This window comes from Mus caroli, unplaced genomic scaffold (assembly GCF_978045245.1).
Source record: "Mus caroli unplaced genomic scaffold, Mus_caroli_1 scaffold_17, whole genome shotgun sequence".
NCBI lineage: Eukaryota > Metazoa > Chordata > Mammalia > Rodentia > Muridae > Mus > Mus caroli.
The window spans coordinates 93,154,724-93,226,812 of record NW_028227272.1 but is presented as its reverse complement, the minus strand read 5'-3'; the positions used below and the strand labels follow the sequence as shown (position 1 = coordinate 93,226,812).

General features: G+C 46.4%; 2 protein-coding genes across 2 annotated transcripts; one reads left to right on the top strand and one right to left on the bottom strand.

The window, feature by feature from the left end:
• Positions 1-12,326: 12,326 nt before the first annotated feature.
• On the top strand, positions 12,327-45,595 carry Lca5l (lebercilin LCA5 like). Its single transcript, XM_021184702.3, has 12 exons — positions 12,327-12,426; positions 14,407-14,474; positions 19,186-19,344; positions 25,158-25,233; positions 26,331-26,659; positions 28,221-28,735; positions 30,612-30,749; positions 39,968-40,052; positions 41,166-41,269; positions 41,755-41,872; positions 42,416-42,526; positions 43,995-45,595. Exons 4-12 carry the CDS (start codon positions 25,229-25,231, stop codon positions 44,780-44,782), a joined length of 2,193 nt encoding a protein of 730 aa, XP_021040361.1. The 5' UTR covers positions 12,327-12,426; positions 14,407-14,474; positions 19,186-19,344; positions 25,158-25,228; the 3' UTR covers positions 44,783-45,595.
• Positions 45,596-46,003: 408 nt separating this feature from the next.
• Positions 46,004-60,634, bottom strand: Get1 (guided entry of tail-anchored proteins factor 1). Its single transcript, XM_021184703.3, has 5 exons — positions 60,436-60,634; positions 52,266-52,431; positions 50,797-50,864; positions 49,630-49,744; positions 46,004-47,962 (listed from the first exon to the last, which is right to left on the bottom strand). The coding sequence occupies exons 1-5, from the start codon at positions 60,535-60,537 to the stop codon at positions 47,889-47,891; spliced, it is 525 nt and encodes a 174-aa protein (XP_021040362.1). The 5' UTR covers positions 60,538-60,634; the 3' UTR covers positions 46,004-47,888.
• Between the last annotated feature and the right edge of the window lie 11,455 nt (positions 60,635-72,089).

Here is a 72,089-nt window from a genome sequence, read left to right as displayed (position 1 = left end):
TTTAAAGTACAGTTAACAAAAGCCATCCCAATCCAGCCAAAGGTGGCAGTAGGGCCTAATCCCGCTCTCCATCCAAAATCCCCAGGGAAGTCCCCTCCTCGCTTGCCTGTTACACCCAAAGCCCCCTCTGCTACTATATTTTAACCCACCCTTCCTGCTGGGTCCCCCTCCTCCTCAGAATTAATTTTATAAATGGTAAATGTTTCAATTGCTGCTATGCATGCAGCTAATGCTACCCAATATGATGAATGTTGGGTGTTTTTCTCCTCAACCCCCCTTTTTATGAAGGAGTGATGATATTTGGATCACTTGTTGCAACCAACAATACCAATAAACTTGGCTGGCACCCTGAGAACAACGAAGAGCTCACACTGAGTCAAGTGTTGGGCCTGGGCCTGTGCCTTTTGGGGCCTTCCATGCTCCCCTCTCAGGCCTTGCTAGAAGTTTGCAATCAGACTACTATTGTGAACGCCACTTTTCAATACCTTGAGGCGCCTAATGGTACTTATTTAGCATATCCTACTGGGCTTACCACCTATGTGGTTACCCAGACCTTTTTAACCAACAAAGATTACTGTGTCTTGGTTCAACTTCTACCAAAGTTAACAGTGCACCATAGAAAAGATCTTCTCCGGTTTTGGGAAAGAGGCACTATCCTGCTCCGTGATAAGAGAGAGCCCATTACTGTGTTAACCCTAGCAGTAGTCCTTGGTTTGGGTGCTGCAGGTGCGGGGACTGGTATTGCCTTCTTGGTCTCCTCCCAACAACAGTCCGCCCAGCTCACCCAACTTAGCCTCATGTGGACAAAGACATTCAGGAATTACAGAAGGGCTTAAAAATTTTAAAAGATTCCTTGGTCTCCCTGTCTGAGGTACTGTTACAAAATAGACGAGGCCTCGATTTAGTGTTCCTGCAGGAGGGTGGGCTCTGCGCAGCCCTCAAAGAAGAACGTTGCTTTTATTCTGACAAGACAGGCTTAGTACAAGATAGTATAGAAAAGGTCAGAATTAGTTTAGAGGAAAGAAAGCGCAACAGAGAAAAAGAAGAATCCTGTATCAAAATTGGTTTTCGCTCTTCCGGTCAGAACAGCACCGGGGCAGCTAGGGCGCAGGGTCGGCTGACACTCGCCAGCTACCCACAACACCCGCCACAGGATCTTAAGACTTCTGGTGAGTGGAACACAGCTTCTGCTCCAATCCAATTGCACGAGGGACCTGAGACTGCATTAGTTAGGGAAGCAGAAAACCGGCCTGAGTAGGGCCACAAGCCTCATCCGGTCTGACCAGCACTCGGGTAGCTAGAGCGCAGGGTCGGCTGACACCCGCCAGCTACCCACGACACCTGCCACAGGATTTTGAGACTTCTGGTGAGTGGAACACAGAGTCTGCTCCAATCTTTAAACAGTGACAACGTTAACAACTAACCCCAGAGATTACCAGATGGCGAAAGGTAAACGTAATAATCTTACTAACAGAAACCAAGACCACTCACCATCATCAGAACCCAGCACTCCCACTTCGCCAAGTCCAGGGCACCCCAACACACCAGAAAAGCTAGACACGGATCTAAAAGCATATCTCATGATGATGGTAGAGGACATCAAGAAGAACTTTAATAACTTTGTAACTAAAGAATTACAGGAGAACATGGCTAAAGAGTTACAAGTCCTTAAAGTAAAACAGGATAACACAATCAAACAGGTAGAAGTCCTTAAAGAAAAACAGGATAACACAATCAAACAGGTAGAAGTCCTTAAAGAAAAACAGGAAAACACATCCAAACAGATGATGGAAATGAACAAAACCATACTAGACCTAAAAAGGGAAGTAGACACAATAAAGAAAACCCAAAATGAGGCAACACTGGAGATAGAAACCCTAGGAAAGAAATCTGGAACCATAGATACGAGCATCAGCAACAGAATACAAGAGATGGAAGAGAGAATCTCAGGTGCAGAAGATTCCATAGAGAACATCGGCACAACAATCAAGGAAAATGTAAAATGCAAAAAGATCCTAACTCAAAACATCCAAGAAATACAGGACACAATGAGAAGACCAAACCTACGAGTGGATGAGAATGAAGATTTTCAACTCAAAGGACCAGCAAACATCTTCAACAAAATTATAGAAGAAAACTTCCCAAAACTAAAGAAAGAGATGCCCATGAACATACAAGAAGCCTACAGAACTCCAAATAGACTGGACCAGAAAAGAAATACCTCCCAACACATAATAATCAGAACAACAAATGCACTAAATAAAGATAGAATACTAAAAGCAGTAAGAGAAAAAGGCCAAGTAACATATAAAGCAAGCCTATCAGAATTACACCAGTTTTTCACCAGAGACTATGAAAGCCAGAAGATCCTGGACAGATGTTATACAGACACTAAAAGAACACAAATTCCAGCCCAGGCTACTATACCCAGCCAAACTCTCAATTAACATAGATGGAGAAACCAAAATATTCCACGACAAAACGAAATTCATACATTATCTCTCCACGAATCCAGCCCTTCAAAGGATAATAACAGGAAAAAACCAATACAAGGACAGGAACCACGCCCTAGAAACAACAAGAAGGTAATCCCTCAACAAACCTAAAAGAAGACAGCCACAAGAACAGAATGCCAACTTTAACAACAAAAATAACAGGAAACAACAATTACTTTTCCTTAATATCTCTTAATATCAATGGACTCAACTCCCCGATAAAAAGACATAGACTAACAAACTGGCTACACAAACAAGACCCAACATTTTGCTGCTTACAGGAAACTCATCTCAGAGAAAAAGATAGACACTACCTCAGAATGAAAGGCTGGAAAACAATTTTCCAAGCAAATGGTATGAAGAAACAAGCTGGAGTAGCCATTCTAATATCTGATAAGATTGACTTCCAACCCAAAGTCATCAAAAAAGACAGGGAGGGGCACTTCATACTCATCAAAGGTAAAATCCTCCAAGAGGAACTATCAATCCTGAATATCTATGCTCCAAATACAAAGGCAGCCACATTCATTAAAGAAACTTTAGTAAATCTCAAAGCACACATTGCACCTCATACAATAATAGTGGGAGACTTCAACACACCACTTTCACCAATGGACAGATCATGGAAACAGAAACTAAACAGGGACACAATGAAACTAACAGAAGTTATGAATCAAATGGATATGGCAGATATCTACAGAACATTCTATCCTAAAACAAAAGGATATACCTTCTTCTCAGCACCTCATGGTACCTTCTCCAAAATTGACCACATAATTGGTCACAAAACAGGCCTCAACAGATACAAAAATATTGAAATTGTCCCATGCATCCTATCAGATCACCATGGACTAAGGCTGATCTTCAATAACAAAATAAATAATAGAAAGCCAACCTTCACGTGGAAACTGAACAACACTCTTCTCAATGATACCTTGGTCAAGGAAGGAATAAAGAAAGAAATTAAGGACTTTTTAGAGTTCAATGAAAATGAAGCCACAACATACCCAAACTTATGGGACACAATGAAAGCATTTCTAAGAGGAAAACTCATAGCTCTGAGTGCCTCCACAAAGAAACTAGAGAGAGCACACATTAGCAGCTTGACAACACAACTAAAAGCACTAGAACAAAAGGAAGCAAATTCACCCAAGAGGAGTAGCAGGAAATAATCAAACTCAGGGGTGAAATCAACCAAGTGGAAACAAGAAGAACTATTCAAAGAATCAACCAGTCAAGGAGCTGGTTCTTTGAGAAAATCAACAAGATAGATAAACCCTTAGCCAGACTCACTAGAGGGCACAGGGAAAGCATCCTAATTAACAAAATCAGAAATGAAAAAGGAGACATAACAACAGATCCTGAAGACATCCAGAACACCATCAGATCCTTCTACCAAAGGCTATACTCAACAAAACTGGAGAACCTGGATGAAATGGACAAGTTCCTAGACAGATACCAGGTACCAAAGTTGAATCAAGATCAGGTTAATGATCTAAACAGCCCTATATCCCCCAAAGAAATAGAAGCAGTCATTAATAGTCTCCCAACTAAAAAAAGCCCAGGACCAGATGGGTTTAGTGCAGAGTTCTATCAGACCTTCAAAGAAGATCTAATCCCAGTTCTTCACAAACTATTCCACAAAATAGAAACAGAAGGTACTCTACCCAACTCATTCTATGAAGCCACAATTACTCTGATACCTAAACCACATAAAGACCCAACAAAGATAGAAAACTTCAGACCAATATCCCTTATGAATATTGATGCAAAAATCCTCAATAAAGTTCTTGCTAACCGAATCCAAGAACACATCAAAACAATCATCCATCCTGACCAAGTAGGTTTCATCCCAGGGATGCAGGGATGGTTCAATATACGGAAATCCATCAACGTAATCCAGTATATAAACAAACTCAAAGACAAAAACCACATGGTCATCTCCTTAGATGCGGAAAAAGCATTTGACAAGATCCAACACCCATTCATGATAAAAGTCTTGGAAAGATCAGGAATTCAAGGCCCATACCTAAACATGATAAAAGCAATCTACAGCAAACCAGTAGCCAACATCAAAGTAAATGGTGAGAAGCTTGAAGCAATCCCTCTAAAATCAGGGACTAGACAAGGCTGTCCACTTTCTCCATACCTATTCAACATTGTACTTGAAGTCCTAGCCAGAGCAATTCGACAACAAAAGGAGATCAAAGGGATACAAATTGGAAAAGATGAAGTCAAAATATCACTCTTTGCAGATGATATGATAGTATATATAAGTGACCCTAAAAATTCCACCAGAGAACTCCTAAGCCTGATAAACAGCTTCGGTGAAGTAGCTGGATATAAAATTAACTCAAACAAATCAATGGCCTTTCTCTACACAAAGAATAAACAGGCTGAGAAAGAAATTAGAGAAACAACACCCTTCTCAATAGTCACAAATAATATTAAATATCTTGGCGTGACTCTAACTAAGGAAGTGAAAGATCTGTATAATAAAAACTTCAAGTCTCTGAAGAAAGAAATTATAGAAGATCTCAGAAGATGGAAAGATCTCCCATGCTCATGGATTGGCAGGATCAACATTGTAAAAATGGCTATCTTGCCAAAAGCAATCTACAGATTCAATGCAATCCCCATCAAAATTCCAACTCAATTCTTCAACGAATTAGAAAGTGCAATCTGCAAATTCATCTGGAATAACAAAAAACCTAGGATAGCAAAAACTCTTCTCAAGGATAAAAGAACCTCTGGTGGAATCACCATGCTGGACCTAAAGCTTTACTACAGAGCAATTGTGATAAAAACTGCGTGGTACTGGTATAGTGACGGACAAGTAGACCAATGGAATAGAATTGAAGACCCAGAAATGAACCCACACACCTATGGTCACTTGATCTTCGACAAGGGAGCTAAAAACATCCAGTGGAAGAAAGACAGCATTTTCAACAAATGGTGCTGGCACAACTGGTTGTTAACATGTAGAAGAATGTGAATCGATCCATTCCTATCTCCTTGTACTAAGGTCAAGTCTAAGTGGATCAAGGAACTTCACATAAAACCAGAGACACTGAAACTTATAGAGGAGAAAGTGGGGAAAAGTCTTGAAGATATGGGCACAGGGGGAAAATTCTTGAATAGAACAGCAATGGCTTGTGCTGTAAGATCGAGAATTGACAAGTGGGACCTCATGAAACTGCAAAGCTTCTGCAAGGCTAAAGACACCATCAATAAGACAAAAAAAACCACCAACAGATTGGGAAAGGATCTTTACCTATCCTAAATCAGATAAGGGATTAATATCCAATATATATAAAGAACTCAAGACGGTGGACTCCAGAAAGTCAAATAACCCCATTAAAAAATGGGGCTCAGAACTGAACAAAGAATTCTCACCTGAGGAATACCGAATGGCAGAGAAGCACCTGAAAAAATGTTCAACATCCTTAATCATCAGGGAAATGCAAATCAAAACAACCCTGAGATTCCACCTCACACCAGTCAGAATGGCTAAGATCAAAAATTCAGGTGACAGCAGATGCTGGCGAGGATGTGGAGAAAGAGGAACACTCCTCCATTGATGGTGGGATTGCAAGCTTGTACAACCACTCTGGAAATCAGTCTGGCGGTTCCTCAGAAAATTGGACATAGTACTACCGGAGGATCCAGCAATACCTCTCCTGGGCATATATCCAGAAGATGTCCCAACCGGTAAGAAGGACACATGCTCCACTATGTTCATAGCAGCCCTATTTATAATAGCCAGAAGCTGGAAAGAACCCAGATGTCCCTCAACAGAGGAATGGATACAGAAATTATGGTACATTTACACAATGGAGTACTACTCAGCTATTAAAAAGAATGAATTTATGAAATTCCTAGCCAAATGGATGGACCTGGAGGGCATCATCTTGAGTGAGGTAACACAATCACAAAGGAACTCGCACAATATGTATTCACTGATAAGTGGATATTAGCCCAAAACTTAGGATACCCAAGATATAAGATACAATTTGCTAAACGCATGAAACTCAAGAAGAATGAAGACCAAAGTGTGGACACTGTGCCCCTTCTTAGAATTGGGAACAAAACACCCATGGAAGGAGTTACAGAGACAAAGTTTGGAGCTGTGATGAAAGGATGGACCATCTAGAGACTGCCGTATCCAGGGATCCATCCCATAATCAGCTTCTAAACACTGACACCATTGCATACACTAGCAAGATTTTGCTGAAAGGACCCAAATATAGCTGTCTCTTGTGAGACGATGCCGGGGCCTAGCAAACACAGGAGTGGATGCTCACAGTCAGCTATTGGATGTATCACAGGGCTCCCAATGGAGAAGCTAGAGAAAGTACCCAAGGAGCTAAAGGGATCTGCAACCCTATAGTTGGAACAACATGATGAACTAACCAGTACCCCGGAGCTCTTGTCTCTAGCTGCATATGTATCAGAAGATGGCCTAGTTGGCCATCACTGGAAAGAGAGTCTCATTGGACTTGCAAACTTTATAAGCCCCAATATAGGGGAATGCCAGGGCCAAAAGAATGGGAATGGGTGGGTAGGGAAGTGGGGGGCGCTATGGGGGACTTTTGGGATAGCATTGGAAATGTAATTGAGGAAAATATGTAATAAAAAATATTAAAAATTAAAAAAAAAAAACAAAATTGGTTTTCTACTTCTCCCTGGCTCTCTACCTTGCTCCCCAGCTTTTTGGGGCCCCTCGTGGGTATTTTGTTGCTTTTGTCATTTAGCCCCCGGGTGTTTGACAGGTTAAACAGTTTTGTTAAATCACAGATGGATTCTGCCTTAAACAAATCAGTTGCAGTCCACTACCATTGGCTAGATATCCGAGGCTCAGCAGAAGACCTCTCTTCTGCCGATGCGGAGAGAGCAGCCGTTGACCTTCTGTTCTCCACCCTTGCTGCAGGCACGGAGCCTTCTTGGTTCTGTAAGCTGTGAGAGACCAAATCGTAGGAAAATAGGTCCCGCAGTAACTCTCACCCTAAAGATCCGGCTGACCCTTTGAAGGGAATTATGTCACCCCCTCCTTCATTGCCTCCACCTGGCGCCTGAGACTGCCAGCTTCACTCCCTCCTTCACTTGGCGCCTAGAACTGCTTAGATTAAGGCAGCTTCACCTACTCCTCCATGTCTCCGTTTGGTGCCCGGGACTGTTTCAGGGCCGACATTCTAAGATAAGCTACGAGAAGCCTGTAATCGGCATTCGCCCCAGATGTCCATCCCTTTTTCTGTATTTTATTATGCCCCCTCGACCCCTCCCTATTTTCTCTCATTGTGTGCTTATAATCAGGCTCCTAGCCTTCATTAAACAGACCTTGACAACTCTTTGCTTGGTCTCGCTTCCCTTTCTCCGCTCATTTCTCTTTCAGACCCTGGTCCTCCTCGACCCACGGAATAATTAAGTCCTGCTGGATGGGACAGTAAGCTGTGGAGATATCTATGATGGGGAGGGTGACCTCCGGCTCCTAATAGTGGCTGAGGGCCATAAGCTGTGGAGTTGCCAATGACAGGAATATTGTGGTGCCACGAGCCAGATGCACACCGCCTATTGGCTGCAGGGTGACTCCATGACGGGATTATTGTGGGTCCACTGCCTGGGCGCCCATCACAACTACCAAAGGCCTGATTAAGCCATTGGAGTAAGACATGATGCTGGGAGTTAGTGCCAGCCGCATAGCCTAAGACAGAGGCCCTGCCCCACTAGGACCTGAAAAGGCCTAGTTACTGTGGTGCTGGACGTGGGTGCAAGCCACATAGCCTAAGACAGGCTCTCCACCGACCCTCTTTTTATGGCCACCCCCCCAACTTTAATAAAGAAAAGAGGGGGAGATGTGGGAGACCAGAATGTGGGAAACCAGACCTTCAACAGCTCCCACCCTGAGAATCAATTGACCCTTTGTTGGGAGCCGAGCCACCCCCTCCTTCACACAAGGCTGATCGTGAAAACCAACTGACCCTTGTCTTGGCCAGACACCTGGGGCTGTTTGGGCAGAACCAGCATCCAAAGATAAACCACAAGATGTTTCAAGCCTGCACTCAGCATCCGCCCCAGATGTCCGTCCCTCTCTCTATGCTTTGATCATTCCCCCTCAGCCCCTCCCTATTTCCTCTCACTGTGTGCTTATAATCAGGCTTCCAGCCTCCATTAAAGTAGACCTTGACAACCCTTTGCTTGGTCTCACTCCCTTTTCTTGCCTGTTTCTCTTTCAGGCTTGGTCCCCCTCGATTCCCCAAATAACTAGGTCCTGCGAGTTGGGATAAAAGGCCGTCTCCAGACATGACATGATTGTTACAACTATAGTTCCCCACATAAAACCTGTACAAGACTGAGTCCATTACAATTCCCTGCATGCAGGGCGGCTGGGCTCCTGAGGCCCATCCTCAGCGAGGGCCACTGGCAGAGGTGGGCGATGGTAAGGAGAAAGACACTTTATGAGTGTGAGCACTAGATTCCCCACATCCCAGTGGGTGACCCACACCCAGTACTAACTCGATTCAGAGAGTTAAAAAAACAGTCATAAAGTAGGAGAGATGTGTGATGGGAAGTCTGGGGGCCGGATATATTCAAGATACTTTATATCCATGAAGATTATAAAATGATTTTACATTTATTCTTTTCTCTGTTTTCAAAATATCTGTACATGTACTGTCTTTTTCCTACACACAAAAGTACTTTTCACATTGTTAAGCCTGTCATACGAACCTTCTCTTTTTCCTTTCTCTGAGGACTATGTAAGACAGCAATAAGTTTATTTTCTACCTGCCATGGGCATTAGAAATCTAAACAGTGGCTGTGCCCTTGTGTTCTGTGGAGAATACACATCTGCTCAGAGGTCCAAGTACTTGTTCCATAATGGTGGCCCCTCCAGCTGTGACCCATTAGGCCTACAGGAAAACAAAACAAAACTGCTGGCTAGAGTAACGGCCGCCAGGTTTTTGGAGTTCATCAGCCAGCTTCACTCTGGGTACTTGGCACAAAACATCCTTTGATCTGGATGTCCCCAACTCAGAGTGGGGACGTTGGCCTGGTTCTCTTCACATGACACAAATAGAGGTCTACGGTGCTGCCTTCACTTTTCCAGACAGGGTTTCTCTGTGTAGCCCTGGCTGTCCTGGAACTCACTCTGTAGACCAGGCTGGCCTCAAACTCAGAAATCCGGCTGTTCTGCTCTGCCAAGACTAGGTAGTCAAGGCAACCTCAAATAGTCCTTGAACGTCCACATAAGCAGGTTACAGAAGCCAAAAAGCAGTTACTTGTAATATAGCAAGTATATCGTCACAGCTGGACATTTCTGGGTTGGGAGGTCACTGAGTCAGTATTACTGAGAACTTATCTTCCAGGAAAGAGACAAAAAGCTAGTGAATACCAACATGGACGGATGCCTAGCATAAAATGGAGTTTCTTCAGCCATCACAATGGCAAAAGAAAAGTAACTAACACAGCGGTACACAGGCCTGTGGTTACAACATTTTGAGAGGTAGGAAAAGGAGATCAAGAATTCAAGTTCCTGGAGGGGGGTGATAAAATATCAAGATACATCACATACAAATACAGAATTGTCAGCTTACATAAAAATATTCTGGTTTTGTTGTTAGGTGTTCTAGTTTGTTTGTTTTGAGACAGGATTTCCTTGTGTAGCCGTGGCTATCCTAGAACTTTTTTAGTCCAGGCTGGCCTTGAACTCAGAGATCTGCCTGCCTCTGCCTCCAGTGCTAGGGTTAAAGGCACATATCACAAAGCCCAGCAAAAGATAAAAATATTAAAAAATAATAATAAAGTAGTAACTGTGCATCGAGGAGCAGTTCAAGGCTAGCCCAGTCTGTGAGGCCAAGGCTAGCCTGGTCTGTGAGGCCAGGCGAGCTAGAGCTACATAGTAAGAGCCTGTCTCAAAATAAATAGGTGCTGGAGAGATGATGGCTTGGTGGCTGAGAGTACTTGCTGCTCTTGCAGAAGACCTAGATGCAAATCCCAGGACCTTCTTGACAGCTAAGAACTGCCTTTAACTCCAGTTCCAGTGCCTTCTTCTGGCCTTCTCAGTCACTGCATACATAGTATACATACACACACACACACACGCAAATAAGACACCTATACACATAAAATAAAAAGAAATCTTCAAAAAATAAAAAAACACATTTTAATTAAAAATTTAAAGGTCATATAGATCATACAATGCTTCCTTCATTTTTCCAGACAGGGTTTCTCTGTGTAGCCCTGGCTGTCCTGGAACTCACTCTGTAGACCAGGCTGGCCTCAAACTCAGAAATCCACCTGCCTCTGCCTCCAGTGCTAGAGTTAAAGGCACATATCACATATTACATAACAATTGTGAGGCCACACTGTATAAGAGACCCTGTCTCAAAAAACATAGTACTTAAGAGAATTAATAGAAATCTGTCTGTGTATACACTAAAAATGAAAGATAACTTATGGTAGGGCTTACCTTTAATCCCAGCACTCAGGAGACAGAGACAGGCTGATTTCTATGAGTTCAAGGCTAGCCTGGTCTATGTATGGAGTGAGACACTGACTGTAAAAAATATAGAAAAGTATTCAGCAACCTGAAGGAACTATTTATAACATATATCACAGGGTTTTGATACATCAAAAGTTCTCCCAAATCAAGTTTTACAAAGATTTATACCAAGTTTTAAAGTGAGCTAAAAGGCCAGGCTCACCCTGGTAGACCAAGTCACATGAGAGGCTGGGGTAAGCGGATCACTTAACCCCTTAAGTTAGAAGCCAGTCTGGACCATGTGGTGAAAATTAAAAATCAAAATCCTAAGGTACTGGGTTCCACCTCTAGTGCTGCCAAAACAAAAGGTAAGCGGGGCAGAGAAATTACAAAATAAGAGAAATGGACCCAGGGAATTGAAATCCCACAGAAGAAAGCCACACCAGTTTTAGAGATCCTAAAATCTGATTAGCTTAGTAGATTACATAATTGTGGCTAGATGGAAAGTGACAGGTTTGAAGCCAAATTACCTTGGCCTATCTTTAGTCTCCTTAATGGACTGGCCACTGTATGGGCCCGTGATTGATATAACATTTACATGACCATCAGGTAAATTCTTTTGCAAGCACCGACAGACCCTCACTTCCACCCACTTGAAGCACCTGAGGCCTGTAGATTTTTCTGTTTTGCTTGGTATCTGACGGCACAGCTTACATACTTTACAAGTAGCTTGATTTGTGACTTATTTTGTTCTGCGACTATTAAAACTTTACAAAACGTTTACCACGTTGGAGCATGATATTTGAGGTAAGATAAATCTGTGTTCCAGGCCACGGTCATTCATATTTAGTTCCAGGATAAACTCTTCCTGTGAGAGCCCTGGTTTTGGGAGGATTGTTTGTTTGTTTTGCATGACACCAATAAAGCTATTATAGCTTCTTACCCTTCTTAGCAACAAAGAATTTACAATTTAAAATGTCAGTTTTAACAATCAAATTCAAAAATAACAGCTATAATTCTACCACTTGAGTGTCTTAGCCTGTTGTTGGCTTGGAAATACTGTACACCAAACATAACTTTTGTGCTCGCATTTAGTTTTAGCAAGAAGCACCACCATGTATAAAACCAAGTTAACAGGGACACTCTGTCCCCAGTCCTCTCCCTTCCTGGCACTGCGGCAAAAAGCAGGGCCAGCTATAAATTCTTTATGCAGCCTGGGTTCCAGCTTCTCTGCGATCTAGACCTCCCAGGCGCCCTTGGCCCAAGTACGCATGCGCGCAACTGGTGCCCCGCCCCCGAACCCGCCAGTCCGCCGGCTTTTCCACAGTGCCAAGTAGTACGCGTGCGCACACCCGAACTAGCCGTCCCAGGAGGCCCCGCGTGGTTTCCACGGCGACGACCGCGCTTCCTTAAGTCCCGGGTGGAGGCAGCTGCCGGAGCAGCGCGGAGCAGGTAACGGCCTTGGCGCCGCCGCCGCCCCCAGCAGTGGTGGTCTCATCAGCCCGCGTCCGCCTCCCCGGAGCCGCCGGACAGGCCCCTTCCGAGGCCCAGCGCCGCGGGTCTCTCCGCCTGCTCTGTCCTCCGACTTGGCCTTGCCTCGGCGGAGCTGGTAACGTAGCCCCCAGGCGCCTCCCTGCGGGGGAGCAGCGCACACCCACCCCGGAGCATGCGCCGCCGGTGGGATCGCTGGTCAGTGTCCCCCTCCACCTCCAAAGTGCAAAGAGCGAGAACCGGTCCCAAGCCTCGGTGCTTCGGAACCCCAATGCATTCGCTACCCGGCTGGTGCTTTTCCTTCCAACCCTGGCACGCCCCGCGGGGCGTCTGCATCCTTCTGAAACGCTTCACTTGTTTTCCACCCACAGCTCAGCCGTGGGGCTCTTTGTCAACCCAGCTCACCATGAGTGCTTTAAGATTTTGTTGTTTTCTTGACAACAGTTAACTCGTTTCGGGCCAGCCTTTTTTGGCGGAGCATGACACCGAACTTGTTTTCTGTCTGCACAAATCACATAGATGGAGTCATCCCGTTCCAAAGGCTCAACGCCCACGTAAATGCCGCTGAGCCCATAATGTGTATATCCAGCCCCTCCGAACACCATACGGTGAACTCAGTAGCCCGCCCCTATCTACCAGGTGTCTAAGGCGTTTCCATGCCAGCTTGTCCAAGGTGTCTGATAACCCCGCAGCCAGGCTCCTCTAAGATGCATACATAACCCATCCCGTTGCTGAAAACTTCATTCTTCTTCCACTCATCCGGACTTTTGTATCTAGTTTGACTTTACCAGCACATCCTTACAAAATACACCCAGAATCGATTCAGTGGTACTATTTCTCCCAAACGGCAGTCACCATGTCAGTGCCCGGATTATTCCAGAAATGCCTTGCGTTTCCCTGATAATATCCTTTCTCTACTTGAGCATGGTCGGTTTTTACTAATAAGATTTTATGGCCGGGCAGTGATGGCGCACGCCTTTAATCCCAGCACTTGGGAGGCAGAGGCAGGTGGATTTCTGAGTTCGAGGCCAGCCTGGACTACAGGGTGAATTCCAGGACAGCCAGGGCTACACTTGGAAATCCGTGTTTTGCACAAGTGAAAACAGTACCTTAGTATATATTTATACGTACAAATTCCAATTTTTAAGGCAAGACCACATACGCATGTAGAGTTGACAAATTAAACCTTGAGTCCCTGGATTCAAACTGTAGAGAGAATGGTGAAACAGGCCGTAGAGAAGAACAAGGCAGAGTTGCCTTCCAACCCTACCCTCTGATTCCATCCTCATCCCTTCTCTCCCAGGATCCTTAGTAGCGGAGGCCCTCAAAGTTCAGCGTGTTTCCCACTGCCTCCCTAGACCCTGACGCCAAGCGCGCATCCGTCCCCACAGCTTTACGCACTGTAAGCACTCAGTGGAGTGACATCACTTTTACTGTTACTGAGATTCGTTCACCCAGTTCACCGAGCGTTCGAGCGTGTGTGTGTGAGCAGGCGCCTCGAAGCGGACTGAACAGGAACCTCTTCCACTGTAAACCAGGGCTCCCCTTGCCGTCCCACAGCACCCAGTAAACCATTCAGCCCCAGTGATGAGTCCTGAGCGAGTTTTTCTTCACCCCCACCCCTGCCACCACCTTGGTTCAGGCTGCCACTTCCTGTCAGTCGGCTTTCAGTAGCAATAACAAATACTAAAGAGAGTCAGCTTGCAAAAATCAAAGGTTTATTTAAAAAGGTCTCAGTTATTGGTCAGTTGACCCTGTTGCTTGAACCGGTGGTAAGCACCACAATCCCTACTAAAGGCAAGTTCCAGGGATCAAAATTCTTCATTGTATAACAATTTGTATCTTGTCCCTTTAAGACAGAACTGTGATTGGTTTCTTGCCAGCATGGGATTTTCCCCCAAAACATGCTAATTTATCTACTTTTGTGTTTTTCCGTCACAGAGTTAGGTCCGATCACATGACAGGTTGGAATCGTGAGTAGGACGACCTTCCAGTGCAGAAAAATCAAGGTGAACTGCCAGGTGGCCTAGGACAACTTCACTGAGGCAGGATGAAAATTTTAGTAAGAAATAAACACTGGGAAAAATAGGGGAGCTAGAGATGATGACCTGTCAACTTCCTCTGAATTACAGTCTAATGCATTTACAGTCACTTAGTAGAGACAGAGAGAAAGCAGACAGGCACAACTTGCCCCCACCCCTAAGGCAAGACTTTGCAATATCCAGGGACTGGAAACTAAGTAATGTATGAAATTGATAAATGATCAAAACCCACAAAAGTAACTAACCATCCAAAGGTTGGGCTTGACTGTTTCATGTTGCAACTCTTAAAGGCGCACTCGCCTGCCTGCATGTGTGTGTGTGTGTGTGTGTGTGTGTGTGTGTGTGTGTGTGTGTGTGTGTGTCTGCCTGTCTGACCAACTGACTCAGAAAAGAAAATGTGTGTTTCACTGATGCTTTTTTTTTTATCATTTTTAAGACAGGATCTCAATATATAATTCTGACTGGCCTGAAATTTTCTGTGTAGACAAGGCTGGCCCCAAACCTGGAGACACCCACACACACACACACATGCACATCCACTTCCAGAGTGCTGGGATTAAAGGTGTTCTTCACTATGCCTAGCTCACTTGTAAATTTTAGAGTTGGGCTTTAGAACTCATTGAGAAATCATCTAATTTCTTGTTTTAGGCAGCTGAGGCCAAATAGCTGTGATTATGTTGACAAAGCTGGAGTATAAATCCAGATATCTTGCCAAAGTCTCACTTTTATTTTTCTTCTGTCTCTCAATCCATGTTAATTCTTTTCCTCTCTAAACAGTGTTTCACTGTGTAGCCCTGGCTGTCCTAGAAATCACTCTGTAGAGCAGACTAGCCTCAAATTCAGAGATCTGCCTGCCTCTGCCTCCAGAGTGCTGAGATTGCAGGCGTGGAATGTCCAGCCATCAGTGTTAATACTTAATTTCCCTTTGTCAGGATTCAGAGGGATCAAACTTCTGAATCAAAACTTTGGTAAGTATTAGACTGCTTTCTTTGAAATCTCGACCCCTCACCTGTACAGTGCAGCGTGCATGAGCCAAGGGAAGAACTTTTCTGGCTGTGTGCTTGTTCCAGCAGATGCTCTGCCCTCTGCCTTACTTACTAAAGGGCTCTAAGAGCTCTTTATAAATCTCCCTGTCTGTAGCATGCCACTTACACTCTTGTTTGTTATACAGAAGTTTTTGTTTAAATACCATCAGTTTTATCCACTGTCTCCTTCACCAGCCTGGGCTCTGTGCCTCTCCAAATCTTGTGTTTTCATCTAAGATACTTTTCTTAACATGTGCATCTCAAAGCCATCTGATAGCATTTTAGAGTAAGGAATGCAGTAAGGATCCGCTTTGGACTTGCAGATGACCACTCTGCTCCATGGGGGTCTTCTTGTCCCTGCATCCACCCTTATTCTGCCCTGGGCTTCTGTGTGGACCTGTGCCTCTATTCCATCGTGCTGCTACCAGGGCAGTGAGCCCCCCACAGCTTTGCCTCAATGTGTCTGGTGGGCGTGGCCCTTGACCTGGTGTTTTTCAGTCTCCATCTTCTTCTATACTTGTTGTCTGTACTTTTGTATCATTTTGTCCAATTCCCAAAAGGTAGCCTTGGTGCTTTGCTTTGATTATGTTAATCGCATTAGGGACCGCTACGTCTTTAGAATCTTTGTCATTATGATTTAAGAACAAAACGTTTATATAAATCTTTTAGTAATTTAAAATTTTCTTCATAGGAAATAGATATCTATTTTCTAGGTCATCTTAGTTTACATGTAGAAAGGATTTTATGTCCATTTCATACCCTATACTTACATGTAATACTCTTTTGGGGGAGTGTGCATGCGTGCATATTTCATACCCTATACTTACATGTAATACTCTTTTGGGGGAGTGTGCATGCGTGCACATTCAGACACATGTGCATGTGCATGTGTGGGGGCCAGATTATTTTTAAGGAATTACTATTTTTGAGTTGTATGTGCATTGGTATTTGCATTTGAATGCAGGTACTCATGGAAACCAAAACAGGATATCAGATCCCTGGAGTACAAGAAGTTATGAGCCTAGACTCCAGTCCTTGGCAAGAATAGCAACTGCTCTTAACCAGTGAACACCTCTCCAGCCCCATCTTCACCTTAATTTTTATGAGAGGATGTTCCACTGAACAGCTAGACTCACCAACTCAGCTAGACTGTCTAGCCACCAAGCCCCACGAATCCCCCTGCCTCTTGTGAGCCATAGGGCCAGCCTTTTACACGAGTATTGGGAATCAGAGCCCGGGTTCTCGTGCTCCTGTGACAGTCATTGTACGACTAAGCCATTGCCACAGTCCCATCTTTCTTAGTGTCTTATGAAGTTTTCTAAGGATACATTTGTATTTTCTGCAGTTAATAAATAAGTTACCTCTCATTTTCCAACATTAGTATCTTTGGTTTTCTTCTTGTGTGCGATGATTTGGTTGTGAGCCTTGCCTTTAATGGCAGAACTTTCTCTCCAGCCTGTTTCTCATGTCTGGTTCCACTGGCTAATGCCTGAAGAACAGTATTAGTTACTGGCAGACGGTATCTTTATCTCTATCCTTGTAGCAGCTTGATACTTCAGCATTACATGATGTTTGTTCATTTTCCATGCTGGGGAAGAGTTCTCTGAGAACATTTTCAGCTGGGTTTAGCAGTAGTAAAAAGTTTTGTCAGAACACGACAGTAATGGACATGCATACAGAAATTAAGGTAGCACAGAAACTTATTTGGATCATATTTAGTGAGCACTCGGTATCCCTAGGAATTTTTCAGGACTCTGAAGGTACAATATTAGACAGAGTCATCATCATGTCAGCCATAGTGAAACATACAGTAACATACAAGCTAAATGAGAAATGTCTGAGCGCTCAACATGGCGGTCAGTGCTCAGGAGGAAAGCAGTAAGAAGGGAATCTCCTCGGGAGTGAAATGCGCTGAGATGGTATTTCCCACCATAGCTGTGGGATCTGAGCACAGCAGGCTGAGCCAGGCATGCTGAGCACTAACCCACTTCCCTGGATAGAATCCAGAACAGAGCTCCCCCTGAGCTCACCTGCTAAGGTGTATGGTACAGGAGTCTGCAGAAAAAGCATTCAAGTCCTGCAGGCAGGACAGGCAATACACTCACCTCACCGTACACAGTCATAACCATTTAAAGTATACATGTGGATTAGTTATAACTTCAGTGTGCAGTACTAGAATATTTCTCACTGGGTCGTGGGTGAATCACAAGCACTGGGGAACAGGGGAGGGGCTGTGATTGTAAAACCAATAATGAGAAATATTTTACATCGTGAGACCAACTGAGAACCATGTGTAAAATAGTCAATACCACTGCTTAGATCTAAGTAAGACCAAGAGTCGACCCGTCATGCCTAGAGACCCTTCCTTTTGACACTCATTTATAGTAACACATAATGCAATGCCACTTTATTTTCGTGGAACACCAGGAAACAAGAACAGGCAACTAAAACACAACTCCTTCGCATCTCACTTCAACACAGCTGTCTTGATGATCATAGCCAAGCTCTTCCCAGGCAATGCCGTGTTCCTAACAAAAGCAGCTTAAGAGAAGAGAGGTTTGTTCTGGCTCCCAGTTTGATGGTCCTTACTGGGGAAGGCGTGGCAGCAGTGAGGGACATGAGGCTTCTGGTCATGTCCCATACAACCAGGCAGCAGAGAGAAATGAGCTGAGGTGCTCTCCTTATCCACCCCAAACTCTAGCCTGTAAGACGGTGCCGCCGCCGACAGCTAGGCTGGCTCTTGCCACCTCAGTGAACCTAACCTAGAAGCTCCTTCCCCAGTCACGCCCCACCCCATACCTGTAATCAACAGCACTCAGGAGGCAAAGGCAGGGCAGATGGATCTCTGAGTCTGAGGCCAGCCTAGTCTACAGAGGCAGTTTTAGAATAGCCAGGGCTACACAGAGAAACCCTGTCTCAAAACAAAACAAACAAACAAAAACAGTCAAGTTGTAAATTAAGAATAATTGCAGTGGGGACTAGAATGGTTAGGCACACTGGCTGCTCTAGAAGAGGCCCCAGGTTCAATTCCCAGCACTTACATGGTAGTTCACAGCCACCTGTAACACCAGTTTCAGAGGCTCTCACACCCTCCGAAGGCATCATGCTCACACGTGATGCATGCAAAACACCCATACACATCATAAATTTTAAAAATATGAATAACTACAACTGCCAGTAGCCAACTACTGTTTGGAAGAAAAAAAAGGACCTCAGTAGTATATGATGTATACAGTAATCTATAATGCACACAAGCACAGTGTTTTAATTATTTTTCTATTGCTATGTAAAGACACCGTGACCTTGGGGGCTTAGAGTTGCAGCGAGTTAGAACCCATGACCACCAGGGTGAGGAGCACTACGGCAGGCAGGCAGGCAGGCAGGCAGGCAGGCACGGCACTGGAGCAGTAGCTGAGAGCTTATATCCGACCCACAAGCATGAGGAAGAGAGAGCTAATGTCAAAGCCCACCCTCAGTGACACCCCCCTCCTGTGAGGCCACACCTCCTAATCCTTCCCAAACAGTTCCACCAACTAAAGGCCAAGCATCTGAGTATATGAACCTGAATATAAGCATTCTCATTCAAACCACAACAGATGGATGATTATACAAGTGTCTCTGAGAGATTAACATTTGTCTTTTAAATATTTTAGGGTTTTATGAAATATAGTCTCTGTTTAAAAAAGAGACTAGAACATGTCAGAAAGTCTTACCTTGGAAACTCCGTGAGTCCCACAGTGACGGGTGCTCTGCATGCAATGTACAGTTCATCTCCAGACACCTTAGGGAATGAATCTGAGAAAGAGCAACAGGTATGCAGTGACTCGTTTTCAAATATGTCAATATATGCTTTTTTTTAAAAAAAAAAATCTGCCTTATTGCAAAATCAGGATTGAAAACTTGATAATTCGAGTGTCCAACTTGATCTAGAAGATTCTTTGTCTTCCTCTGTAACAGATTAAACAACAAAAAGATTTGCTTTTATTATGAGCAGCCCTCCCTTTGGTCTGGTGCGATCCATGAACGACATCAGCCAGATCAGATTCTCCACTCTAACAGCTGGTTCCATTTCAGATTGTGTTCCTGAGTCAGGGCAGCAAAGAAACAGCTGTACACCTGGCACTTCAGAGACAAAACTGTGCTTCAGGGGAATAAAACAGACACTATCGTGCTGTAAATACCAGTGCTTCCAAGTATAAATACTGCCAAAATGACCCTGAACTAGACACCACCTCAGACGTGACAGACCAAAGGCTGGTGCAGGCTGGCACCTACTGACTCTATCTCAACATCGAAGATAATTTGCTTTTATAACCTGGAACCTAACAAGCACTAAAGGAGCATCCTCTGAATGTGCTAAGTATGAAGAACACTTTGAGCTGGGCCATTACGTGCCAAACAATGAGAAATTCACGTGTGGCCGGGCAGTGGTGGCGCACGCCTTTAATCCCAGCACTCGGGAGGCAGAGGCAGGCGGATTTCTGAGTTTGAGGCCAGCCTGGTCTACAGAGTGAGTTCCAGGACAGCCAGGGCTACACAGAGAAATCCTGTCTCAAAAATCCAAAAAGAAAGAAAGAAAGAAAGAAAGAAAGAAAGAAAGAAAGAAAGAAAGAGAGAGAGAGAGAGAGAGAGAGAGAGGGAGGGAGGGAGGGAGGGAGGGAGGGAGGGAGAGAGAGAGAGAGAGAGAGAGAGAGAGAGAAAGAAAGAAAGAAAGAAAGAAAGAAAGAAAGAAAGAAAGAAAGAAAGAAAGAAAGAAAGAAAGAAAGGAAAGAGAAATTCACATGTGAAAACAGCATAAGTATTTTTGGGGAACCATGAAATGCAGCCTACTCATGTTAGCTCACAGATACTCTAGAACAGATTAATCAGAACACACTCCTAATATTAGCCATCAATTAATTCGTAACAGATCAAGGATGAAACTTGAACTGCAAAACTGAAAACTGCAGAGAGCACTTGATTCTGTGCAGCAGGCCTTGGAGACATCATCTCTGCCTACACTTGACATGCCAGCGTCAAAGCCTGCTCTTGCCGAGTTACCCTGCCCATGGAGGGTTTCAGCCCTGTCTTGCAGCACAGGTGAACCCAAACAGCCATATTCAGCAACAAAGGGAGAACTTCAGAATACTAATGTTCCATTGCTTTGATGGGTATAATTTATGCTAAGTACAGGTACTGCTCTTCCAACCAACAACAGGGTTATGGTCACATAAACTTACCATCAAAAATATGTTTAGCAGCCATGTATGGTGGTGCATGCCTTTAATCCCATTACTCGGTAGGCAGAGGCAGGGAGTTCTTGAACTCTGTGTGTTCAAGGTCAGCCTAGTCTATAAACCAAGTCCAGGACAGCCAGGGCAGTGTTACACAGAGAAACCCTGTCTCAATAAATGGAAGAGGAAGAAAATATCTCATGACACTGTTGGCATGTGGGTGGATTAATCTGCAACACTCCTGGTGTTCTGGGCAGACCTTATCATCCTGTCCTACCTCAGGCCCAGCTCAGACTGAGCTCAAAAGACAGAACTAAGTCTGTGGAGAGAGGGAGACGGTGCTGCTCTCCTCTCCTTAGAGTGGGACGCCACTGCCACAGCCTAAGGAAGAAGAGCTTTTTCAGGTGGAATCTCCAGGCCTACAGCATGGCCCACGCATGACCCTCACTCCTGACACCATCCCTGTCTGCTGAGTGGGGACTGAGCCTGAGCCTCATGCCAACCAGGTAAGTTGGTACCACTCCACTGTGCCATCCACGCCTTCGCTCTCCCTGCTCTCCCTGCTCTCCCTCTGCCGAGTTTCCACTTTTCACTAGCAGTCTCCTCAGTTCCACATCCATCCGCAACCTGACAAAGGACATCTGTTGAGAGAGAGAGAGAGAGAGAGAGAGAGAGAGAGAGAGAGAGAGAGCTGATATAAAATGTGAGAGACTGAAGATTTCCTCCTAAAATGCAAAACAAGACAAGGACATCCAGCCTCTCCATCCTCAGAGGTTCTGCCCAGTGCAACCAAGCAAGAAAAAGGCATAACCATCCACACAATGAAATAATTCAACTTTCTTGATGCACCGACTACACAGTCATCCACGGAGATGGTTTAAGAGGCTAGGGTGGCAGAGGACTAAAGAGAGAGCTCAGTGGTTCAGAGCAGGTGCTCTTGCAGAGAACCTGGGTTCAGGTCCCAGCACCCACATGTCAGCTCACAACCGTGTGTAACTCCACTCCTTTGAGATGCGATGCCCTATGCTGACCTGTGTGAGCTCCGTACTCAGGTGGCACTCATACATGCAGGGGAAACCCACACACCAATAAATGCAGTTTTGTTTGTTTGTTTAAGTATGACAAGAACCAGAAGACACTAAAACAGTGAGTGAACTTAGGCTGCGCAAGGCAAGGTCAGTGCATGCTCAGCAGCAGCCTGCTCACTGACAGAGCTGCAGGAACTAAAGCTGAAGGATGGTACTAGCCACGGCAGCCATGCTTGTTCTGTGAAAAAGTGAGAAACTTGGCGTGAACCTGCTAACAGAACTCTAAAGACTCTTTCAGACTGGAAACTGTGGAACGGTGGCAAAAGAAACCCAAGACAACCTAAATAGAGATGCACAGTGCACATGGATTGAGTTCTCAGTGGTGGAAGGCTCGGGGATTTACCCAGAGATTGTGCACAATCTACCAGACATTGACTAATTAGAAACGCATATGGAAACTCAAAGGACAATATAGGCAGGATAGCCTTGAAAATGAAGATGAGAGTTGGAGGGTTAACATGGCTTACTACAAGATAAAGCTTACAGTGTGGATGTGCACTGGTCAGTAGAGCAGTAGTCAGTGTGAAGAGCTGAGTTTTGACACAAGTGAAAATTCTGTGCAAAACGTGCTTTCACAAAACAGTGCCAGGCATGGCAGCACGTGGTTTCAAGTCCAGCTCTCGAGAGACAGAGGCAGGTGGATCATTGTAAATTCCAGGCCAGCCTGGTATACACAGAGAGTTCCAGGACAGCTTTGGCTACATAGAGAAACCCTGTCTCAAAAAAACACAAACAAACAAAAACCAGTGCTGGAACCATGGGCTGAAGAGAGAAAGCTCTCTCTTCAGCCTTGTGGAAGGCTGAAGGGGCAGTGAGTAGTCAAGCAGACGACCCACACGTGCACTTCCATCCCACACATACTACACTCATACACACTACATACACCACACATAAAGGCACCACATACACATATACTACCTCATAAATTTTTGAGATGGAGCCTAGAATTGGCTGTGTGGACCAGGCTGGCCTCAGGTCAGAGATCCGCCTGCCTCTGCCTCCCAAGTGTTAAAGGCCTGCCACCACATTAGCCAACTTTTTAACTGCATTCCAAACAGTTGCCTTTTTTCATAAAAACATGTAGTTTTAGTAGGCCAAAGTTGGCCTATTGAATATATACTTCAAAATTAGGTATGTTTTAGACCAAGCATTGTGTTAGACTGAAAAGAACTCTTGAGCAAACAGACCTGGGTCTAAAACTCAGGTGTCCATTCCGAGCCCTCACTTCCTAAACTATAGAGCAGCGTGGATAATAATCGCCTCACAGAACCACCTCCTGATTAGGTAAGCTAATGTATACAAAGCGAAAGGGGCAGGGACAGTAGCCATGGTTCAAGGCTGTAAAGTGTTGGTTATGACAGCAGCCCGCTAGGCCTGAGATATGCAGGGACAAGACAGAGTTTCTGTCTTCAAGACTTTTTCAGTGCAGAGGGAATTTTCCAGCCACCTCTCCTGGTACCAGCAGTGCCCTTGACAGTCCCTGTTTGTCCTAGAATCCCTCGAATCCCTCTTCCAGGAGAGAAGCTAGTCTCTGTTGATGTTTGGAACACTGTGTTTTTATAGACATCTTCACTCACACACACACATACACAGACACACACACACACAATGGAACTATGGAACTGCTGGTGTTTGTCTCCTTGTACAGACAGCCACATGCAGCTCCAGGTCTGTCTTCTTGAATACAATCTGTTCTACGTTGCTCTAGCACTGCCTGCAGTTACCTGGCTTGCCAGGCCCTCTGTGAGAGAAGCATGAAAAGGACTTTCAACCAAGCATACTGTTGCTCACCAGAATCCCAGCACTAGGAGAGAGACACGAGGCGATCATCACAGTGAAGGGTCATCATCAGCTACATACCTGAAGGCCAGCCTGTGCAACACCGGACTTAGTCTTAAAACTCACTGTTCAAGCCTGAATTTGGTTCCCAGAACCCACTGTGGAAGGACAGAACTGACTCCTAAACATAGTCTTCTGAGCCCCCACCCTAAATACACACAAAAAGATTGTGCACATGAAACTTTCTTTAAAAGTAAAAAATGTTAGAAGATAAACTCTGTTGAATGAGTCCTTTGTGTAACAGTATTAGTTGCAAAGACTTGTTTCCCTTCACAGAACTGCGGGGCTCTCGAATGCTAGCTAAGCATGTGCTCATGGGCTCAAGGCCACTGAGCTGTGTCCCAAGCGCAGAGCCTCTTTAAAGAGGGGTGTAAATTAGGGGAACTTTTTCTTCTCTAAGAAGAAGGAGGGCAGGCAGGCAGACAGACAGACACTCTGTACACCAGGCCAGTCTAGATATCACTATGAAACCCCTATTAGCCTTAAGCTCAGAGCAGTCTTTCTGCCTCGGCTTCCTGCGGGGAGGAGGCAGCTGCAAGCACAGGACACCATGCCCGGTCAGAGAGGAGCTTCATCTGAAGGGACCAGCAGGGACAACTGGCAAAATGCAAGGCCGGGGTGAGCAGCCACCATTGAGGCAAGAAGTTAGGGGCTGGGCTGTGCAGCTATTGGCAACAAGGCCAAGCGGGGACTGGGGTCGGGCTGGGGGTGGGGCCACAGAGTGTTTTTCGCCCTCCAGGGTGTCCTGCACCAATGCCTGAGACTCCCTTTTTTTTTTTTTCATGTGCATGGGTGTCTTGCCCGCATGTTTGCCTATGCACCACATGTATGCCTGGGTGTTCATGGAGGCAAGGGAAGGATGTCAGGTCCCCTGGAACTTGAGTTACAGACCGTTGAGAGTTTCAGCGTGGGTACTGGCCCTCTGGAAGAACAACCAACCCTTGTAACCTCTTAGTCATCTCTTCAGCCCTGATATCTGGGGTTCTTAATCCAGAGGCAACGGTTCTCAAAGCAGGACCTTTGCCTGGAATCCTGTCCACTGCTACCCAGAAGACTGTGCCCGAAGAGAGAGCTCTTTGTGCTGGGACTGTGTTAAGTTCTACTAGCTATCCACATTGTGAAGCCAGAAAAGGACCCAGGCACGAACTGGAAAGCCAGGGTAGTCACCTCGCTTCTGACCTGTCGGAGCCTCCTCTGTGCAGGAGGGATCATTGCTGCAGGCGCGGTTTGTACGTCATAAAGGTAGCAGTTAAGCGAAACGCTAGTCTTGCTAGTCAGGTCATATGGCCAAGATTCTTAGTGGGACGTATGAATTGCACAGTATGTCCCATCAGCCAAGGAGAAGGCTTAGAGCCTTAAGCACACACAGCAAAAGACAGAGAGCAACTCGGGGCACTCAACTTCCCCAGGAGAAAGTGTTGTGTTGCTGCTGCTTCAAAGGACCTTACACCAGCTAATGCCTCTTTTGCTTTCTTGATAAAACAGAACCGAGAGCTGAATGAAAAAGCCATGCTTTCAAAGGCATCTGAGATGGACTGGTTTGTCTCCTTCTACTGATGAGGTAGGCAGGCTACTCTGCAAGAGCTTCCCAGAACATGGTCCTTCCTAATGCAAAAGCCTCATGAGGAAGTGTTGAGCCTCTCCCTCCCAGCTCAGTTGTGCTGAGAATATTCACCAGGGGTTCCTCTTACCTGTCACTTCCTATGCCGTCCTTTTCAGATAGCTCACACACACCAACAGAACCCAAACATTTCTTCCTTGAATGACATCGAGTCCACCTCTGAGGTTACTCAACAGACCCTAATAAACCAAAGACCTACCTGAGCATGGCAGCATGCCTGTGATCCTAGTGCTGGGAAAGCTGAGGCAGGAGAATTAGAGATTGAGGTCAGCCCAGACAGAGATAGCAGCTTTGGTAGATAAAGAAACTTGCAGCCAAACCTGACAACCTGACGATGCCCAGATGAACTCGCTCTGGTGAGTTGACCACTGACCTCTGCATATGTGCACCTCCACCCCATTAATAAATAAATATAAAATAAATTATTTTTTAAAATAAGGCTGGGCTGAGTTCCAGATCCCTTCAGAACAAAGGAATAAATTGTGTTTAAGTTGTGGCCAGCCAGGGCTGTGCCTTTAAAAGGGACAATGGCTCAGCAGGTGAAAGCGCTTGCTGCTCTTGCAGAGGGCCTGGGTTGGGTTCCCAGCATCCACATGGCAGATCATAAGTCTGTAACTCCAGTTTCAGATGATCTGGCGCCCTCTCCTGGCCTCCACAAGCACTGCACACATGTGGTGCACATACAAGGGCAATCACTCATATACATAAAATAAGAATATATCAAAAAAGTTGCCTGTATTTTTATCTGATATACTTTTTATATTTCCTGTAAATATTATCAAAATTTGACCCCAAAGGTCCTATATTTTATGTAGAAATAATATAAAACCAAACTGAGACTGTTCGAGAAAATGCTTTTTAAGAATGTATTGTTTAGAGGTGGGCATGATAGCCCAGCCTTTAATCCCAGCCCTTGGGAGGCAGACGTAGGTGGGTCTCTGTTTCACAGTCTTAATTACCCATTATAGTAAAGAAAGTAGGGTAAACTCATGTTAATGCCAACAACCATAAGCCAAAGCATGCATTTGTTTTATTAGGTTGTGGACTATGTCTTTGGCTGATACAACAGAAGCACACACAAACGAGCATTTCCCCCGTCTGGCACTAGGAAGCAACAAGAAGTCTGCAGAAGGCAAGCATAGCCCTGGTGCTGGTGGCCAGTCCCAGAATAGCCAGGCTTCCAATGGGAGCGTGGATTACAGCAGGTCTCAGTGCTCCTGCACAAGCCTGACTTCTCACTATGACTACTCAGAAGATTTTCTCTCCGAGTGCTCGGAGACGGCCGTCAGCAGACACCAGTCTTTGCCTCTGGCAAAGGCGAAGGAGAAAAGGAAGTACAACGCTGGTAAACTCCCCCAGCCTAGAGGTAAGAAGCCAGGCTTCCCAGCCAGGCCGCAGCACTGGCCACAGTCAGTTACCAGTGTGTGCTCCTGAATATGCATGGGGGAGATCTTGAAAGGCATTGGAAACAGAAGAATTAAGGAAACCATAACAAGAAACTGTAGCTTCATCCCCACAGAGCTGACACCCCCTCCCCAAGCCTGCTGGTAGGGAGAGTTCTGTTTTAGTTAACAGGTGCTCATCACAGGTACTCAGTACAAGTACTCAATACTTGGTTCCACCAGCTTTTTGCCATTGGTCTCAGCTAAAGAATCAAAGTTTGAACTGCCAATGAAATGCCTTGTCTTGACCCCAAGAAGACAGTCTCGCAAGTCTGGAAAGAATGTTGACAATCGTTCAAAACCAAAATCACCCAGAGGCTGTTAGCCTTTTCCTTGTGGCCTTCTGTGTTGTTTTCTTATTTTTTTGAGACAAGATTGCACTGTGTAACAACCCTGGCTAACCTAAAACTCCATTTGTAGACCAGGCTGGCCTTGAACTCATAGAAATACACCTGTCTCTGCCTCCAGAGTGCTAGGATTAAAGGCTTCTGCCTTCAGCGCCCAACTGAAGGCATTTCCTTATTTGAGGTTCACTCCTCTCAAAACTGACTTTAGCTTCTGTCAAGATGACATAAAACTATCCAGAACAATGGTTTTAATATAACTGATGTGTGTGTTAGCATTTCATTGCTGCAAAGAGACACCATGACCAAGGCAAGTCTAAGAAAGAAAAAGAAAGAAAGAAAGAAAGAAAGAAAGAAAGAAAGAAAGGAAGGAAGGAAGGAAGGAAGGAAGGAAGGAAGGAAGGAAGGAAGGAAGGAAGGAAGGAAAGAAAACAGGGGCTGTTTTACACTTTCAGAGGTTCAGTCCACTATCATCATGGCGGGAAGCATGGCATCATAGAGGCAGACACGGTGCTGGAAAGGCTGAGAGTTCTGCATCTTAATCAGAAGGCAGCCAGAGGGAAACTGATTCCACACTGGGCAGAATTCAAGCCTAAGAGACCTCAAAGCCCACCTACACAATGACACACTTTCCCCGGCAAGGCCACACCTCCAATAGTGCCACTTCCTATGGGCCAAGCATATTCAAGCCACACTAGTGTTCTGTTATGTTTGAAACAGGGTCTCATTTAGTCCAGGCTATCCTTGAACTCCTAGTCCTCTGCTTCTCCTTCCCCGATGTTAGGATACAGGAATGTGCCTCCACACCTGGCATGATTTTCCGAGTAACTTTTATAGCAGATATCTAAACGCAGGCTTTAGACTTCAAAAAGAAGTCGTTTTTTAATCCATTCTGTGTTACTTCATGGCTCTGTAACCTTGGAAGACTTAACTCTCCAGACATGAAATAGATGCAACTAGACTGAAGAGCAGTCAGTGTCTGTGAGACAGCTGTGTGTAGAGTGCCTACCAGCAGCAGGCATGGCCTCTCCGTTTCATGGCATTTGTGTGTGTGTGTGTGTTGGGGGTCACTAACATGTGCATATTTACATGCCTCTCTCTGTGCACTGCTGGTAACAACCTGCGCTGTCTGCTCACTCAGGCCAGAAGGACATCCCAGCTGAGAAAAAGCAATTCTGGAATGCTTCGTTGATCAGTTCTCAAATTCAAACAGTTGCCAAGAGAAGAGACACCATGACACATCGGATACTGTCAGCCAGGCTTCATAAGATCAAAGAGCTGAAGAACGAGCTGGCGGACGTACATCGGAAGCTGGAAGCCTCTGCCATAGAAAACCAATTTCTGAAGCAGCTTCAGCTTAGACACCTGAAAGCCATAGGGAAATACGTGAACTCCCAGAACAACCTACCTCAAATCACAGCCAAGCACCAGAATGAGGTGAAGAGCCTTCGACAGCTCCTCCGGAAATCCCAGGAGAAGGAGCGCACTGTGTCCAGGAAACTCCGAGAAACTGACGGCGAGTTACTGAGGACCAAAGACGTCTTGCAAGCCCTGCAGAGACTCTCAGAAGACAAAAACCTTGCAGAGAGAGAAGAACTGACTGACAGGTTGAGCGAACTTACAGCCAAAATGGAAGTAAATGATAAAAAAATACAGGTTTGTGTCTCAGAAGTTCCAGTATTGGTAAGAGAGCAATCAGCCATGGGCTGTGACCCAGCTCGCCACAGCAAGTAACTGTGTCTAGTAGAGAGTCCGGGGAGGGGGCTGGAAGGAGGAGCACACATGTCAGAGCTGGGAGCCTGCACTGGAGTGGGCAGGAGAGCTCTCCAGCCTGTCTGGAAGCAGCTGGTTGGATGGCCACATGGGCATGTCCTAGGAGCCAGAGGTCTACAGTGTGTTGTGAGAATCTCCCTTTGAAATGAACACCTGCTTTCAGCTCCTACAAAAAGGCCATCTCCTCTTGCCAGAGTATTGTGTCTGTCTGCCTGTCCAGCCCCTTTGCTTGTATTGTCTCTCCTCAGTCTGACAGATTAGACTTGTTTCCACACTTTTAGTTATTTAAAAATAATGTTTCCCTGGGAAGAAAAAAAAAAAGGAAAGGAAAGGGAGGAGAACAGAGGTGGGGGAGGAGGGGAGAGGGAAGAGGGGAGAGAAGGAGGGGGAAGGGAGAAGTGGGAGAAGAAAGGAAGAGGGGCAGACAGGGAGAGGAGGAGGGGAAAGTAGAGAAGAAAAGGGGGAGGGACACGTGGGGAGGGAGCAGAGAAGAGAAGGAAGGGGAAGGGAAAGAATGGAACTAAAGTATCTGAAGAGAGATGGATAGATTTTCCCAACAGACTCTGGTTGTCCAAAGCTGGGAGATTTCACTAAAAGAGACTATGAGGGAGCAGGCACTAATCACACAGGGTCCTGCCTGTTTTACATGATCCTCATGGACATAAATACAAATGGACTGTTTAATTCTCTGATACTTGATGATAACAAATATTTTCTGATAAGTATTTGATGGTTTTGCCTGCATTTTCATACTATTTGTTATGAAATATAGTGCGCTGAGGGGGTACCTGGGGGCCACACCAAGGGGTCCCAAGGGGTCCCCTGAGAAATTACACTATGGAACAGATCTGGTACAAGGTAGTTCATTTGGGGGAAAAGAGGGGGTGGGGACCTGGAGAAGGGGTAGAGGCAGACATGCAGACAAGGGTAGTGGACATGTAGACAGGCAGACAGACAGACAGACAGACAAGAGCAGAGCCATGAGGGCAGAGAAGAGGGACAGAGAAGGACAGAAAGAAGGAGAGAGACTGGCAGGAACACTTGAGAACAGAGAGAGAGCTGGAGTGGTGGGGCAGGCCTTTTACACGCAGCCACACCTGAAGCACCTGATGGCAGAAGATGACATAAGCCCCTGCTAGGTCCCTGGGAGCAGCCTAGTGGAATGGCCAGTAAACTAACACAATTCTGCAGGGAAAATCCTCTACTATCCAGAAAATTGTCTTCCATAGAATAAGTGGTAGGCACCAACAGTACCAGTAGCCCCTGTCACTCTGCTACACCTAAGTCAGCACTGGGTACTGATGTGTCTGGTAGGCCCACCCAGCATGTCTGTTCTCCCATCTTATGGTCCACCACTGTGGAGGGTGGCATGAAACCCATTACAGCCTTCCTGTCTGCTCTCTAGGGACCCCTGTCCTCATGGTCTGTCCCAAGGCTAGGCCCTTCCTCTAGGGAAAGGAGCCAGAAGATTTACCATCTGCAAAGACAGCAGAGCAACGTATTTTGGCCCCACTGTTATATATACCCTGGTTGTACTTGCTGGGTTTTCAGGATGCATTTGAATATCTGTTATCAGTGTCCAGGGTTTGTAAAGAACATTGCGGCACTGGGCTGGAAAGATATATTTATTCTCTAGACTTGAAATCTGGGACTTTTTGGCCAATGTTTCATTTTATCATAAATGTAGCTTGTTTCATCACAGTCAATTTTCTTGACAACACACTGGCTATGGAATAGTTGAAATATATACTGTTTTCAGAACTTGGAAAAACAGCTGCGGCTGAACAATCGGTCCTACAGTCGACAGCTGGCCAAAGAAAATCGGAAGACGTTAGCAGCTCAAACAGCAACAAAGACTCTGCAGGCAGAAGTGAGACAGCTGCAGCAGAAGCTTAAGGTATCTCCCCCAAGACAATCTGTCTCAAAGACCAAGTCACTTACACATACGATGTCTCCAGGTTGTTTCTTCAGATCGTTATGAGCAGATGCAGGATCTATATAGTTAGCAGAGACTGAACAGCCTGGCCACTGTGCATTGACTAGAAAAACTCAGTCTTCATAAGACTGCGTGTTTTCATTGTTATTTCACGGCAGTAAACAGCAGCATGTCCTGACAGCATTGTACTGCAACTCAGAGTACGTTCTAAACTGAGAGGTCAAAGCGCTGTAACAGTCAGAATACACTTCAATAGCCCATAACTTATTCAAGGTCTCACTTGTGACTTGAGATGTCATCCAGACCTGTTGCGTCTGCACGGTGTGCATGGGCTGAAGAGTCAAACCTAACAGATACACACAAACAGTCTGACTTGCACATCATCTGGGTGTGCTGGAGACGGGGAGCAGTAGTTGGCAGTCATCCGTGGACAGTTTTGAGGCCTGTAGAGCAATTTTGAGACTAGCCTAGGCTATGAGGGACTGTCTCAGAAAATAATAGGGCTGCCAAGCCTCATACCCCAAGTTATAACCCTGGGACCCACATGGCCAAAGGAGAAAACCAACTCCCCCAAGTGGTCCTCTGACCTTCACATGCATATGTACAAACATACATCACATACACACATACAACACATACACACACACAAACGAACACAAAAATAGGCCATGTGGTGATGGCATATGCCTTTTATGCCAGCACTCAGGAGGCAGAGGTAGACAGATTTAGATTTCTGTGTTAGAAGCCAACCTGGTCTACAGAGACTCTGTCTTGTAAAACTGGGAGAAAGAAAGAAAAAAAGAAAGAGGAGAGAGAGAGAGAAAAGAGAGAGAGAGAGAGAGAGAGAGAGAAAGGTAAAAGAGGTGAAAGAGTTATATCCAAACTACCACAGGGTTCCACTCACCCCAGTTAGAACGGCTGTTTCCACAGGAAATTCTGCTAAAGATGTGGAAGGAAAAGGCCCCCGGTGGGAGTGGGAGTTAGTGAGCCACCATGCGAAGCCATAAGACAGCTTCTCCAAAGGCTAAAATTACACAACTATGTGACCCAGGTTCAGCACTCCTGATACATGTCAAAGAACATGAAGTCAACATACAAAGGACATGCATATGCACATGAGGGTCATCCATCTGTGTCATGTGTACTCACACAGAGGGCCACTCAGCTGTAAAAATGAGTGGAATCCTATCATTTGCATCCCAGAGAGAACTGGAGGGCAGCATGGAAGGCCAAGTGACCCAGACAAGGATGGCAAGTGCTGCGTGTGTTTACTCTTGTACGTAAGGGGAGAGATGAGGAGGGGGGACTGTGAGGGACGAGAAGAGAAGAGGGAGGGAGGAAGGGAGGGACTGGAAGAACAGGTATGAGTGGCCAGTGTGTGGAAATGTCATAAAATAGTGAATCGTACTAATCTCTACATTACTCTGTGCCAGTATTATAACAAAGGATTTTAAAGATTTGGTTTTGTTCATTTCAATTGTGTGTGTGCATACGCACGTGTATATGTGCCCGTGAATGCAGTGCCCATGGAGGCTGCAGGTGTCAGGTACCCCGGATCTGGAGTTATAAGTGGTTGTAAGCTGCCTGACGTAGGTGTTGGGCACTGAACTCGGTCCTCTGAATAGAGCCAGAGAAGTGGTGAGTGAAAAGGAGGCGGAGTCTCTGTACACACTGTGACCACCTTAGAGAAGGATGTAGAACCAACGCTATGGTGGTTAATATTTACAGAAGAAAACGGCCGGTTATGGCAGCTAACAGTCTCTCGGCACACGGAAGGCAGAAGCAGGAGGGTAGTGGGTTCAAGGCCACAGCTGAGCTAGATAGGAAGATGTAAGCCATCTGGGCTATTTAGTGAGACTGTGCCAACACACACACACACACACACACACACACACGATAGCAATGTGCAGAAGACAGAGCAGAAGGGATGGCTGCAAGACCACATCTGGGGCCACAGAACTGTAGTGCATCGTCATACAGCAGGACTGAGTATAAAAAAAAATCCCGAAAAGTCACTGAAATTTTAAAAAGAACCAACTATGCATTCTACTGATGGTATAAGGTCATGGGGAAAAGCCACTCCAGGTGACTTAGCACAGAAATTTCAGTTAACTCTAACCAGTCACCTGCTAAGGATGGAATGACTTCACACACAAATATGAATGGTTTCAGAAGTGACATTGTGTGTGGGGTGGGGGAGATAGGGGATGCGGGGGCAGAGAGGAGGGGCACGGTGCTTCACAGTGACTTTGAATACACTGTGAAAAATGCTGGTGCCCTTCAGAACAGGGCTCTAGGGGTGTGGTAAAAATAAAAAGCACAAGTAAGAGAAGGTGAAATAAAAGGCCACAGTCCTGATTTTGATCTGAAATGGAAGTATGACTTCACGACATATTTTATTTTAAAATCTAAATATTTCCAATGGGACTGAGAACAGTGGACACCTCTAATGTCCACTGGTTCAAAGAGTAACAGGACATCTTAAAGAAGTCATACCAGAGAAACTGTCACCTTGCAGAACCAGTTCTTACTGGCCAAAAATGATCAAAAAACATAGTCAGGCATGATAGATGCTCTTGTAATCCCAGCACTCAAGAAGCTGAGACAGGAGAATTCAAGGCAAGGACCACCTAGGATCTATAGCAAGACCCTGACTTGAAAATTAGTAATAAAAATAAATAAATAAAAGAAGGGAAATATATGAGAGTAGAATGGGATGAATATGATGGTCAAAATATATGTGTGTATATTATGTATGTATATTATATATGTATATGTGTATATATTGTATATGTATGTATATTATAGGTATATGTGTATATGTTATGTATGTATGTGCTATGTTATATATGTGTGTATCTTGTATATGTATACATGTGTATTATGAGTGTTATATATATGTGTGTATGTATTATATATGTATATGTGTATATTATATATGTATATGTGTATATATTATATATGTATGTATATTATAGGTATATGTATATATGTGTATATAATATATGTATGTATGTTATATATGTATATGTGTGTTATATATGTGTGTGTTATATGTGTGTGTTATATGTGTATGTACATATATGTGTATATATATATATATATATATATATATATGAAATTGTCAAAGAATAGTATTTTTGTAAAGCTTTATTTATATGAGTACACTGTAACTGTCTTCAGACACACCAGAAGAGGACATCAGATCCATTACAGATGGTTGTGAGCCACCATGTGGTTGCTGGGAATTGAACTCAGGACCTCTGGATGAGCAGTCAGTGCTGAGCCATTTCTCCAGCCCCAAAGAATAGTATTTTTATATAAAGAAAAATAATAAAGAATTTGTAGTGCTTAGACAAAACACTTCACCTGGAGAGATGGCTCTGCAGCTCAGAGCATTTGCAGTACAGTCTTGAAGACAGGTTCAGATCAGACTAGGAGCCCTATGCACACCTATGACCTCAGCTCTGAAGGAGGCAGGGGCAAGAGAATTTCTGGGGCTTGCTGGTTTCAGGGAGAGACTCTGCTCAAAGTAATAGGCAGAGGTGCTTGGGGGACCTATCCTGGGGGGTCTGAGTTGTTGTTGCTGAGCATGGAGTTCAGAATGTTCTCTGCTCTAGGCCACTCCACGATGTGTAGCCCAGTGGCATTACTGTGGCTCATTCTGGGTGACTCCACTTTACTAAGGAAAAGTTAAGCATGTCCATCACAGAGAGTGATCACTCACTCGCACAGATAAACTATAGGTGAGGAGCACATGAGAATGGGCACAATAAAATCAGGTCATTAAGCCATGCCTGAGAACATCAATTAGGAGACCACTCAAGGGCACAAAAGCCTCACCATAATGAGGGGTACATCAGTCAGTAGAACCCCACAAACAAAGGACATCTGCCCTCCATCCACTGGCTGCCCATCAGGATATGACAGAAGCCCTGCAGATGCCCATCACTTGACACATTCCTCTCAAATTATGTCCACCTGTCCACCCAGCCCTCCAGACACAGCCCTGGACCTTGCCCACTGGTCCTGTATCTTGGTGGTGGCTTACCTCCGCCATGTGTTTCTGCAGCTTAACTCTGCAAGCCTCCAACTGACCTCCTCCTAGATTCACTAATGCGTAACCACCCATAGTGACTGTCACGTATTAGCCGTCTTTGCCTTAAGATTTCTGCACTCGCCGGGCATGGTGGCACAAGCCTTTAATCCCAGCACTCAGGAGGCAAAGGCATGCGGATTTCTGAGTTCAAGGCCAGCCTGGTCTACAAAGTGAGTTCCAGGATATCCAGGGCTATACAGAGAAACCCTGTCTCGAAAAAAAAATTTAAAAAAAGATTTCTGCACTTGTGTTTGGGGGGTGCAGTGGGGGGGGGGAAGAGACCAGAGATCAATACTGGGTGCCTTCCTCTATCCATCTCTACCTTATTTTGAGACAGGGTTTCTACTGAACCTGAGCTTGCCAATTTGTCTGGACTGGTTTGGCCAGCAAAATCTCCAGGATCCCGCTAGCCCTGCTTCCTAGTGCCAGAGTTACAGGCTGTGCGCTGTACCTGGCTTTTGCTTGTGCACTGTGCATACGTGTGTGTTCGTGCGCACACGCACACACGCACACGCGTTTGGAGTGTAGTGTGTGACCTGGGAGTTAATAGTAGCAACTAAGACTGCAGAAAGAGCCCATGATGGTCGCCAGCCACGCTGTGCGGAGTAGTCTCCACACTGTGGTAAACCACAGGGCAAGGGTCACATGGCCCGACACTGACAAGGTAGACCTTTCTGCTCTGTTTCTGATGGAGTGGGCTTGTTGGTAGGTTATTTCTGCACTGGTGAAACGAGCCAATTCAAGACAGATTAGATTATATTAAAGGCAGGTGTATTGGGAAGCTGCTCTCAGGTGAGTTCACTGACCCCAAGGATTGAGGCCCGGGGGGGCGGGGGGGCCGCCATGGGGACAAGGGGTTAGGGAAAGAAGAGAGAGAAAGGACACACACAGAGAAGAGGAGGAGTAGGGAGGGAGAGAGTGTGCACACAAAATGCCTGGATTATATAAAGAGGGGTCTCTGAGGAAAGGGCAGCCCAGCCCCTAGGCTGGTAAGTTCAGTGTGGGATGCAGGATATGCCAGGTAGGGACTGAAGGATCCTGGGAGAACATGGAGGCCAGGTCTGCTTTGATATATAAAATATACAACTCAGTCCCTTGTCCTGGGGTCTGGGACCAAATACTCATGACTCTCGGTCACTACCAATAGCCAATAGCAATCACTGGTGATTCCTCCTTCGTTTGGGATCACCTCCCAGCTATAGATAGAATCTCCTTTTTTTTTTTTTTTTTTTTTTTTGGTTTTTCGAGACAGGGTTTCTCTGTATGGCCCTGGCTGTCCTGAAACTCACTTTGTAGACCAGGCTGGCCTCAAACTCAGAAATCCGCCTGCATCTCTTAATAAGCATCACCTGTCAATAAAAAAAGCTATGGCCAATGAACTGAGGCAGGAAGTAGGAGGTGGGACATCCAGCAGGGACAGAGAATTCTGGGAACTAGTGAGAAGGCACAAGGCCTTTGTCAGGAAACACTGAGGAGATGGATGTACACTAGCAGGTAGCAGAACTCAAGAGAAAATAAAGAGATTTCATTTATTTCATTTATTAATAAATAATTAGTCTCAGAGTTGTCATTCTAGGAACATGGGCTGGGAGGAAAAACTGGATGTATTTTTTATATCCACCAATGCAAGTCATCTGGGCAAATGAGTTTAACCTGTAGATGCCTCCACTGTAGTCATCCCAGATAATAAACCAAGGGCAACAGGATAGAAAATTTAAGGGTGTTATATTCTAGACCATTCTCATTATTATGTTGCATAAACTACTTTCAGACACCAGAGAGATGGTTCAGGGGTTAAGAGCACTGGCTGCTCTTCCAGAGGTCCAGAGTTCAATTCCCAGCAACCACATGGTGGCTCACAACCATCTAAAATGAAGCCTGATGCCCTCTTCTGGCATGAAGTTGTACCGGTAGATAGAGCACTCATCTACATAAATTACAAAATCATTTCTAAAAGTTATTTTTAAAAATTACTTTCAAATCTGGGTGGTGGTGGCGCACGCCTTTAATCCCAGCACTTGAGAGGCAGAGGCAAGTGTATTTCTGAGTTCGAGGCCAGCCTGGTCTACAGAGTGAGTTCCAGGACAGCCAGGGCTACACAAAGAAACCCTGTCTCGAAAAAAACAAAATAAAAATAAATAAATAAATAAAAATTTTCTTTCAAACAACAATGATTTATGAAATGACAATTTTGTTTACAGATCTATAGTTTAGGCAGGACTTGCCAGACAGCATATCTGTAACCCTCCTGGCTTAAGTACGGATGGTTCACAGGCTGGAAGATAAACATGACAGAAGGCTCACTCCTGTGTCTACACTAGTGCCAATTAACAGCTAAGATTCTAGGTCATTCAGCTGGTATGAACTCCACCTCGAAGTCACAGAGCCTCTCTTCTGCCTCCATCCATGAGTGGAGACGGGTAGTAAACTCCTGCTGTGGAAGAGCGCAGGGACCAGAAAGTGTGCCAAATTCAGAACACTATAATCTACCACATAAGCCTAAATTCATAATGTCTGGTCCCAAGATCCCAGGATACCTGTTTCTGTACAGTAGCCTCATTTCCAGAGTCATCTCCACAAATCAAAGCCCATCACCGAAGTATGAGATTAACTATGAAGATGGATACCTGCCTCCACAGCTCCCAAGTGAGATGCTGGGGCCTGGGCTTACAGGCAAGCCCCAGGGAGCACCGACCAAGATAGTTAGTTGATGGGATCCCCTGTGAGCTCAGGGTAATCTTGGCTGTGAATCCATCCATGAGCCCTTGTCCTCTGTGATCTGTTGCAGGATAGGTGATCACACTGTGAACCCTGAGATTGTGTTATGGTGCGGTTCAGCCCTTAGCACACACCTTTAATCTCAAACAAGGAAGGTAAAGTTAGTTTACAGAAGGAAGCACCCGTATTTGAAGGTGGCATCTAATTGAATGGCAGACAGAGTGATGAATCAGAGAAAGAATTGACAGAATAGGATCTACTTGAGGGAGCCATGCAGAGAGGGGCTCAGTTTTACTGGGATAGCTCTACAGAGACAGGTTGCAGAGAGAACTAGCTAGACACAGGCAAAGACAGAATGAGCCAGAGAATAAAAAGGAACTAGCAGATTAGAACAGATTGACAAAGTTAGCATGAAGCCAAGCAGAGCAAATCAGTCAAAGACCAAGAGAGAAGCCAGATTGAATCAGACAGATTGGAAAGGAATTTGAGCCAGATCAGGTGAGTTGAGCAGCCAGCTAGAATTCAGAAAAAGCTAGAAAGGGAGGGCTTATTCAGCAGTCTCAGAGGCTGAAAACATCCTAGGTCTAGATAAGGTTGAACAGAGGCTAGAAGCTTCCAGGACTAGGCCTAGGTTAGCAGACAGAGACAAGAGGTCTCAGAGAGGACAGTTATAGCAGGTGAATAAAAGTTATTTTAACAGTGGTCCATCTTTCCTTTCTCTTGGTTAACCACACAAGTATCCTAGATTGTGTGATAAACTGTTACCTTAGCCCTCTTTGGCCCAGCCCAACCTTCTTCCCTATCCCCAAAGGAGACTCTCCCTCATGTTGCTCCCCACTCAGACCTGCATCAGCTCATCAGCAGAGATAAATCTCAAACCAAACCAAGAGACAGGACTAAACCTTCCAGCCACCAAAGCATGCGCCCTTGTAAACAAACACTGAAATCTTCATAGAAAGCAGTGTGAGCAACAGTTAGTCTAGGGCTGGAGAGACTGCTCAGCCGTTGTGAGTACTGGCTGCTCTTGCAGAGGAGTCAGGTTTGGCTCCCAGCACCCACATGGCAGCTCACAACCATCTTAGCTGGCTCTAGATCTGGTACCTTCTCCTGGCCTCCATGGACTCTGGTTATCACAGCCGTAAGCTGTTGGCATTTCTAGTCTCTGAGCAAAATGTTAAAATACAACAAAGCAGGAAAGGGAAATATGGACCATAATACTTTGTTTCTGGAAACATACATTCTAGAAAAAATATTTCTCATCCATGTCCATACGTCTCAAAATAAAATGTTATGATTAAATGGAGCATAAAAATAAAGGATAGGTGGGGAGGGTGACTCAATGGTTAAGAGCACTGACTGCTCTGCCAGAGGTCCTGAGTTCAATTCCCAGCACCTACATGGTAACTCACCATCTGTAATGAGATCTGACGCCCTTTTCTGGTGTGTCTGAAGACAGCAACAGTGTACTTACATAAAACATGTAAATCTTTTTTTTTTAAGATAAATAAAGGGGCTGGAGAGATGGCTCAGTGGTTAAGAGCACTGACTGCTCTTCCAGAGGTCCTGAGTTAAATTCCCAGCAACCACATGGTGGCTCACAACCATCTGGATTGGGATCTGATGTCCTCTTCTGGTGTGTCTGAGGACAGCTACAGTGTACTCATATAAATGAAATAATCTTGAGGGGAAGAAAAGATAAATAAAGCCCTGGGATGATTCCTGAAAGGTTAGCAGTACTGGCTGCTCTCTCAGAGGACACAGGTTCAATCCAGCACCCATGTGGAGCTCATAACATCTATAACTGCACTTCCAGGGATCTGATGCCCTCTTCTGGCCTCCACAGACACCAAGCTCACACATGGTGCATATATAGAGATATAGATATAGAGATATAGATGATATAGATATGCTGTAATGTTTTCTTCACTGAATGGAGATGACCTCAGAGGCAGTGGTGAAGCCCAGCAGGGCAGCAGGGCAGCAGGGCAGCAGGCTTGTCTCCATGTATAACAGGATTGCATCAGGGTCTTAGTCCTTTTCTTACCCCCCAACAAGAAAAGACCTTCAAAGCTTTTGCTTTGCCATGATTTAAAACCATTATTGTTGGGGTTTAAAGCAGAGCAGTGGCCTTGTTGTCAGCCTTACCAGCGCATGCTGCCCGTGTGACAGGTGCCAGGATAAAGGGCTTGATCTCTGCTCTCCAGTACCATGGTCACTAAGTACGGCCAGAGTGACTGAGGACTGGATTTTTATTTTATTTCACTTTTCCCTTACGGACCAGTGACCTCCTCTTGAATTGGTCTTGTAAGTCTAGGTTTATAAAGCGGTTGCTCGTGGGATACTGACACAGTGCTCTTTTCAGGAGAAGGACCGTGAGCTGGAGATCAAAAACATCTATACGAATCGAATACTCAAAAACTTAAATGATAAGGAAGATTATCCGAAAGGTATGGTTTAGTCCCTCCTGCCCAAAAATTTGTTTTCAAGTATCTGCAGATATTTTCCTAATTTATACAGGCAAAATGGTAGCGCCTTTAACAGGCACTTGACTGGGAGCAGGCATGCATTTTGTGACTGTAGAACAAAATAATGGAGCTGTGATATTGTCACAAAGAACCAGCAATGCTCTTGCTCCCGCTGGGCTCAGTCCCTTCCGCCCCACCTCAGATGAAAGAGACGCAAAATAACTGCCCATCGGAGCTTTCTAAGGAGAGCTATATACCAGTGGCTGGCAGCTTCTGAGCATGAAAGTTATCTGACGTGCATTTTATAACACGCACCTATGTCAGCCTTCAGTGGATTCGGGCAAATTCTTACAGCCATGTAACCATCACTCTGGTCAAGAAAGCACCTCCCACCGCTCACACCACACCCAGGAAGTCCCCCTCTGGCCCTAAGCAGCTGCCCAAGCAGACTCTGACCTCCCTGAACAACAGCGTAGTTCTCTGTAGATCCCAACACAGCATTGCTCTGTCCTGTGTGTTAAGCACCGAGGCTCCAGGCTGGTACTCCTGTCCTGCACTTTGCCCTATAAGACAGAATGTGCTCATATTCACTGCACCTCTCCCAGCCACTGGGTCTGCTCAGGTAAGGCACAGCAGACCCTCGCCTCTAATGCAGGAGCAGCAGCTAGGCCTGCTTTCAAAGGCATCGACCCCCCAATTTCTTGGCCTCCACTGACTGTGGATTATAATCCTGAGCAATGCCCACCAGACTAGACAGTGAGCCTGCCATGGGCATGAGACCGTTTTGGCAGTCATGGCTCTTGTTCGCATCATGGACAACCTCCTCACCAGGCCTCTGGAGCTCTGGCATGGTGTGGCAGTGGCTTGGTCTATCACAATGTCAACAAAACCACTATGCTGCCTGATCCTAGCACCTCCCTGGTTCCCCTTACCACTGCGATGCTCCTGACCTCTGAGCCGGAGGATAAGACAGATAAAGGAAAGTTGGAAAGAGAACTCTGACTGTGCGTTGCCTGTCTTTTAGTGTGAGCGCTTGAGAGCAGTAAAGCCTTTGAACACAAAATGCTTCTCATGTAGAATCTACCTACTTTACAGTTTCTTCAACGAAATCAGTGCAAGCAGACAGGAAAAGCCTGCCATCTGTAAATATGAGACACCAGGAAACTCAAAAGTCAGATGTCCCATTTTGGATAACTAAGGTATGAGAACTCTGAAATTTTGCATTGTCTAAAAAAATATCTTAATGAAAATAGTGTCTGGCTGGGTGTGGTGGTGCATATCTTTAATCCCAGCTCTTAGGAGGTAGAGACAGGTGGATCTCTGTGAGTTCAAGGTCAGCATATTCTACAGAGTGAGTTCCAGAACAGCCAGAGCTATTACTCCAGAGACCCGGGGGGGGGGGGGGGGGAGAGTGACTAAAAGCAGTCACTTGTTGTATAAAAAAAGCATTGAGCTGGACGTGGTTGTGCACGTCTTTAATCCTGGCACTCAGGAGGCAGAGGTAGGTGGATTTCTGAGTTCGAGGCCAGCCTGGTCTACAGAGTGAGTTCCAGGACAGCCAGGGCTATACAGAGAAACCCTATCTCAACCCCCCCCCCAAAAAAGCATTGACATTTATTTAAATTTTAGTTTAAAATTATCTACACCTCAAAAATGTGCTTTTTACTGTTTTTGTAAATTATAGGGTAAAAGGGGGAAAGGAAACATTGCTCATAAAGAAAAATCAACAGAAATAAACCATGATATTCCTTACTATGTGTGTAAGCTACCAAAGCAAGAAGAGTCTAAGAGAAAATATGAAGGTAACTAAACAGCAAAAACCAAAAAAAAAAAAAAAAAGGAAAAAAATCTCCTTGCCTCACCTGCAATCCCAGCACAGGGTTGGAGACAACGAGGCAAGGAAAGGCCACAAGTCCAGGCCCAGTCACCTAGCAAGGTCATGAATTATTTTGGAAGATGCAAAGTCACTAGCTCTACAGCCAGGGCTCCTGGGGTAGATCCAAGACAGGTGGAGGTCAGAGAATATTCCAAAGGGCTCCTAGGAGCATCTCAACCTAAGCTCTCCAAGCTAACTTTCAGCTCAAGAGCAGACCAAGGCCAGATGCTTCTGCGGGTATAAGGAGGAGCCTCAGCCAGCCTAGGCTACAGCTGCCAGGCCAAATCTGTAGCTGTCCTGGTTAGAGGAGCCTGGAGGAAAAGGGATGGGGGTGGGCATATAGGTTGGTCCTGGTCTGTCTGCTCCTGGTGTGCAACTGGGTTCTCCCATCATTTCCTGCGGCTGCCTTCAACGCCTGCGTCTCTACTGAGTCTTCTGTTTACTAAACCATGTCCTCATTTTTGCGCAGCCAATCTTACGGTCTTAAAGAGCATGCCATCTCCTCCAGCTTCCTGGGGACTGGTGGCCACTGAGCAGATCTGTGCCTTCCATCTGGAATGTCACTCTTGTACCCATACAGGTGATTAATAATTTTTACATAGGTTAAAAAAAAAAAAAACTCTAGGTTATCGCTTTCCTTCAGAATCTTGAAGATAGGCCATAATGTTTTTATAGTTCATTGTTGCTGATAGGTGAGCTGGGAACACGGCAAGGCTGAGCAGGTGAGCCAGTCAAAATTCCATGCATTTCCTCAGGCCTGACAGGAGCTGAGAGAACCTAGCAGGGCCAAACTCTTGCTGTGAAGTCAACCATGTTGAAATAGAAGCTTTGGCAGTATCCCCCCAGGCCACTCACTGTGTGGTGGTGCAGTTTGCTGGAAACATCACCAAATGTGCACTTCCTGTGGCCAGTGTTCATTTAACTTTCCCACGTATCTTTAAGCCCATTTGGGAAATTTATTTGTTCATTTAACAAATTCTATTTGAGCATATAGTGTGTCGTGAGCCATTCATATGCACATGTACATACACACAAACACACATGCACACATGTACTACACGCACATACACATGTAGTTATGCACTTGTATGTGCACCCACACACACATGTACACACACCAGCAGCAGCAGCAGCAGCAGGAGGAACGAATGCAAATACCTTGAGCTCCTGTTCTAGTGTAGATTTCCCATAAGGCCACTTGCCCGTAGCTGCCTAGAACCCACAGCAGCATGCTGTCCCTCACCCGCTCTTTCTCTGGCATATCTGTAGTGTTGAACTAAAGCATGTCTGCTGCATGCACCACCCTGCAACTCTGGTTGTGTAGGTTTGTTCCTAGAGATTAAAGTCCTGGGCCTAAGAACATATTCGCTTAAATTCTACTAGAAACTGCCAAACTCCTGGAAAGCAAAAAATAAAATAAAATTGCGGATTTATATACACCCATCCTCAGCTTCTGACTATTGAAATGATTGTCTTAACATGTTTTAATAGCCCAGAGAGAAGATTTCCTTAGCATCTTGCAGGAAAGGTCAGCAATGCCCCCTTCTGTGTCTTAGTGCTGCCTATTTGCCACGCGTTGTTTCAGTGGCTTGTCTGGACGTCTAGGGAGGTGTGTGAACGTCTGAAATGGACGTCCAACGAGGTTTTTGGGTCGGGGCTGGTTGGTCGGTCTTATGGAGCCGTGGTGTCAAACCTGGAATCACACTCTCAGCCCCGAACCCATTCATTTTTTGGTATGGTGTGTATAAGTGCAGTGAGCACATTGGCGGAGACCAGGACAGGACACTCTATATCTTTCTCCACTACCCTGGACCTCATTGCCCGGAGGCAAGGCTCTCACTGAGGGTAGCCCAGCAATAATGCTTAGAATCTGCCTGTGCTGGGACCAGAGTCCCTCACAGCCATGCACCCCTTCGGGAGTTTGCTTTCTAAAGGGTGCCAGGGGCAGGAACTCAGGCCCTCAGCTTGGACCGCGCCGGGGGTGGGGATGGAGGAGCCTCCTAAAAATCTTGTTTGAGGGCACTCAATGCTCCATCTTTCTAAAGCAGATTTATCAAAGGAGGTCGAACACCGGAAACCACAAACTTCTCTGGAAACTCCTAGGAGGCCAAAAGAGAGAAAGGAAGACCAAGAAAAGAGAGCCATCCAAGCAGAGGCAGAGCCAACTGCAAAGGAAAGCGAGGCCCCCGAGGACACCGAGGATAAGGCCCTGACCAGGGCGGCCGGCGATGCAGGCGATGCGGGCGATGCCAGCAATGTTCGCGAGGTGGTCGGGGAGCACGAAGTGGTCGGAGAGCACGAGGTGGTCGAGGCACACGAGCTGCCCGGGGCAGATGAGGCGGACGAGGTGCACGGGGCGGGCGAGGCCCCGCACGATGTCGAGCCCGGGCGCGGCAGGAGGAAGACCCCACGGAAGCACTACTCCTTCACCGAGGCCACCGAAAACCTGCACCATGGGCTGCCCACCTCCTGCAGGCAGGTTTCGGGCAGCCCGCACTGCCGCTGCCGCCACAGCATGGGCAAGCACCGCAGCGAGCAGGAGCTGCGGCTGGAGCCTGCCGGCTACGAGCCTTCATTCGGCAAGGGGGCCGGGGCCAGGGCCAGGGCCAGGGCCAGGGCGACGGCATTCCGCGACAGGAAGAGCAGCCTCATGGAGGAGCTGTTCGGCGCGGGCTTCGCGGGCAGGGCGGGCTCCAGCGACAGCGAGGCAGTCAGCAAGTCCCCGCAGACTGGGCCCCAGGCCTCTGCCGGCAACGCCTTCGGGGACTCTAGAGCCACCGTGGCGGAGTCCATCCAGGCCTCGCCCACCGAAGCCAACAGGAAGACTGTTGTTTAAATGCAGCAGTCACCTGAAACATTCTTGTTTATATACTAGTTATGTGCCTTTAATCTTATTTACCATGTGAGGGCTTACATAGTGTCTGTTTTAGTACTTGGGTGGACTGTGGGTAATTTGCGTGATTGCTATCTAATAAAAAAATCCACTGTACCTTGGATGTCATATGGTAACATTTTAAATACAAATCTACATCTTTATTATGAGGGCGGAGCATGCATGTCCACTCTTTTTAGGAAGATTGGGTTTATTACATAGCCCGGAGATCTGGGACTCAGTGATTCTTGGCCAGCCTTAAGGCACATAAATTCTGTCAGCAAGGCTGCTGGCCGTCACAGCTGCACGGAAGAGGTACTGATCAGCAAGACGGACGGCCAGCAGACACAAAGACAGTACAAGGATTCAAGCTTGGCCTCGTGAGTCATTGCTGGTGGTCTCTTGCTCAGCTGAACTGAAAGCATCTAAGTGGCTTGCCTGCCTTTGTGCGCCCCTGCGCCTGTATAGAAGTCTGTATTTTTTTGTTATTGTTGAGATTTATTATTTCTTTTTGTTACACAATGACCGTTTCTCTTAATCTTGTTCTAAAACAACTGTGTGTTCAATCTGGCTGCTCAGGTCTAATTCTAACAGTATTCTGTTGGGACTATAAAGGGTCTGTATTCCCAGTCTACATTGTGTAAGTGGCCTTCATTTAGCTATTAGAGCAACTTAATCGTTAGCTAGAATTCATCACACTGTCTCCGAATGTTTATGGGCTAGTGTATATTAACACTTTAACAACTGAGGTCAAGGGCAGTGTGTGGACCAATGGTATAATGCCTGCTGAGGGATGGTGATGATGGTGGTGATGGGGTATTCTGGATATAAGCTGTGTATAGAGCCTCTACCCACATAACAGCACTCAGGAGGCAGAGGCAGGCTGATCTCTCAGTTTGGGCCAGCCTGGTCTTTATGGTAAGTTCCAGGGTAGCCAGGGCTGCACAATGAGACCCTATCTCAAAAAAATTAAAATTTAAACTAAAAAAACTGAAGATTTTTTAGATGTTTACTTTTATAAAAAAAATGTTAAAGGCTTTAAATGCATACAGTCCAACATTCATAAACACAGACCAGCATTCATAAACACGGACCATCTTGGAGAAACCTATAAAGCAGGTAACCCTGAGCCTGGGAAACTGCCAAGGCGGGAGGGGACAGAAGCACGCTTTCCACAGTACCCAGTCCCTTTTTAACTCAATGTTTATTACCCATTAATAAACAAATACAATTTGGGGATTAAAAACAGAGCTGTCCCCTATTTGCGGTGTTACATACACTACACACATGGGAACACTAACAGTCTTACATACATTATGCATGTGGAAGCGCTGACATCCACATTACACACATGGGAACACTAAGTCACTTGTTTCTTCAGGTCAGCTGAAATCATGAGAGGCATCTGGTCTGGGCACTTTGCCCTTCCAAGTGGCCTTGGGATGCTGACCCAGGCTACCTAAACGATGTGGGCAAAAAGCGCCATTGCAGACTATGGCTCACTGCAAAAAGGAGGAAAGCGCACACCCTCCCTCACCCCGAGGGCTGAATCCCCAGAGGGAACCCAGATTCTGCAGCCAACCTCCTCAGGTCCCAAAATAATCTTGTGTAGACCACATGCTTCCTTCGTGGTGAGCATGCTGGAGCTAGTGGGCAGGTCCTCCTGGCAATGTTGGCTATGCCTATTGCTGTGTTCCGTTTGTGTCCACAACAAATACAGCCAAGTAACCTTGGTGCCACGTGGATCTACCTGCAGCATCTGCGGAGTTTAAAGCAATGGACTCTCAAGCCTGCTCTGGTGGCACTCGGTCTGCAACCAATCCAAGGGCCGCACACTGGGCCTGTTCACAGTACAGTCAGAATAACAAAGAGCTACTTAGGAGATCATTAGGAAACACTGGAGTATAAATATGATCCTTCAAACCCAGTGCTACGCCTTTAATCCCAGCAGCTGTGAGGCAGAGACGAGAGGATTCCTATAAATTCCAGGTCAGCCTGGTCTACATAGTGATTCCAGGACAGCCAGAGCTGTGCAGAGCTGTGCAGAGCCCTGCAGTGCTGTCAGGGAGCTTTTCTGTGCTATGGTTCCCCAGAGGCGAATACCGCAGCTTGCAGCACAGGCAGTAAGCCCAGCTCCTGCTGTAAGACTGGTGGGACAGTCACACTAGCACTGGCAAATACTGTAACTAGGGAAAGTGCTTCAAAAACAGTCTTGACGGCATATACAAAAACAGTAGCGGCATATACCTTTAATCCTATCATCTGGGAGATAGAGGCAGGTGGATCTCTGTGGGTTTGAGACAAGCCTGGTCTACATAATTTCAGGAGAGCTGCAGCTACACTGAGAGACCTTGTCTCAAAACAACAACAACAACAAAAAAAAAAAAAAACAGACTTGGCAGATTTCTGCCTAGTAACTTCATGAGCCTAAGGAGTCTCAGATGAACTGGATCAGACCGCACCTTGTTTAACCCTATTCTTCTGTGCACAGCATAAACACCCAATGCTTTAAAGACAGACTTCATTTGAAATGCTTTAAATAAAAATACACGTCGTCTCATGAACACATGTGGGAAGCACTATAAAAAATGAACAAGCTTAGACATACGGCGATACTTTCCACACACTTATGTGTGACATTTCAGGAGACAAGTACAGCTACGTCACTAGTGTGTGTCACTTTCTGTAACTGAGATAAAAAGGAGATTTAGTAGTGGTACGAAAGTGTAGGTTTTTCTAAAATTAAAACAGCACTAACGGAGTTGTTACAAGTCTGACTCTGCAGCTGGCGACAGACCCAAACCATGCCCAGAAACAAGCACCAGCAGATGCCCCGTGGTGGTTCCCAGTTGGTGTGGATCCAGACCTACATCAGACGATATGCAAGTGCCGTAACTGGTCTTTCTGGCTCAATGGCGGGTGTAGAAAATCCTGACTTCAACAAGAATCCCAGGTGACACACAAAAGCAAATGTTCCCAAACATAAAACACAAGAATCTGTGGATTTGTGTGCAACCCGCTCTTTACCCTATCAGAGTCCTCTTGTAGAGACTTGTAGCTGGCCTTCCCCTCAGCTGAAAGGATGGAGAACGATAGCCACAACTTTGTTACAGACTAAAATCCAACAGGTGATTCCAATTCCACCTGAAAAGAGAGAAACTCAGGTCAGAGGCACAGCAGCCGAGCCATAGTTACCATCCACCTACAGGGAGGAGATGCCACTACCAAGGGGCAAGAGAAGGAGCCCCTTAGGCAGGGCCAGACAGGGCTGCACTATGCACCTCCTGACAGAGAAGCCCTTACAACAGGCTGTAAGAACACCCTGAGCCACTATTTCTTTCTCACGTCTCAAAAAAGCACTACAAACAAATTCCTGTCTTCTGAGTCCTCACGTGAAGGTATCCCCATCCGAATCCTCCCTGCCCAGGCTGTGAGGCCAACAGCTCAGCAGAGAGCTGCCCAAGGCGGCCAGCAGGCTGCTGCTCAGGCCTGAGCCCAACGGGGCAGGGACGCAGCACACCTAAGCTGTAGGTCCTTGCAACCGCTCTTTTTCAATGACGCATTTCACTACAGTATGAACAAAATTCACCATACATCAGAATATGCAGGTTGTTTTTTTACAGGCTTTTACACTGTCGTCCACGATGGCCTTGAAGCTGGAGCAATCCACCCTCTTTCTCCTCCTCCTCCTCCCCCAGGGCTGGGATTACAGGCATGAGCCACCACACCCAGCAGTTTTATTTCTGCTAGTTAAGATCAAGACCCAAGAAAGTGTCCTCACAGGAAAATTCAGATGATGAGCAGCTACTGAGTGCTGTGACCTGCAAGTATGGACCCTAATTCATAGGCTATCCTACCCTGGTGACAGTGGTAGGCTGGGCCTCTGAGAGAGGCTGAGATCACAGAGCCTTAGGAAGAAGCCTCCACGGTGCGGCCTGACTTTTCTCCTCCTACCCAAGAGCCCTTGAGAGGGTGCCGCTTATGAACCACAAAATGGGTCCTATTGATCCCCGGTGATGAACTGTGTGTGTAAGCCGCCCACTGTGGTATTTTCCTGAGTGGGCTTACAGCATGGAGGGAAAAGGGATAAAACATCAGGTGACCTCGACCACTTCAAAACAGACAGCAAGAAAGGCTGGAAGAAACAGAACACAACATTAAGGGTTTGTCTGTAACCGAATGGATTTTGTAGGGGGAGTGTCCTTTTTTTTTTTTTTAAGGTAGCACAGCTGGCTTGAAACTCCCTATGTAGACCAAGAGGGAAGGCCTAAAACTCAGAGATCCTCCTGCTTGCCTCCTAAGTGCTAGACTGAAAGTCTGCCAACTGGCATGGTTCTTTAAAAAAAAAAAAAAAAATAGTTCCTATGTTGCCAGGGCATGGAGGAGCATGCCTTTATTCCCAGTACTGGGAAGGCAGAAGAAGCCAGATAGATGTCTGTGAGTTTGGGGCTAGGCTGGTCTACAAATCTAGTCCCAAGCCAGTCAGGGCCACACAGTGAGACCCTGTCTCAAGAAAACCCAACCGGAAAAAATACTTCCTACGTGTCTACTCATTCTTCAATGACATGAATAACCTTTAACATCCAAAGGACCTTTCAAAACTCAAAGGCAACAGCCAAGAGCAGCCAGCTACTCAGAGAGGGAGCCACCGGGAGAATTAGCCTCTGGGTACCGGGGACTCTGCCCCTGGCAAGTAGCTTCTCCAGACCACAGAAGGCCGGGAAAGGAGGTGCAGCTTGCTGAGGGGACAGCAAGGATGAAGTCAGGTCATCTAATCTCCCACCATCACCGTATTTCCAGAAAACAATTACCTGCTACTCGAGTAGGAAAGGCTACCAGGCGGTCTAGTGGGGTGATCCACTTGCTGGGCACCACAGCCACAGGGACGGAGTAATACTTCCAAATGAGCGAGATCATCAGCGCTGCCTGGAAGAAGCCTGCGGTGAGTGGGGGCCTCACAGCTCCATCACTCAAGAGTGCGCGCATGTGCGCGCGCACACACACACACACACACACACACACACACAAAACTCCAGACAAAAACATCTCACACTGGTGATGGGGGCGGGGGGCTTCTTGTGGGAACTGGCATTTCCCTGTTTTAACATAGATGCCACACATCCACTATTTATTTAAGAGAGCTGAGTCTGCCCTAGCCAGTATAAAAGCAGCCAGGACTCCACAATCCCTCTGTCACCCCAGTCAGCTCCAAGCTGGTGACAACAAATGTTTCACCTCTTCTCCTTTCCCAGAAGCGCCTTCCGTGGTCCTGAACGCTCTGCTGAAATGCTTGGACTGAAGAGGGCAGGATGCCCGAGTCTCTCTCTGTGCAGTACCCGAAGCAGCATCCAGAAGGCAAAGAACACACCCCCCACCCCACCCCCACCCACGGTAAGAATGCCAGGCTCCAATAATGAGAAAAATGGGGGAGAACGGGAACTGAACAAGATGGCTGGCTCTGCTGAGCACTGCCTGTTCTTCCAGAAGATCCAGGTTCAATTCCCAGCACCCACCCAGTGACTCACATCTGTCTCTGACTCCAGTCCCAGGGAATCTAATATCCTCTTATGACCCCTAAGGACACCAGGTACATACATGGTGTGCAAACATTTATGCAAGCAAAACACCCATCCACAGAAATGAATAAACTTAAAAAGGAAAAGAAAGGCAATTGTCAAGTCGGTGCACGCTTGTAATCCCAGCACTGGGGAGGTAGACGCAGGCTGATCTCTGGGAGGTAGAGGCCAGCCTGGCCTAAGCAAACTGACTAACAAGGCAAGTTTTACATTGACGTGAAAGAACCTGCCCTGGGATAGAGGATGGAGAGCAGAGCAATCAAGAAAGACACCACATCCACCTCTGGCCTCTGTACACGAGTGTGCACCTGCACACACAGGAAGATGCCTACACACATGTGCACATACACAAACAAAGGAAAATAATCACAGCCGTGCAGTCAGAGCCCAGGCGACACTCACTTGTAGTATGTAGAAAGCAACACTTATAAACCACTTGATCTTGGCCAACTGAGCTGTCCGTGCCTTCACTGAAAGGGAAACAAAAAAAGAGGTGAAACAGGAGTCAATCCTGCAAAACTGAGAACACGCCTGACCACGCGGAAGTGTCATTTCCCTCACTAAACACACTCTCTAATCGCTGATTGATAACCAACACACTCAGAAACATCAAACAGGACAACAGTGTATGTAATAAACCTCTTACTCTGTTGCCAATTTACGAAATTTCAAGTTGGGTGGCTATGCTATTGTTTGAGTAGACACTTACTCAGCCTGCATCTTGAAGTCACTGCAGCCTAAGAGACTCTTCCCCAACGCACTTGCGCTCGCTCATCGACAGAGCTAAACATCATCCGCATTTTCTAACCTGCACCATCTCTGAGCCTCCTACAGGAGCCCAGCCCTCCCAAGCCCGTGTTCTACACAGCCTGCTCCACCTTACGCAGCCCAGCAGGGGCTCTCGGGACACACTGCTCTCTGGAGGAGAAAGGAGAGACAGGCAGACAGATAGACAGGGCCTCACTATGAAGCCCTGGCTAGTGAGCTGCCTGACTCTGCCTCAGAACACTGGGACCCAAGTGTACACCGTCGTCTACTCACACAGGAGCTGCTCCTGAGAGTGCCAAGTACCCTGAGGACCCATTGTGTGTTCTTTGTCTGGACTGCCCTCAGCAAAGTGCAAGTCTCAAGAGTTAAAATCTACAGAGGAAGCTAGAGAAAGCATCCAAGGAGCTAAAGGGATCTGCAACCCCATAGGTGGATCATTATTATGAACTAACCAGTACCCCGGAGCTCTTGACTCTAGCTGCATATGTATCAAAAGATGGCCTAATCAGCCATCACTGGAAAGAGAGGCCCACTGGACATGCAAACTTTATATGCCCCAGTACAGGGGAACGCCAGGGCCAAAAAGTGGGAGTGGGTGGGTAGGGGAGTTGGGGGGAGGGTATGGGGGACTTTGGGGATAGCATTGGAAATGTAATTGAGGAAAATACCTAATAAAAAATATTAAAAAAAAAAGAAAGAAAAAAGAAAATTGATGATGAGTTGAATAAATGATTGTAAAGTGCTCAGATTAAAAAAAAAAATCTACAGAGGACAAATTGGCTCTGAAGAAAAGTCTACAAGGATTTCTGGATATAGAAAGCAAACCGCTAGCCAGGTGTGGTGGCACACGCCTTTAATCCCAGCACTTGGGAGGCAGAGGCAGGAGGATTTCTGAGTTCAAGGCCAGCCTGGTGTACAGAGTGAGTTCCAGGACAGCCAGGGCTACAGAGAAACCCTGTCTCGAAAAACCAAAAAAAAAAAAAGCAAGCAAGCAAGCAAAGGGTTTGCCAGCAAACGAGAAGTAACGCATGTATCTCAAATCCACACACAAAGACACCCCCCTGCTCCCACCCACCCCTCCATCATGGCTGCAAGACGAGTACCGTGCGTTTTGAGCTTGTCTGTCATCTTGTTGATCTTCCTTTCCAGCCTGGCGTATCTGGCAAACTCATCCATCATGTTGACGGTGGACAGCTCCTGCTTCATGCCCTGGATCTCTGCCCTCATCTGTGACTCCTGCTCTGCATCCTTCTGCAGCACCCTGGAAATCTAGCAGGGAGGAGGCAGGCATCAGTGTGTGTTCCGGATACATGCCACAGTGGCCACCAGGTGGCGCCCACCACCTATCAGGGCTTGTCAGGGTCCCAGGACTAAGTGGTCACACCCTGGTGCAGAAAGGTACAGACCAGGCCAGTGGCAGAAATCGCCAGAGACAAGCCTCACCAACAAATGGATGAGCAGTAACACAGCATTGTCCAGAAACCTCCAAACACAGCACTGCTGGAAAGAGCCCTCTTCTCATGAGGGGACACCAAAGCAGGCCTTCAAACTGGACGTCAGTGACATGTTTGTCACCAGTATTACAGCCAAGACCTTTGCTCGCTCACAAAGAACAGAACAGCAGAGGGCTGTCAACTTACCTTCAAGGGTTCAAGGGGAAAACTGCTGTTTGCCCAATCTTTAAAATAGCTCTGCTGGTTTTAAAGATGAAAAGAGGGAGTATGTAAAGTTTAGCTGGCCCACAGCAATGGCACCACCCCCGAGCTCAGAGGACCCCTCTGCTTGCCACAAAGAAAGGCAACCTCAGTAACAGCCAGAGCCACGCCTTTGACCCTGGCAGTGTCATAGACAAACAGTCCAGGCACACAAGCCAAGTCCCCGTAAGGAACTCGCAGTTAAAGCCCCTGGGCTGGGGCCAGCACTGTGAGTCACCCTGAAGGCTGCACAGTGGACAAGGAACAGGGTTTGGAAACCTTCCTCTCTAATGCCCACTGTTCTCCACTCAAAGGGAGAGTTACTCCAACCTGGTCCACCCTGGAGAAAAAAAAATAGGTGGACCAAAGTCTCTAACGTTCATAGTGGCTAAGAGTGCTTGTTTTCAGAAGACTGGGGTGCAATCCCAGCACCCACACGGTGTGGTTCACGACCATCTGTAACTCCAGTTCTAGGGGATCCAACAACTTCTTCTGAATCCATGGACACCAGGCATGCAGCTGATGCACAGACATATATCACACATGCAGGCAGGTGATATACAGACATATATCACACATGCAGGCAGGTGATACACAGACATATATCACACATGCAGGCAAGTGATATACAGACATATATCACACATGCAGGCAGGTGATACACAGACATATATCACACATGCAGGCAGCTGATGCACAGACATATATCACATATGCAGGCAGGTGATACACAGACATATATCACACATGCAGGCAAGTGATATACAGACATATATCACACATGCAGGCAGGTGATACACAGACATATATCACACATGCAGGCAGGTGATATACAGACATATATCACACATGCAGGCAGGTGATACACAGACATATATCACACATGCAGGCAGCTGATGCACAGACATATATCACACATGCAGGCAGGTGATACACAGACATACATCACACATGCAGGCAGGTGATACACAGACATACATCATACATGCAGGCAGGTGATACACAGACATACATACATGCATGCAGGTGATACACAGACATACATCACACATGCAGGCCAAACACCATCCATATAAAAAAATAAATATTTTTAAAGGCCAAAATAATTTTTTAAAAAGTCACAGAGCTATCATTCAAAATCAGAGAACCAACCCCCCTCCCCCTCCACATCCCTTGCTGCCTGGAGTTGGCCCTGCCCCTTGCCACCTGTATCACTCAGGAAGGCTAGCCAGGTCAGTATTGGAGACCCTGCCCTGGTGGTATGGGTGCAGGAGAGCTGGCAGGCTGACCAAGTCAGCTACCCCCAAGGCCCAGATCCAGGACTTCGAGCTTGCCCACCCATCCCAACATCTACACAATCTATGAACTCTGAGAGCACGTGAAGTGGCTGGTCCTGCAGATCCAAAGCTGCAGCATCTCCATGACACTGGGCAAGAACAGGACACCAGAGGAGTCCAGGTGAGGACCCAATGCCGGAGAGCAGAAGCCAGAGGCCTCAAAGCAGAGTACTGACTCATTGCAACGAACATTTACAGTGTTCGCTGGCAAAGATGTGTGGACAAAGGGTATATTGTGCAACACGCTACAATCTCCACAAGATTTTGTTTTTCTTTTGTGGGGTTGCAAAAAAAAAAAAATCGGGGGGGTGGGGAGGCTGGAGAGATGGCTCAGCGGTTAAGATGGCTGCTCTTCCAGAGGACCTGGGTTCAATTCCCAGCACCCACATGGCAGCTCACACTGTCTGTAACTCCAGTTCCAGGGAATCTGACACACACAGACATACATGCAGGCAAAACACCAGTGCACATTAAATACATACATAAATACAAAAGCTTTGCATTTAAAAAATCAGGGCCCCTATAAAGGATGCTTAAACAGGAAACATGTCATTAGGGCTCTGCTTCCCCACCCCATAGCAACATGACCTGTGGTCACAACCAGCAGATCCTGAAGTAGAGTGTGGGGGTGGGTATGAGAGGAACAGTCAGGGAAGGAGACCTCAGGAGGAGAGAACAGACTCTCGGGAGACAGGCTTCAATGAGACAGCTTGTTTAATTGGGAAACATAGGCTATTATTAAACCTTTAAGGAGTGCACAAGGGTCTTCAGGGAGAATGCACATCATTGGCTAGGGCTGGGGTGCTGCAGATGCCTCAAGCACAGAGAGGAATTTCAGATATTGCTGGATGTAATCTTATAAGGAGATGAAGCCCACTGTGGTTGCTGGGCTCCACGACCTCCTCTGAGGGGCAGAGGGTGGGAACAATCTTACTCCTACTCATCTCAGGGGTCTGGACACACCCGGACCCCACTCTTGTTCCAGGCCGGCACCCTATGGCTCCATGGATTCCTGCCACACCCCCAGCCCCACAGGACCAGGGGGAAGTAGCCTGGAGATGCTCTGGTCACCCCATCATTTGGGAAGCTGGAGAGATTCAAAGCCAGCCACCTGCAACCCAACATGATGGCCATAGTAGGTACATCTCAGAAGAAAAAAACAGATGATTCAAACTCACAAAGGCCCTGGGAACAGAATTACTCACAATCGGAGGCACTACGTTTGTGAAATTGTTACCCAGATGACTCAGGCAGAGCAAAGGACAGGAGCTCAGCTTCCTTCTTCCCACCCTGCAGACAGACATTAGCTGCCAGCAGGCAAGTATACTGTGCTCCTGCCTCCAGTGCTTCAGTCCTGTTTGGCCAGGATGCCCTCTGCCAATAGACAAACTTGTCCAGGACTGAACCGGTAGCCACGTTGCCACTGAAGACCCAGGGACCAACAGATCTGAAAGCTGGCAGCATAGTGTGCACTGCCGGGCTCCTCCCTTCTAGAATTCCTCAAGCAAGCTCAAAAATGACCAACCCAGGTCACCGCATGAAGAGACTAAAACCTAAACACAGAAAGCCCAGAAACCTGCACAGACCCTGACTAGCACCAGGGTCATCTAGCACAACTCCCTAGACGGGACCGACCCCTCCTGAAATGCCTGCTCCCCACCTGTGCATCCTACAGAGCCCTGTCAGCCCAGCATTCTGCCCAACACCCAGAACACACCTCTCCGTCAAGGCCCCAGGAGTACACCCTGTAGGTTGCCATGTCATCCTAACACTTGGAAGCCATACAAAATCCTGTCCCAACCAGGCATGGTGGTGCATGCCTTTAATTTCATTTAATCTCATAAATATGAGGCAGGCAATCTCTGAGTTTCAGACCAGCCTGGTCTAGAGAGTGAGTTTCAAGATAGCTAGGAAACCCTGTCTCAAAAATAATAAATAAATAAATAACATTCCAAAGAAGGGCTTTGCTCAGAGTCTGGTCTGTGGAAAGCGAGTGAGTACCTAAGGCTTGGAGCACATGGCAAAGGGTAAATTCAAAACTGCTGAGCACACCTCGAGAAGCTGGATACACCAACCAGGCCCCTGAAGCATGTGTGCACGTGTGACTGACAGCAGAGCAGGGTCTGTCAGGAACTTGGCATGGGCACCAGCACACTGGCCATGCCAGTCTGGGAATTCTGCAAATCTCACAAGAGCCTCACCTACCTGTACTCATCATTTCAGGGGCACCCGAGCAGCGTACCCCCCATGTATGAGCACACAGTGTGTCCAGTGTCCCCTTCTCCTAAGACAACATTGGATCCCTTACTTTATAAATTACACGGTCTCGACTATGCATGTCGTGACCAACCTAAAGGGAAGGACCCTCAGGAAAACCATCCAGGACAACCACAGACACCAGACTCACTCCAGCTGACAGAAGCCATCTAGGGAAGGCTATGGAAAGCAGGTGAGTTTCCTGGAGATGGTCCACCATTTTTGCATGGCTGCAATGGGTGCACTCTGAGAGGCAGGATTCTCAGAGACTTCATCCCAGAATCGCTGGTATGCATTCCTGCCACTGTTAGAAGCTCAGTGATTCCTGCGCTTCAGCCCACCCCACTGGGCAGATTTTCCGCAGGTCAGCATGAACACGCACTTTCATGTAGCAATGCTGTGTAGGAGAACTGATGATTCCATAATTCCTCATCATGATTTTATAGAACTCCCAAACTGATACAAGTAAGCTCAAGCCCCCTGTAGAATAAAAGCTGCAAACAGAGCTCTGTACACTTGCATGTGTCACGGGCTGACTGCACTAGGAAAAGAAAGCATGCTTGGAACAAATGTACAATCAAGGAAAACATTCCTTCTGGGTTAGGAACAAGGCCACTATCTGGTAACTGAAGGTCATAAAACTGGGAACTGGCAATTTATTTGTAGGTACAAGGACAGAAAATAAATGATGGACTGGTCTGTCTATACAAGGCTTCAAAGATAATACACAGGCGGATGATTTGTCTCTTGACAAAATCGTGCTAACTTACAACATAAAAACTATTTTTTTAAACTAATAATGAACTTGTGAGGCAGTAACAGGTAATAATGAATGTTTACTCAGGCGCTGGCCTTAAAGGAAAGACATGTAAACAACTCTGCTGTAACTCCGCAAGCCGTATCAATCTATGACATGAGCTGTTACTTTAAACTTACTATGAACTTGTGGAATGTAAAATTGTTTAGAAAGCCATATAATCAATTATCCTGAGAAGATATAAGAACTAACAACAATAATCGAACAGTGGTGTAGCCCTTTGCTGCTTTATCCAGTGTACGTGTGTGTGTGTGTGTGTGTGTGTGTGTGTGTGTGCGCGACTGACTTTCTTTTCCTTCCTCTCTGGTGCATGAAAAGTTAATGAACTCCAAACCTCTGGCCTGGCCATTTAGAAGCCTAGTCAGAGTTAAGAGCCCAGATAACTGAATTTCATTTCTTAATCCCCCGCTGCTATGAGCAGGAGTTAATTGCCAGAAGGCAGTCAGCTTTTGGCCCCAGAATAACAAGAGAGTTAAATAGCCAAAAGTCATCAACCTTTGTCCCCTACTGTCAACCTCACTGCCTCCCTCTGTCCACCGGGGTCCAGCAGGTGGCTCAGATGCCCCCCCCGCACCCCCCCCCCCGTCCGCCCCGCACCCCAGCCGCCCTCCTGCTGCACTGAGGGCGTGTACTCCTCTTGACTGCACCAGTGCTCAGGAACACGGTGCAGAAGGCTACACTCTGCAGCCTCAGCCCAACCTTCTCGTCATAGATCTGTCATAGTTGGTCCTTCAAATCAGAGGCTTAAGGGGGAGGGGTGCTCTAAGCATTGTGGGGAGGTATTCTGGCCGGCCTCCTTACACCAAGGTGTTTCCAAAAGCTCCCTTACTGGAAACCCAGCAACCAGGCAAACTGGATCTCTTCTTTGTCCTCCCTGTTCTAAACACCAACAACAGGCTCCTCTCCCCTGTGGTAATCATCATGCATTGTCTTTCTGAACCCAGCAACCACCCCAGGTGTCTGTCACTGACAAAGGATTTTAGCCCAGTGGGTTCAAGGCGGAGGCTATACAACCTTCAGGGAACAGCACAGGACTTGGAACAGGCCCAGGTCATGGCCCAGGCACTTCCTCCTAACAATGATGGCTGTGCACAGAGAGCAAACGCTCGGGGCGGGTGTGTGATGCTACAGTGCCCATCCTTTGTGAGGAGGGACTAATACAGAACACGCCCAAGTCTGGTCATCGAGTACTGGAGGACCCTGAGTCGATCACAGGATCTATATCTCCTCCCGCCCTGCTAGCTACTGGAAACTCATGACTCAGTGAGGAGGATGGCCCAACACAGCCTCCCTAAACATCTGAGTTCCATTTCCTTAGCTCGACTGTGAGGTGAAAGGGAACAAGACACAGGACAGGAGGATGTGAAACCCTCAAGGTAAGGATCTGGCTCAGGGGCTAAAACTCCTGCTATACAAGCACAAGGAACCACCTGAAAGGTGAGTATAGATAGGGAGCCAGGGTCCCCACAGCAAGCTAGCCCAGTCTCAGTGTACTCTGGGTAAGGACTATCCTTGACACCAACTGACCTCAACCTTACACACACACACACACACACACACACACACACACACACACACACAGTGGAAAAATAAAACACACAAGAAAGCAGAATGAGGACACACATAACCACAAGGGATTGCTAGCCAAACACACGAGGAACGTTAACCACTGAAACTAACAAAAAGATTACAGGGATGAAGGACTATATGCCTCTCCAGAAAGACAGATGATGAAGGTACCAGGTCCAGTCTCTCCTACCAACCGTCCACAACACAGATGACTGCTGGGATCCCAAATGTGTGGGTTCACATGCTAGGTGTTCCCCATTCTGCAGAGTGTCAAATCCCACAGATGGGGAGGGGGGGTTCTCACTCACAAATCAAACAGCCCAGCTACAAGTCAGAGCTCCCTTGACCCCTCTTCAGGCTTCACCAATTTGCTAGACCAGCTCACGAAACTCAGAGCAAAAATCTTGCTCACTGGTTTATTACAGAGCATGTAATAGAGGCTGTTAGATACAGTTTATAGATACAGGTTAGAGAGATGTGTTGGGGGTTAAGCACACTCGTGGCTCTTCCAGAGAATCCAGGTTCAGTTCCCAGCATGCATGTGGCTGCTCACACCATCTATAAGTCAGTTCCAGAGAATGTGACTGCCTCTTCTGGACTCCTCAGGCAACCTCGTTCATTCACATGGTGCATATACATACACTCAGAACACACACACACACACACATAAAATCTTTAATGGCTACAGATTAAGAGGGTGGAGAGATAGCTCAGTGGTCAAGAGCACACTCACATAGTGGCTTGACATGGAGTCTGTGACTCCAGTGTTAGGGAATCAATGCCCCTTCTGGACTCAAAAGCACTGCATGCGTGTGATGCACTTACATACATGCAAGCGAAACTCTCACATAACAAATAGTTTTTTTAAAAATGGTTTAAAGGCTACAGATAGAAGGACAGATGAAGAGAACTTTGCAGACAGGTCATTGAGTGTGGGGACATCCACCCCCAGTTAGTAGTCCCCAATCCCTCTTCCAGTACACAGAAAAGTCCTTCTGGACCTTCCTGCATCCAGTCCTTTGGAGAACTGTGTGCAGACTTCATTATATAGGCATGAGTGAAATATGGAAAGTCATGTAGAAATATGTTGGGGCTGGAGATGGCTCAGTGGATAAGAGCACTGGATACTACTATAGAGGGCCTGGGTTCTGTCCCCAGCACCTACGTGGCAAATAACTAATGTCTGTAACTCCAATTCCAGAGGATCCAGCGCTCTCTTCTGGACTCTGTTGGCAATGAGAGCACAAAGTGCACAGATGTACACGCAGGAAAAACACCCCCCATACATAAACAGAAACCTGAATGAGCAAGAACGATATGGCCTGTTTAGATTGCTCTGTAGTGTTCCTTGTTCCCACGGACAGAACAGAAGGGGGCTCCCTGTAGCCTGGGATCAGCCGCTCCGGAGCCAGGCACCTGTGAGGATGCTGGGCCGGGGCTGCTCCTCTGTCGCGAAGCGTGGCCTGGGACCTCCCACCCTCCAGAGCTGGTTGCAACCTCGCGATCTGTGAGAAGCTTGGAGGCACCTGGAGGAAGAGAGCTTGCAGCATGGACCACGCAAGGCCCCGCGCTCGGCCGCTCCCCGCCCGCATCTACTTACAAACGAGGACAGGGACGGCAGGAGGATGCGCAGCAAGTTGCACCCGAACACGAAGCTCAACACCAGCAGCCACGCCCAGCGATCCGTCTCGGACGCGCTCATGCTGGATCCCAGGCACCTGCACCGCTACGGCAGCGCCATGGTGACCGCGCCTCCGCGCTCGCCTACGCCTGCGCACTGCAGCCCTGCTCCGCTACGGCAGCGCTTGGGAGACAGCGTCGTCAACTGCGCCTGCGCACTGCAGTCCTGTTCCGCTACGGCAGCGTCTGGGAGACGGCGTCGTCAACTGCGCCTGCGCCAACGCGCCACGGCTACGGCTGCACGTCGGGCCGCGGTGCACGCACGCTACACCTCCTCTAGGGGGCAGCATGGGATGTTACTTAGCAGCCATCTTCGCCTTTCGCCTTCCAGGCTTCCGTAGCCGGGTGATATCCCACTCGGGGAAGCTAAAGAGGTTTTGGCAAACTGTGATTGCTTGTAGTAACCGAAAACTATTTACGTTCTTACTGAGTTAACTAACGCACTTTTATTCTTAAATAAATTTATTTTAGGATAAGCCTCTGCATGAATAGAAAGTTACTTTATCGTAGCTGGTAACTGAAAATGTTTCCTAAACCGTTGTCGCATGTAAAATGGTTCGACTACATTTTAAAACTAAGCATTAATAAACACGAACAGTGTAGAAAATCGTCACCCTAAAAGATAAGTTTATTCATCAAAAGACATCACTTAGTGACTGGTAGAGACTTGCCAAGCATGTGGGAAGTCTTAGGTACCAGCCATGCTCAGCACGCGCAAAGAAAAAGTTTACAGTGAGCTTTTAATAAAATTATCTAAATTTAGTCAATAATGAGTATTCATAACAAAAGAACCGCGGTTCACTTATATATGGGGAATAAAGTGGAGGATAGTTGGCTGTCTTTTCTGCCATGTTAGTCTGAGAACGGGTTACTTCTAGAAACACTGCCTGTGGTTCTACCAGCAGCGGTGGGATGAATTATCTCAAAGAAAGGGCATGCTGACTAGGAGACTGCCACTCCATAGCCTTCCCTTCCAACTGGACTGTAGGCAGACTGCCAGGTGCTCTCTCTACACGCTGAGGATTTAGATAGATTAAGGAAGAGCAGCCTCATGAGAGATTATGGCAGTGTGTCTTAAGTCTCTGTCCCCACAAACCCACCTTGACACATACACACAGACACACACACACCTGCTTGCTCTTCAATCCCAAATCTCTGCTTTTTAGAATGAAGAGGAAATTATCAACCAAGATCCCCACTGTACAGGAGAACCACTCTGTTCTTGGTGAGGCGAGATACTAAAAAAATTACTGGTGAATAGCCTATAACATACATGCAGCTGGAGTGGTGTGATGGTTTGTATGTGCCCAGCCCAGAGAGTGCCACTATTAGAAGATGGGCCCCTGTTGGAGTAGGTGTGTCACTGTGGGTGTGGGCTTTAAGACCCTCATCCTAGCTGCCTGGAAGCCAGTATTCTGCTAGCAGCCTTCAGATGAAGATGTAGAACTCTCAGCTCCATCTGAATTATGCCTGCCTGGATGCTTCCATACTCCCTCCTTGATGATAGTGTCCTGAACCTCTGGACCTGTAAACCAGCCCCAGTTAAATGTTGTCCTTATAAGAGTTGCCTTGGTCATCGTGTCTGTTCACAGCAGTAAAACCCTAACAAGACAGGTGGCTAGGAGAAGCTCTTCCTGGCTCTCAGGAGCATCTCAGTTTGACAGCTCCTAACTCCTGTTGAGCACTCTCAAAAACAGTACTCAGAGCCCGGCGTGGTGGCGCACGCCTTTAATCCCAGCACTCGGGAGGCAGAGGCAGGCAGATTTCTGAGTTCGAGGCCAGCCTGGTCTACAAAGTGAGTTCCAGGACAGCCAGGGCTATACAGAGAAACCCTGTCTCGAAAAATAATAATAATAATAATAATAATAAATTAAAAAAAAAACAGTACTCAGTTGAAGAGTGAGTTCTAACATGTATAAAGAAAGTGGGAAGGGCTGGTGAGAGATGGCTCAGCGGTTAAGAGCACTAACTATTCTTCTGAAGGTCCCAAGTTCAAATCCCACAACCACATGGTGGCTCACAACCATCCATAATGAGATCTGATGCCCTCTTCTGGGGTGTCTGAAGACAGCTATAGTGTACTTAAATATAATAAATAAATAAATCTTAAAAAAAAAAGAAAGTGTGAAAATATCAATCAAGATCTGGTACAAATTCTGGCACATAAAGTTCATAACGAGCTCTTATTTGTGTTTTGATTCTGCTATTGTGACAGGGTGTGACAGTTCTGAGGTTCCTCCATCTTGTGGTCTTGCTGAGGCTAGTGGTGGCGCATGCCTTTAATCCCAGCACTCAGGGGGCAGAGGCAGACGGATTTCTGAGTTCGAGGCTAGCCTGATCTACAAAGTGAGTTCCAGGACAGCCAGAGCTACACAGAGAAACCCTGTCTCAAAAAAAAAAAAAAAAAAAAAAAAAAAAAAAAGGAAGGAAGGAAGGAAGGAAGGAAGGAAGGAAGGAAGGAAGGAAGAAAGAAAGAAAGAAAGAAAGAAAGAAAGAAAGAAAGAAAGAAAGAAAGAAAGAAAGAAAGAAAAAGAAAAAATTCAATCTCCTTGATGGAAAATGCCATGGAAAATTACCCAGCCCTACTCTAAGGACCCAAGGTCAAGATATCCCAGATTATCTTCTCTTAAACTCTCTGCCTGTATAAACCTTCTCTCCTGCACAGCAAGAGATGCCCGGATGTGGTTTCTGCTTTCTAAAACCCTGTGCTCTGGACACTTGGTGCTACCCTCCGGTCTCAAATATCTGAGTGTAGTCCCAGCTGGCTGAAATAAAGACTTTCAGTTGACTAGAAACTGTCTGAGTGGTCATCTCTGCTGGGCTCCACATAACATTGTCATCAATAACCACACGTTTAGTGGCTTGGGATTTAGTAAATTTGTTATCTTATAGTCCTAGAGTTTCAAAATGTAAAGTGCATCTCACTGGGTTAAAAATAGACTGTCTTCCTTCTGGAATCCCTCAGGCAAAGACCAACATTTGAGGCCAGCAAACTGACCTCATGGCTCTCTTCTGTTTTCAAGGTCCACATCACAACCCTCTGCTTGGAATTGGAGTCAAACATCCTTCCCACTTCCCAACTCCCTCTTTCACTTTTGGAAGCCTATGATTACACCGGGTCCATGCAGATAACCAAAGATAATCTCCTGGGCTAGAAACCTGTAACCAGGCAGGCTACAGGCGGTATATGCCTACATAACACCAGCACTCAGGAAGATCATCCTTGGGGTGCACAGACACTTGAGAGACCCTCTGTGACTGACATATCTTACTAACTGCAAGACAGAATATGATAATGAACCCAAAGTCCCCAGTCCCCAGTTTCTTCCTACTGCTTAAGTAAAAAAATATGAGTATTGCAAATGATTACCACCAGACAAAAGACTGTAAAGAGACACAGGCTTAGATAGCCATCCATGTCCTCATTCTAAGTTGGATGAGGTGTCTGGGAATGTTCGTGGTACGTATTAGCAAGTGATAGAAAATAAAGGAGGGGGCTGGAGAGACGGCTCAACTATCAGGACAGGTACATTTACATAACAAGAACGCCCTTTCTAGAGCAGTCCTAAATGTATGGTGTTCATGCATGTTCAGTAAGACCAGCAGAGCACATAGAGCCTGGTGCTGCCAAAACACGCAACTATCTCAAAACAAAGAACAGGAGTGGTTGTCCCAACAAACATAATATGAATGACTTTAAGTGACAGATAAATGAGATTGCGCTTATATTCAATTAGCAGGAAAAGCTATGTGTTACATATATTTTTTACCAATTAAACTGATTTTATTTCTTTTTTGAAAATATTTACTTATTTATGTTAGTCATATGTCTGTTCACGTGAAGGCAAGTACCCACAGAGGTCAGAGGTATGTGATCTCTCTGGAGGGGGAGTTACAGGGAGTTAGAAGCTACCTGCTGTGGGTGCTGGGAATCAAATTCAGGTCCTCAGGAAGAGCAGTAGATGCTCTTAACCAATGAACCATCTCTCCAGACCCCTTGGTTTCTTTCTTTTATTTTAAAATCTATTGTTTTATGGGGGCTAGAGAGTTGGCCCAGCCGGGCATGGTGGCACACGCCTTTAATCCCAGCACTCTGGAGGCAGAGGCAGGCAGATTTCTGCGTTTGAGGCCAGCCTGGTCTACAAAGTGAGTTCCAAGACAGCCAGAGCTATACCGAGAAACCATGACTCGGAAAAAAAAAAAAAAAAACATTAAAAAAAAAAACAGAGAAAGAGAGAGAGAGAGAGAGAGTTGGCCCAGCAGTTAAAAGTACCTGTTGCTCTTGCATAGGTCCCAGATTCAATCCCAAGCACCCGCAGAATGGTGCACTACCATATATAATTCTAATCACTTCTGATCTCTTTGAGCACTAGGCATGCACAGGGTACCTAAACATATATGCAGGCAAAACACTCATACAAATAATATATGGATTTTTTTTTGGGGGGGGGGGTCGAGACAGGATTTCTCTGTATAGCCCTGGCTATCCTGGAACTCACTTTGTAGACCAGGCTGACCTCGAACGCAGAAATCTGCCTGCCTCTGCCTCCCAAATACTGGGATTAAAGGCATGTGCCACTGCCTGGCAATACATGGATTTTTAAAAATTTGTTGTTTAATGTGTATGTGAACTACATGTGTGCTGGCAGAGGCCAGAGAGGGCACTGGATCTCTGGAGTTACAGGCAGATGTGAGCCATCAGAGAAGGGTGTTGGGCACAGAACCTGAGTCCTCTGCAAGAACAAGTGCTCTTGACAGCTGTGCCATCTCTCCTGACCCTGTTCTGAAAGGGAAAAATGAAAAGGCAAAAGGTGTTAAGATAGAAACCGCAGTCTACATCCCTTCACTATGAGGAAGGGTCATTTGTGTCCCTCTGTTTCTGGTACTTTAGCTTTCGTTATACCAGAATGACGTCTCCATCACTTAAAACAGTTCCAAGAAAGGATTCACAAGTATGTTTGCCTTTTCTTTGTGTAAAAGTAAGAGTATTGTTCTTAATAAAACGTTTCGCTGTCAGACACAGTGGTGTGTGCCTAGAAACCCAGCATCCAAAAGACTGAGGCGGGAGATACTGACTCTGAGACCATCATGGGCTACAGCGTAAAACTCTGTCTCACAACACAGCTGTGGGTCAATCAAATTTAAAGCAGCTCCCTGCTCTAATTTTGACTGGACCATCATCCTTTAAACCACCTTAGGTAAGCATGACTTTGTCCTGCATCTGACTTTACAACGGTCAGTTTACAGGAGCCAACAAAACCCACACTTGCTCACAGGCTCTCCAAAAGCAGGCAGAGAAAGCTCCTCTAACATCAGAATGGATAGTTTTCATTTCTCTTGATTATTAAATACCGCTCCTTTGAGAAAGTGATCCATCTTTGAGCCACGTCAGGGAGAAACAAGGAATGAAAGGAATCCCTCCATCCCGTATTTGGAAGCAGGACAGAGCTATTTGATTGAAGTCTGGCAGGCTTAGTGTTCTTCTAAAATAACCATAAATGCGATGGACTCTTTAGATGAAAAGGTTCACCATAGAGAGAGAGAGAGAGAGAGAGAGAGAGAGAGAGACCAGTGTGGTGGCACATGCCTTTAATTCCAGCACTTAGGACACAGAATCAGGTGGATCTCTGTAAATTAAGGTGAGCCTGGTGTAAATAAGTTTATGTCAGGGCTGGAGAGATGGCTCAGTGGTTAAGAGCACTGACTGCTCTTCCAGAGGTCCTGATTTCAATTCCCAGCAACCACATGGTGGTTCACAACCATCTGTAATGGGATCTGACAAACTCTTCTGGTGTGTGTCTGAAGACAGAGATAGTGTACGCATAACAATAAAAATAAATAGCCGGGCATGGTGGTGCAAGCCTTTAATCCCAGCACTTGGAAGGCAGAGGCAGGCAGATTTCTGAGTTCGAGGCCAGCCTGGTCTACAGAGTGGGTTCCAATCGCTTCTCGGCCTTTTGGCTAAGATCAAGTGTGAGTTCCAGGACAGCCTGGGCTACACAGAGAAACCCTGTCTCGAAAAAATACCCAATAAATAAATAAAATTTAAAAAAATGTTTATGTCATACCCTGTCTAAATAAATAAATAAGAGTAAAAAGAAAGTAAGAAGGGAGTAGAAGCAGAGAAAGAAGGGGGGACAGAGAATGACTGAGAGAGAGAGAGATGGGAGTGAGGAGGGGAGGGGTGTGGGAGAGGAGGGAAAGGGGGAGAGGAGAGGAGAAGGGAGGAGAGGAGGAGAGGGGAGGAGAGGAGTAGTACAGGAGAGGAGGAGAGAAGAGAGGCAGGCCAGAAGCACGTTGGGGGAGAAAGAGATCAGAGAGGGACCAGACAGAGAGACAGAGAGACAGAGAGTGAGAGCGAGGGAGGGGGGAGGGAGGTCAGAGAGAGCCAACAGGCTGTTGCTAGGTAACTATTGGGCGGAGCCTAGAAGAAACACTAACATGCTATCAGGCTTGGTAGCAACTGTATTTATCTGATCAGCCCTTATTTGTGGTGTGTGGTGTGTGTATGCGTGTGTGTGTGTGCGCGCGCGCGCGTAGAAGTCAGTGAGGGTCGCTTTTGAGAGTCAGTTCTCTCCTCCCACCATGAAGAGGCAGTGTCTCTCTAGCTGTTTCTTTCCTTTTGTACGCCAGGCTAACAGACCTGTAAGTGTAGACTGATTCTGTTGCTGCCGTCTATCTTACCTAGGAGTGGTGGGATGACACGTGTGTGCCACCACACCCAGCTTTTGGCATGGGTACCAGGGCTGAACTCATCTTGGTAGCTTGCCCTACAAGCACTTTTACTCAGGAGCCATCTGGCCCCAGGGTTTCACTCTCTTTGCATCCCTAGCTTCTGGAATTTCTGCGCAGCTGAACCGTGAAGTCAGCCTTCGAGCGAGCTCTGAGCTGCACCTCCTTTTCTTTGACACACAGGCTTGGCTTGACTCACACCTACCACTGTTTATTCGCAGCCTCCACCACAGGCACAGAGGGCTTCACAGTGGCAAGAAGGCTACAGCACAGCAGGGACTGGGACTGTTTCCATGTCTCGCCTCTTCAACCAGCAGTAGTTTGAAGATGGTTGGCCCAGGGAAGGATACCATTAGGAGGTGTGGCCTTGTTGGAGTGGGTGTGGTCTTGTTGGAGTGGTTGTGCCACTGTGGCTTTAAGACCCTCCTCCTAGCTGCCTGGAAGCCAGTCGGCTCCTATTTTCCTTCAGAATAAGAGGTAGAACACTCAGCTCCTTCTCCTACACCATGCCTGCCTTGATGCTACTATGTTCCCGCCTTGATGGTAATGGACTGAACCTCTGAACCTACAAGCCTTACTCATGGTGTCTGCTCTCAGCAGTAAAACTCTAAGACGCTGCCCGTGAATCCATCTCATCATTACTTGTCCTGGACATGTTTCTGTCTCCACTGGACCCTGAATGCTTTCAACTCAGTGTATGAACACAAACCCACCTGCCTCCCCTGAAATCTTTGTGTCTTCCACTGCTTCTCCTTCCATCTTGCTGAGCAAACCACCAGCCATCCATCCCATTCCTGCCCCTTTTGACAGGGGCTTCCTTGGGTTCAGATGCGCACTTCCTCAGCTTGTGGTCCAGGGGTGAGCCTATTTAGTTTGTATCCTGTTCTCCTTGAATGTTCAGACTGGATGTGGAACAGTGAGTCAGGACAATAGACTACTGAGGTTCTGGGAAGAGCAGTCCTATGTTCACATGCTGTAATCTGGGTATGACAAAGAGTTTCCCTTCCAGCCTGACGATGAAGCCATCAAGCAGGAAAGAGGACATGCAGGGCATGGAGGCACACACAGACACACTTGCTGTCCCAGGCTTTCAAGAAGCCCAGTGAGGGAAATAATTACATGAACCCAGGAGTCTAGATGCATGTAGGCAACACCTAACAACCATGTGTTTAAGAAAGGACTTGGAGCCGGGCGTGGTGGCTGACGCCTTTAATCCCAGCACTCGGGAGGCAGAGGCAGGCGGATTTCTGAGTTCGAGGCCAGCCTGGTCTACAAAGTGAGTTCCAGGACAGCCAGGGCTATACAGAGAAACCCTGTCTCGAAAAACCAAAAAAAAAAAAAAAAAAAGAAGAAGAAGAAAGGACTTGGAGGGATGGCTTCGGTTTTCATTTTAAGATTTATTTATTTATTCTATGTATATGAGTACACTATAGCTGTCTTGAGACACATCAAAAGAGGGCATCAGACCCCCATTACAAATGGTTGTGAGCCACCATGTGGTTGCTGGGAATTGAACTCAGGACCTCTGGAAGAACCACCAATGTGCTTTACTACTGAGCCATCTTCCAACCTGGATGGCTCAGTTTTTTTTTTTAATTTTTAATATTTTTTTATTACGTATTTTCCTCAATTACATTTCCAATGCTATCCCAAAAGTCCCCCATACCTCCCCCCCCCGCCACTTCCCTACCCACCCATTCCCATTCTTTTGGCCCTGGCATTCCCCTGTATTGGGGCATATAAAGTTTGCAAGTCCAATGGGCCTCTCTTTCCATTGATGGCCGACTAGGCCATCTTTCGATACATATGCAGCTAGAGACAAGAGCTCCGGGGTACTGGTTAGTTCATAATGTTCTTGCATCTGCAGGGTTGCAGATCCCTTTAACTCCTTGGGTACTTTCTCTAGCTTCTCCATTGGGAGCCCTGTGATCCATCCAATAGCTGACTGTGAGCATCCACTTCTGTGTTTGCTAGGCCCCGGCATAGTCTCACAAGAGACAGCTATATCTGGGTCCTTTCAGCAAAATCTTGCTAGTGTATGCAATGGTGTCAGCGTTTGGAAGCTGATTATGGGATGGATCCCTGGATATGGCAGTCTCTAGATGGTCCATCCTTTCATCTCAGCTCCAAACTTTGTCTCTGTAACTCCTTCCATGGGTGTTTTGTTCCCAATTCTAAGAAGGGGCATAGTGTCCACACTTTGGTTTTCATTCTTCTTGAGTTTCATGCATTTATCAAATTGTATCTTATATCTTGGGTATCCTAAGTTTTGGGCTAATATCCACTTATCAGTGAATACATATTGTGTGAGTTCCTTTGTGATTATGTTACCTCACTCAAGATGATGCCCTCCAGGTCCATCCATTTGGCTAGGAATTTCATAAATTCATTCTTTTTAATAGCTGAGTAGTACTCCATTGTGTAAATGTACCATATTTTCTGTATCCATTCCTCTGTTGAGGGGCATCTGGGTTCTTTCCAGCTTCTGGCTATTATAAATAAGGCTGCTATGAACATAGTGGAGCATGTGTCCTTCTTACCGGTTGGTACATCTTCTGGATATATGCCCAGGAGAGGTATTGCTGGATCCTCCGGTAGTACTATGTCCAATTTTCTGAGGAACCGCCAGACTGATTTCCAGAGTGGTTGTACAAGCTTGCAATCCCACCAACAATGGAGGAGTGTTCCTCTTTCTCCACATCCTCGCCAGCATCTGCTGTCACCTGAATTTTTGATCTTAGCCATTCTGACTGGTGTGAGGTGATGGCTCAGTTTTTTTTAAAGCATGCACTGCCCATCCATAGGACCTGAGTTCAGTTCCAACCACTTGTAGTCTCAGGTTCAGATGATCTGACACCCTCTTCTGGTCTTTGTGGGAACCTGCACTCTGCACAAACTTACACATAGACACACATGCTTACTTATAATTAAGAGGAAAGTGGTTGGGAACCCAGGACTGCAATCCTGCCCCAAACTCTGAACCCAAGAGTCTTGGAACAATCGCCTGTTGCAGATGACCCATTTCTTATTGTTGACTCTATATGACTCACAGCCACACACTTCTCTTTTCTCCCTCACATCCAGCCCACTGAGGAAGCCTATCAGCTCCTGCTGCCACCACAATGAATTCCAAATCCTACATCTACCATTGATGCTTTCCACCCCCCACATCCCCAGGCAATACCTGTGTTGCTCTTTGCCTACATTAACCTGGCAGTCAAACTCTCACACCTATCTCATAGGCTGAGATGTACTCAGGAATGATGTACATGATGTACCCATGATGTAAACCTCATGACACAAACCTCACGTGACCCTTCCTTGCCTCTTTGCTGTCCACATACACTGGGCATCCCTACCACAAGCAACTCATCCTTGCCTCTACACTCTTCAAACACCAAAGGCTATACTGCTCTAAGTACCACACTACTACTGTTTGGGTACCCAATCTTCTTGCACACCAGCTCCCCCAAAGACACAATTCATCTCACCCAGTACATTCAATCTCAGAGTTGTGGACGAAAACCACCACCAAGGCCATGACATTCCATCACCTCCTGCTCTGAGTCATCTATCTCCTCATGGGTGATTTTGTGGTAAGTGCACTTCACACGTTCAGCTCTATTCTGTGGGGACTGTGAAGATGGATTGGCAGTTAAAGAATACTTGCTGTTCTTGTGGAGGTCCAGAATCTTGTTCCTAGCATCCACATGGGTTGGCTTACAACCACCTGTAATTCCAACTCCAGGGGATCCAATACTGGAGAGAGAATCTCTTATAAGCATCACCCGTCAATAAAAAAGCGTGTGGCCAATGAGCTGAGGCAGAGACTAGAAGGTGGGACATCCGGCAGAGAGAGAGAATTCTGGGAAATAGTCAGAGGTATGGAAGATTCACCCTGAATGCTAAGGAGAGATTCGTAAACCAGCGGGTAGCTGAACTCAGGACAGAACAAAGGGGAGATTCACCCCCAAGAACACTGCAGAGAAAGACATAAGAAGACAAGGAGAGGAAACCAGCCACATAGCTGAACTCAGGATAAAAAGCCTACATTAATAGCAAGTCAGAGAACATGCTGAAGCTCATGGCCTAAGCTTTTATTAGTAAATGATTAGTCTCAGAAAGTGGTCAAGAGGAAAAACTTTTTACACAATACCTCTGACTTCCTTGTATACCTGCATTCACAGGCATGCATCCATATACTATATATATTGTTTACTCTTCTAAAGAAGACTATAATTTCTTTATGTTAGCTGTACCCATTGTGTTGTAGAGAGACATCCAGGACTTAACTTGTATAGTTGAGACTTTGTATTCTTAACCATCACACACACACACACACACACACCCATAGAGACACACACACACACATAGACACACACACACACACATAGAGACACACACACACCCATAGAGACACACACACACATAGACACACACACACACACATAGAGACACACACACACCCATAGAGACACACACACACACATAGACACACACACACACACACATAGACACGCACACACACATAGACACACGCACCCATAGACACACACACACACCCATAGACACACACACACATCCATAGACACACACATACGCACAGTACTCTTGTGGGTCTGACTTTTTTCTTTTAACAGTGTATTAAATTCACAGTACTCAATTGTGACCAAAAAAAAAAAAAATTGTCTGGCCAGGCGTGGTGGCGCATGCCTTTAATCCCAGCACTCGGGAGGCAGAGGCAAATGGGTTTCTGAGTTCAAGGCCAGCCTGGTCTACAAAGTGAGTTCCAGGACAGCCAGGGCTATAAAGAGAAACCCTGTCTCGAAAAAAAAAAAAAGT

Excerpts from the sequence above, each read along its gene's own strand:
- Get1 (XM_021184703.3), bottom strand. The coding sequence starts at position 60,537 with ATGAGCGCGTCCGAGACGGATCGCTGGGCGTGGCTGCTGGTGTTGAGC. Across the intron at positions 50,865-52,265 it reads AGACAAGCTCAAAACGCACG|TGAAGGCACGGACAGCTCAG; the intron begins GTACTCGTCTTG and ends TTTCCCTTTCAG. Across the intron at positions 47,963-49,629 it reads CTTTCCTACTCGAGTAGCAG|GTGGAATTGGAATCACCTGT; the intron begins GTAATTGTTTTC and ends CTCTCTTTTCAG.
- Lca5l (XM_021184702.3), top strand. Across the intron at positions 28,736-30,611 it reads TAAATGATAAAAAAATACAG|AACTTGGAAAAACAGCTGCG; the intron begins GTTTGTGTCTCA and ends TACTGTTTTCAG. Across the intron at positions 30,750-39,967 it reads AGCTGCAGCAGAAGCTTAAG|GAGAAGGACCGTGAGCTGGA; the intron begins GTATCTCCCCCA and ends TGCTCTTTTCAG.